Below are 72089 nucleotides of genomic sequence, written 5' to 3' on the forward strand. Positions count from 1 at the left end.
TAGGATTTCCTTGAACTTTTGTAACATTTAGTACATAGAGCATTGGAAGAAATGGACCAATAGGAAGAGAAAGTTGTGCAATGTCACTATCTCGGGGGACACTGAGGAGAAGCATCCCCTTAACCAAACCTCCCTCCCCAAAACTCATTGTGCCTAGGGGAATCTATGACAACCCAGATTCAAGTAGCTTAACATGTTTCCTGATTTGGAGAAGTTATAATAATATTCATCAGCAAACTCTCTGGTTTATTTTGAGCACCACATGAGGAAACCCCATCAATTTGCAAAGATTTCTTCTTTTTCTCTGTGTTTCTGCCCATAATTTCTCCCTCAATTGCCCTTGAGCAAATGCACTAGAGAGACCTATAATGAAATTTGGGGATTGCAGTTTTATCTTAGAAAACCAGGTGATCAATACTGTAAAATATAAATTTTAAAAGAAGCAGAAATAAATTTGGGTATAGAAACATACTCTTCCCTGAGGGAAGAGGGAAGAGAGTTTTACCAACTGTAACTTCTAGCAAAGGAGGAAAGGGATAGTTTGGTTTGGTTTTTATTTTCTGCAATAACTCCTGGTAACCATCCATCCAGTCCCAATCATGGTAGGAGCAATATCAATGGTGGTCATCAGCCCAAAGAATTCTTCCTGACCCACTTTTGTCTATGCCTTGGAGAAGATGATGAGTACTCAGGCTCCAATTGCCCCCATAGTTGAAGTTACTTGATCATGGAAGCAGGTATAAAGCATCTCTTGTACTCCTACCAGTGCTACCTCAGTCTCATGCATGATGGTGCCAGAACTTTCTGTGGTCTTCATCTACATGCACTTTATGCCTTTTGTGAAATTTCAATTATCTCTTCCCTCTAGGATTGAGAAAGAGAATATTGTTTCATCATTTGTTTCTAAACATCCCCATGTTTTCTAGGGGCTCCTACAGTCATTGAGACTTTATATATATATACATATATATATTCTTTAGCAGACAGTGATCTCCAATATTCCACTACACCTGTACTGTACTAATTTGTGTATATGCTGTAACCACTAACTCCCAAGTAAAACAAAAGCTCATTGAAGGCAAGGACTGTTTTGCTTGTCTTTATGCATTTGAGCACAGTCCCTTGAACATAATAAAATCTTAATGTCAAATTGCATGGGATATCCACCCAAGCATGGCAACTAAAAAAAAAACTAAGAAGTTATTAGTGGAGGAAGTATCTCCACCAACAAAATTACAAAGCTTTGAAGGATTGAAGAAGAAGGTGCTAATTCTTGATCCAAGGACGTCTGATGCTCTTGTTAGAATGAGATCATGCAATTAATAACCATGGAAATGGGTTGGGTCACAGAGCAACATCTCAAAACTATTTTGTACCATGAATTTTGGTAAAATGTGCAAAAGTAAAGGTTTGTCGGAGGAAAAATCTACAAGACCAAGGTCAGTTCATGTGCTCAACAACCAGCTATCCTGATCTAAAAATCTCCTTAGAACTATGTGGATTTGACATGGTACATTAGAAAGAGAGAAAGATTTAGAGTCAGATGGACCTCAGTTCAAATTCTGACTCTCACAACTTTTAGATTTATGTGGGACTCAGTTTCCTCTTTTAAAATGAAAGAATTGGACAAGGACCTTTTAAGATCTTTTCATGCTCTTAATGCATGATCCCATGATCTTGTTACAAGATCTAGGGCAGGGATTTTTAATTTGAGTTATCTACACTTGTTTATATATTTGTTAACAGCATTTTGGGCTGTGAGGTGACACAGTGGATAGAGTGCTTGACCTGGAGTCAGGAAGGTCTGAGTACAAATCTGGCCTCAGACATTCACTAGGTGTGTGACCCTGGGCAAGTCACTTAACCCTGTTTGCTCAACTTCCTCACTTGTAAAATGAGCTGGAGAAGGAAATGGCCACTTCCAGTATCTTTGCTAAGAAAACCCCCAATGGAGTCATGAAGAGTCGGACACAATTGAACCACAACAAAATAGCAGCATTTCAAAATGTTTAATTTTCTTTGTTATTCTATATATTTTACTTTAATGTTTAAAAACATTCTGATCAGGGGTCCATAGACTTCTCCAGTCTGTGAAAGGTATATGTGAATAAAAAAAAGGATTGAGAATCACTCATCAATAGTATAGAGAATGATTTCAACAGACAGAGATGTTGAGAATATGCATTTCTGACATGATGATGTTGTCCTGTGCAAATCCATAGAGGGCGGAGACAGCAAGGTAAGATCAGGGTCCTCTAAGCAGTCCAGTTGAAGAAGACCTCTGATTTGACTTTTGGGTCAGCATTGTAGTCAAGTAATATTGATGAGTGCCAGGATTCATTCAGCAGAAAGTTGCTAACACTGGAAACAAGAGGTAAACTCACTGCAAGGATTTTCTACTAGGTTTTTGAACATACTTCTACCACATTTTATTCTCCAGAACTAGAGATATTAATAGACAATACTTCTAAATGCTAAAAACATCTGCGACTTGCTCATGTATTTTTGCACAGCTGAGCCAACACATTCTTAAGTATGACCTACTTCCTCCAAGTTAAAAAAGGAAAAAAAAATAATAATGGGTGCAGCAAAAAAAAAAAAAGTCCCACATTTGTACGTGCATGTGAAGTTTAAATACCTCCCCACTGATAAACCACCTGCTTGGGCATGCAATGACCTAATTTATGTGATGAGATGTGCAATTACTCTATGCATCAAGGGTTCTGGGATTAATGCCAGTGCGTCTGTTTTGGTGTCAATGATTTTTACATTCATTATGAATTGACATTGCAGAACTAGTGAAGTTCCTGCCCAGGAGACAAGTTTAGTTAGTACAAACAAGAAAATGACAGCAACCAGAGCACAGCAAAAAGAGTTAAACAAAGAACATTATGGGTTGACTTCTAAGATGTGTTGAACTTTCTGTGACGATGTTCAGAAGCAGTCCACTCCTGGTGGAAATTGGGCATCTGCTCAGTGACCTATGGGACAACTTGGAATTTTTAGCACTTTTCTAGTAAAAATAGGAGATAGGAGGCAAAGGAAGAGGAAGGGGAACATGCATTTATTAAGCACCTATGTACTGAGGACTGTGCTAAGAACTTTACAAATATTATCTCATTTGATCCTCCCAACAAACCAGTGGTAAGTGCTATTATGATATCCATTTTGTAGCTAAGGAAACTGAGGCAGACAGAGATTAAGAGACTTGATCAGGGTAACACAACTATTTAATAGTTAAGGCTAGATCTAATCCCAGTTCTTCTTGACCCCAGGTCCAATGCTGTATTCACTGAAACCCCTAACCATTGAACCATCTAACCATCAAACCATACGTAATCCAACTGAACCCTTCCTAAATGGGAAGAAATACCTCTGCCCTGCTCTTTTCCCCTCTCCTCCTTTCCTTCCACTTTAAAAATATCCTAGCACGGTAAGAAGTGTTATCTCTTCTCTCTTTACGGAAAATTATGACCCATCAATGAACTCCCTAAGTCCGTGATGATCTCCTCATCATCTGAGGGGCTCACTTATTGGCCACGTACCTTTGACAAATCCGGCACACACAGGCAGAATGGCTACATGTAGTCAGTCTCTGTTTTCCACTTTCTATCATTTCAATTCAGATCAAATCCATTCATTACACCAATTACTTGAGAAAATATGGTGAATCAAAAAGTTTTGGAGGACAGAAGATCTGAGTTCAGATCTTACCTTAGATACTACCGGTGTGATCCTGGACCTCTCATCTAATTTCTTCACTCCAGTTTCTTTGTAAAATTAGGCAGTTGGACTCCCTTGCAATTAAACTTGCTCCTAGTTCTCTGGACACTCATTTAAATGCCTTCTGGGTACCTGGGATTCACAGATCACCACACCTCAAAATAAAAACATTTCCTGTCTTCAAACCTCCAATCTTACTTATTCTATGTTGAAGATACTTACTGGGGTGAGAAAGTGGGGTGAAAACAGAAACCCTGCTCTCAAACAATTTAAAGCTAGAAGACCACATGTTGACTTCACCAAGGGATAGAGAGGAGAGATACAACCAGAGATAGAGTAAGACAATGACAGGCAGAGAGAGGCAGAGAAAAAAGTGAACCAAGGACCAAGCCTTTGGGGATACCCACACTTAGGGGATGGGAGGATAAAGATTAACCAATGAAAGAGATAAAGACTGATCAGGCATCAGCCTAGGGGCAACTAGGCAACTAGGTGGTCCAGTGGAGAGAGCACTGGGCTTGGAATCAGGAAGATTTATTTTCCTGATTTCAAATTTGAACTCAGACACTAACTGTGTGACCCCAGGCAAGTCACTTAACCCTGTTTGCCTCAGTTTCCTCATCTGTAAAATGAGCTGGAGAAGGAAATGGCAAACCACTCCAGTATCTTTGCCAAGAAAACCCCAAATAGAGTCATGAAAAGCTGGGTACCACTTAAACAACTGCACACAAGGTCAGATAGATAGAAGGAAAAATAGGGGGGAGAATGGTTATAGTCACAGAAGCTAAGCTAAGACCATAGGTTCATCAATCCATAGCTAGAAGGAATCTCAGAAACCATAAAGTCAAAATCATTCTATGGATTGGGAAGCTGAGAATCGAGAAGATTCAGTCATTATCTAAAGTTACACAGCTTGTGAAGATCAAAATTGCTTTTTGACTTGACTCCAGTGTTAAAGCTGATTCTATGATATGAAACAAACATCATTTGGGGATAGGGGAAGATTCCAGGGGAGGGGAAGACATTTCAACAGTGTCAAATGCTACAGACATGTCAAGAAGATTGAGACTAAGAAAAGGGTATGAGATTTAAGAATTAAGTGACTACTGCTAACCATGGAGATAGTTTCATTAGAGTGGTGAGACTGCAAGGAACTAAAAAATGAGTGGGTGGGGAGAAATTAAGGAAGCTAGAATAACCTTTTTTGAATTCTAGTTGTGAAATGAGAGGATTAAATTGTCAGGGACCTGCAAAATCAAAAAAAAAGAGATGTTCTTTTTTTAATTTTTGTTTCATTGTTTGTCTTGTTTTTAGCATGGGGCAATCTAGGAATATTTGTCTGGAAAGGACAAAGATTCAATAAAAGGAGGGAAAGAGAAGATACTGGAGAAAATGAGTCATAAAAAGTATGGTCAAAGGGGAGTCCAGAGAGGAGCAGGAGAAAAGAATAAATAATTAATTAAGCTTTGAGAGAAGATGGGCAGCTCATCCTCCAAAGCTGGAGGAAAAGAGAAAAGCATGAGTGAAGACACAGAGAAATATTGAGATGGAGAAGAGGGGAGCCCAGGGAAGTCACAAGAGATCTCCTCTTTGGTGGTTGAAAGGACACTGGGTTTAGATTCAGAGGCTAACTCTCAAAATTTCATGTCAGTTACATATGACCTTGGGATAAGTGATTTAACCTCCTTTAAGAGTCATTTTCTCCATTTATAAAATAAGAAGGACTGAACAAATCTCTCCTAAAGCACCCCTAGGTCTAAATCTATGACTTTGGTTTAAATTCTGGCTCTACCACTCACTACCTGTAGCAGCAAGTACCCTGACACATCCAGGTTAGCCTGTTGGCACAGATTCTCAGATCTGCTTCTCAAAAAGAAAAGCAACTTTTGAGGAGTCAGCTATCTTTTTTAATTACATTCACCAACAGAGAAAATAGAAGCAGAGAAATAAAGACCAACAGACAGGGATTCTGTCTGACCACAAGCAATACATACATCACAGATCAACAGACAGATCCAATTGTCTGACCATGCTTACATACATAGTTACCAGAGAGAAAAGCACCAGCATCTGGGTTTTCAAAGCAGGGGGGTAGAGGTGGGGGGCTACTAGCTACACAGACTCTCATCTGGCACATGAACCTTCTTCCAAAGAGTAAGCCCCAAAGCAAAACCTCACCTCAGAGTATATATACACTTTTCAGAGCTGGAGGGCATCACAACCCTCATGACCCAGTGCCTCAATATAAATTAACAAAAGATGTGGACCTTCCTACAAAACAAGTCTTCTCTAATCAAGTTTCCTTAATGGGCCCCACTTAAGGCCTATTAATGGATGGGGAAGATCTTTTAACTCCCATTAACATAAATTGCATTAACATTACACTACCTTACCACTTACTTCTCTGAGTCTCAGTTTCCCCATCTGTAAAAAGAAGGGGTTTCATTAAATGGTAGTTAGGGTTGATTCCTGCTCTCAATCTATGATTCTCTGAATTACAGCTAAATGATACAAATTAATACATCATGAAACAGAACAAGGCTGCCAAAATTGTTATGATAAGCTTCTCCATTCTATTTCCCCTCTCCTCTCACAGGACTTCACCATAATCTGAGAGTGACTGAGGTAGCATGTCCAGTGAAAAGACTACTTGCTCTGGGCCTCAGTTTCCTCATCTGTAAAATGAAGAGATTGTGTTATTTGGTCTCTTTTAGATCTGAGTCTATGATCCTAAGATTTTCCAGTTTGTTTTTCCCATTTCCCTCCTGTAATCTGAGGGCCTACATTATCCTATCCTCCAAGAAGAAAAACAGTGGAGTGGGTTCATTGTTTTTAAAGGAACAAGCTGCCTTTCAAGCAATTCATAAATCTTAGATTTTTATCTCTAGACTGGTTTAGAGATCATGAAATTTAACTCCTTTTGTTCATAGAGATTTCCAAGGACATGGTCAAATAGCTCACTTCCCCCTGTTCCAAAGTTCTTTCTACTATACCAGAGGTGGGGAACCTGTGACCTGAAGGTCACATGTGGTCCTCTAGGTCCTCAGGTGCAGCCCTTTGACTGAATACCCTTAATAAAATGATTTATTCTGTAAAACCTGGACTTAGTCAAAGGGCTGCACTTGAGGACCTAGAGGGTCGCACATGGCATCAAGGTTGCCTATACTATACCATGGTTTGCTTGTTAAACAAGAGAGTGTGTTCCAAATTTGAAGTGCTGGGGCTATTAATCTTTTTCTTTCCTGGGTTCAGAACTACAAATCAGACTTCCTGGCCCTGCCAAAGGGTTTGGCTTCTATGCCTCCTGACCTTCAGTAATGGCATGATTCCCTCTTTGGAATGGGAAATTGAAATGGTATTTTTCCATAGCTGATAAAGGAATCCTGGATGCAAACCAATGGAAAATGACCATGTCCTCATCCTCCTCATTGCACATGCTGTCTTTGGAGTCAGAGAACTTGGAATCAAATCCCAGTTCTGCCACTTACTAAGCATGTGACCCTGGGTGAGACACTTCCTTCTCCTGATCTCAATTTCTCCATCTGAAAAGAAGGGTCCCCTTATGAAACTGACCTCCCTCAAACCTTCTTTACACTACACCAGATCCCAAGAGGGTGAGAAAGGACCTAAGAAGCCAATAATTCCAGTCTATGGATAGAAATAGAATCATCTCTACAAGCTAACCAACAAATGCCCATCCAGACTTTGCCAGTAGACCCTAGGAAAAGAGAGCCAATGACCACCTGAGGCAGCCAATTCCACTCTGGGGAGGATCTAACTTTCAGGCAGTGTTCCCTATGTCAAACCAATGTATGCCTCTTCTACATTACCATTAGTTTATTCTAGTTCTGTCCTTTGGGCATAATAATAACATGACTAAAAGTCAACAACAAACCTCTCTTCCTTCTCCTACATGATAGAATTTCAATTATTTGAAAACATACATAAAGCCCTTTCTAAATCTTCTTTCTTTTGGGCAAATATCCCCATTTCTTCAATTCATTTTCACATGTCATGAACTATGTGATGACTGAGAATTATAATTTGCATTGTACTTTATTAAATGTCTCACAGAGAGGTTTGTGAGTAAGCCCTTATTCACTTCCTGGATCTGGAAGAAAGACAGAGAGACACACAGACAGAGACAGAGAGAAATGAAGAGAGAGAGAGACAGGCACAGAGAGAAACAGAGACAAAGAAAGAAACAGGCACACACACACATACACACAGACAGAGACAGAGCGATTCCAACATTGATTGTATTACTCTGTAATGTCTATTTCATTTCTGGCAACACAGAAAGAATGAATAATAAAATATCAAAAATGTTAAACATTTCAAGGATTCCAGTCAATGTTCTGATTAATGAATGACTTGTTCAAAGATAGAAAAGCTATTGCCTAGTGGAATGGTCTAGTCAAAAAAAAAAAATAACAAGAAAAACAGTGGTTATTTGCTGTGATAATGTTTGTTTCTATATGGGTCAATTTGAGTTTTCATATATAATAAATAATAGACATTCACAAGCACATATTCACTCAAGATCAATTTTCATTTTATTTTGTTTCATCATCATTCTTATTTTGTTTTCTCACATTGTGGTTTGATATAGTGTATGGTAGGTCAACATGGAGCCAGGAAAGCTTTGCTTCAAGTCTTCTGACAGATGCTAGCTGTGTGACTCAGGGTCTGTGACAGCTTTCATCATAAAAGATGTTACCAATTGGTAACAAAACAAAACACAACAAAACAAAACAAATAACTGCACTGATGAAGAGAGTTTTCTCTGCTTAAGGAAATCACAGGTTTGGAGACCTTGCAAAGAAGAAGAAGAAAGAAGGAGGGGGAGGAGGAGGAGGAAGAGGAGAAGGAGGAGGAGGAGGAGGAAGAGGAGAAGAAGAAGAAGAAGAAGAAGAAGAAGAAGAAGGAAGAGATGGAGAAGGAGAAGGAGAAAGAAGGAGAAGGAGAGAGGAGAAGGAGAGAGAAGGAGAAAAAAGAAAGAAAGAAGAATTATATTCTTGAATGTGGTCACTTGTTGATGGAAATTAAAGTAAGATGCATGTATCATCCAAAAGTGTCATCTGTGTGCTCCTCTTGTCATCCAGGCCCCTCTTGAAGACAGTCAATGAAAGAAAACCCCAAAGATCTGCCTGGAAACAGTTGGTTCCATCTCACTGAAAGTCTTTAAGTGAAGGTGGAAGACCCCTTACCAGTTATTTTCTGGTATGAATTAACATATAATCTCCATGGTTTCTACAAACTCTAAGACTCTGAGATGATCAGTTGTGGAAGTCATTCTTATCAAAATGTCTGATGACACATCTCTGGTAGAGATGGGTCATGCAATATATGAAATGGAGATTTAAAATAATCTCAATAAGTCATAATGGTTTTGGAGGAACAAATAAGATGAAATTTACAGAAATACACAGTAAGTTCTCCATTTATGTTTTTAAAAATGAACAAAAATAGTATGGTGGTGGAGTGGATTGAGCACCAGACCTGAAGGTAGGAAGATCTGAATTCAAATTCAGTCTCAGACACTTACTAGCTGTGTGACCTTGAGCAAAATTACTTAACACTGTTTGCCTCAGTTTCCTCATCTGTAAAATGAGTTGAGAAGGAAATGGCAAACCACTCCAGTATCTCTACCAAGAAAACCCCAAATGAGACCATGAAGAATAAGACATAAGTGAAATGATTGAACAACAGTATGAAACTAGCTTTAGCAACCACATGTAGTGCAAAGATTTCAGTGACTTTAAGCTCAGAAGAAGATATTGTGGTGTAGTGGATGGAAATCTGGTCTCATAAGTCAGGAAGACCTGGGTTCAAGTCCCATCTCTCACTTATACTTGCTGCTTAACCCCTCTGGCTCCAGGGGTACTCCTCTAGGACTATAAATTGTGGATGCACATCAGTAAAGGGAGTTTCCTTACCGAGAACTCCCTATATGAATAAAATCATAGTTTAGTCTATAAAAAGAATGGATTTGACATGAGGACACAGTGCTATACGACTGCTCAAAAAAAAAATGGGTTCTTAGTTGATATTAATAGAAGTAAGTATATTGTTCAGATCACAGGAAGTCATCCCTCTTCTGTCTCCTGCCCTGGTCAGAGCCCATCTGGAATGCAGTATTGGGTTCAGGGGGCTGCATGTGAAAGAATGATATTGACAATCTGGACCTATTCCAAAAGGTGACCAGGTGGGGAAAAGGCCTGGAAACTAGGTCATAGGAAGAACAATGAAAGGAACTCAGGGTGCTTTGCATGGAGAGGGGAAGACTTTACTCTCAAACAGTTGATTACCTGTCAGGTGGATGCAAGAATTGACTCACTTTGTACTGCTCTGGAAGGTAAGCGGTAGAAGGCACAGTAAGGAAATTATCGGTTCAATTTAATGAGAAACTTTTTTAAAAAAATAATTACAGCTGTGCACAAATGGAATGAGTTATTCCACTGCTACCCAGTGAACTTCCTATTTCACCAAGCAGGGTTCAAAAAAGCAGTGTGATCATCTATGAAGGATGCTACATGTGGAATTCCTGTACTGCAGGGGCTGTGGGAAAGGCAACTACTATCATCTACTCTAAGGTAATATAATTCTAGAAGTATATTAAATTTAGTATTTATGCCAATGGCAGCACTGAGAGCTCAGCTTGGAAAGAGTAAGTTAGATGGGAGGTGGGAGACAGAGACAGAGAGAGAGAGTTGGAGGAAGAGAGGGACAGAAGAAGGGAGTAAAGGAGAGAAAAGTAGCAGAGACAAATGGAGATAGAGGAGAGAGAGAAAGAGGGAGGGAGGAAAAAGGAGAGACAGATACATAGATACATACATATACATGCATAGACAGGTAGATAGATAGTTAAAGATAGATAGATAGATAGAGACAGATCATTTATTTAGCATTTACAATGAAGTTGCCTCTGATATCCTAGCTGTATGACTTTAGGCATCTCAGTACCTAGATAGCTCCAAGAGTCGCAGACCAATTGGCAATATGTATACAGCTACAAATTTTTGAAAAGTATGTTCTATTTAATGTGAATCACCATCATACAGGCTGGGCAGGCAGGAATAAGCTGAGATCTGCATTGTTGGAGTCAATAACTCATGCTGATGGGATCGTAGAACCATCGGAATACGGAACTGTCAACCAAAATGGACAGATTGTTCATTGGGCAATCGATAACCCTTTGTCTTCTGCAAAGACTTAGGATTGGTGCAGCTGCTGTCACTACCAGAAGGAGAGAGGAAGGGACTTTCCCACCCCAACTCCTGCCAGGACAGCAGCAGAGACAATCCAATCCAGTCCCACAGTATTGGCATGTATAAACCTGGAATGCATAAACTTACATGCAGAGATCCACAAACTAAATCGTATAGTGCTTTCCCACAGTTAAAAAAATACTAAAATCCTTACACAGACCCCCAAAACATTTAACCAGGTTTTCTGCCTTGATTAAATTCATGGCCAGCCCCTGGCAAAACTGAGAAGCTGATAGAGTTCATGTGCAGGGCTATCTCTTATTTTTAGCAGTACCAGGATCACCAAACAGGCACCCAGCCAAATGCCCCTTACCCCCATCCAGACCAGCTCTATAGGCTAAAATAGGAACCCTTGCATTTACTATTTAAATTCTTTAACAATCTACCTCCAAATCTACTTTTGTAGCCTGATTCTACATAATTCCCCTTCATACCCTCCACAGCTAAATAAGCATATTGCAGTTGCCCACCCACAACATTCCACCTCTTGTCTTCTTTCATTTGTCACAGGCTGGCTCTCAATTTGGAATTCTCTCCCTTCTTATCTCAGACTCCTGGAACTCCCAGATATCTTCAAAGTCAATATGAATACCACCTACTACTAGAGGCTTTTCATATTGCTCCCTCCCCCTTTACTCATCCAATTAGGGATGGATCTGTGATTTCATAGATATAGAAAATGCCCAAGTGTGGAAACTGAGAAGGTAAATGACTTTCCCAAGATCACACAGTTAATATAACTAAGAAGAGAAATTTGAAACTAGGTCATCTTGACTCCTATGCCAGGTCTCTATCCCCTATCCTCCACCCATTTTGATTCTCAAGTATTTTGGTTTTGTTTGAACTTTATTGTTTTTCTATTAGTAAGAATTCATATTCTCTCTCCTAAAAAAAGAAGAAGAAAAAAAGGAAGGAGAAGGAGGAGGAGGAGAAGGAGGAAGAGGAGGAGAAGGAGAAGAAGAAGAAGAAGAATGAGGAGAAGGAGAATGAGGAGGAAGAAGGAAAGAAGGAAGGAAGGAAGGAAGGAAGGAAGGAAGGAAGGAAGGAAGGAAGGAAGGAAGGAAGGAAGGAAGGAAGGAAGGAAGGAAGGAAGGAAGGGAGGGAGGAAGGGAGGAAGGAAGGAAGGGAGGGAGGAAGGGAGGGAGGAAGGAAGGAAGGAAGAAGAAAACCTTGGTAACAAATAAGGACATTCAAGCAAAACAAATTCCTCCCTGGCCATGTCCAAAACTGCATAATCTATGTCACTCTCCTATAAGGAATAGGATAGCCTGCTTTTTGGTCTCCTTAGGACTGTAGTTGGTCACTGGATCTTACGAAGTCTTACGAAAGTGTTTTCTCAATTACTTTGTATTAATTTTTTATGATGTGGGAGTAGATAGGAGGGTCCCTGTTCAATTACACTTCTAAGCCAACTTCACTAATTACTGAATTAATTGTAAAAAGCCAGAGGATATTAAGGCTTTTCCCTTTTTCACATTTATAGTATTTGAATTTTCATCTTTCTCCAAAAGCCATCATTCTCTCCGTGGTCCATCCTCTTAGTGTCTTGTTCACTCATTAGTTGTTATTGTTTGGTCATTTTCAGTCATGTCTGGCTTTTAGTGACTGAATTTGGGGTTTTCTTGCCAAAGATACTAGAGCGGTTTTGCTATTTCCTTCTCCAGTTCATTTTACAGATAAGAAAACTGAGGCAAAAAGCGTTCAGTGACTTGTCCAGGGTCATACAGTTAGTATGTGTCTGAGGCCAGATTTAAGCTCAGTTCCTCCTGACTCCAAGACCAGCACTCTACTATCCTACCTAGCAGCTCTATTCATCCATTATAATGAGGGCAAAACTGAGAGTGCGACATCAGCACCTTGTAAAAGAAGCTAAAGATAGTACTCACTCTTAGTTGGTCCTGTAGGAGAAATGAAGTTCTGTCATCAACTCAATGGAATTTTAGGGTTGACTATAGGAAATATCAGAAAGATTTTTGGTGTCATTTATAAAGCAAGCCATCCAACTCTGCAGACTAAGTCTTTAAGAAGTCATGTGGCAAGTAAGAATAAAGCCAACTATGAGGGAAAGAACCCAGTTCCTGAGAGGGGAATCATTCTTTTCTTTTTCCTATGGACTTCTTACAGAGTGTGTCAGACAAAGGGGAGGGCATTTACCTCATCAGCAATGACCAATCAGGAGGAAGTATCATGCCCGTTAGAAACTTAATAGACAGTATCATTCTTGTCAGCAGAAAACTGAATTATAGAGAATAATAGGCCAAGGGAATAAAAAAAGATGACCTTCCCAGCAGAGATGTTGTACCCCAAATAACATGGTAGCTCAATATGGGGTGTAGAAAGGGGTAGATCTGAGACCTGTAGTGTTAGAAGTATGGAGGTATGAGTTATTGAATTGTGTTGGCCATGTCTACCTCTCTTATCAGTGTCCCTTATATGTGTGTCCACTCTCCTCACTGACACCGTATGAAGATGTATGTACACCATAGTTATTATATATATATATTATTATGAAATATGTTATGTTATTATATCATACTATTTCATTCTATTAAATATCTTTACTTTGAGCTAATTGTGTCAACTGGCTGACTATTAAAAGTAAATATACTAGTTGGGGCTTATGAGCTATCATTTTAGGCTGCTTCTCAGACATTAGTAATTTTAGGAAGTAGAGGTCAGGTCAGACTGATGAATTTGAGTTTCCCCAAATCATACCAGTTTGACAATTATCTACCTAGTATGACCCTTGTTAAAAAAAAAAAAAAAAGCCTGGATTTGTCTTGCTGTGTACAGTATAGCAGCACCTTAATGAAAATAGGAGATGACACTCATGCGTCAAGACAGGAATGATGCTAGAGAGTCTTTGCAAAGTATATAATGGATGCTCAAAGTACAGGCCCTAAATTGGTAGATCTGGGTCTGGTCTGGTCTGTTACACAGACCTGAACTTGAAGAATACTTTGGAGACCATGTGAGTCTTCTATTAGGTCACATTGGCTTTAAATACACTGGCTTTCCTTTTCCTTGGTGGCTATTGAATGACACAGTGGATAGATCCCTGGACCTGGAGTCAGAAAGTCCCAAGTTCACATTCTCCATCAGACACTAGCAGTATGACCCTGGACAAGTCACTTGATGTCTGTCTGTGTCAGTTTCCACAACTATAAAATGGGGATAATGATACTAACCACCTCCCAGAGTTGTTGCGAGGATCAGATATTTGTAAAGTGCTTAGCATAGTCCCTGGTATTTACTAAATGTTTGTTCCTTCACTCCTTCAGTTGTTTTTCTTACATTTGCACACTCTGATGTACAGGGGGAAATTAGGGGGAAAAATCCTCACTTCAAACATGTCTGTCTTGATGAAATTTCCTTCTGTAAAGTCAATTACCTTTCTGTTCATTTCTTCTCCTCCTGAAGTTTTTTTTTTAAATAATAAATGTTAAATAGGGTCAAAAGTATTTCAGATATTTACCAGACTCCTATTTCATATCAGACCTGTTTTCATTAATTGAGCCTCAAATAGGATGTTAAATAGACCATGCCTTTAAAAAAAATTTATAGCTGCATAGTTTTAAAATAACCAACTTCTTTTTCTAGCAACATTAATTAATAAAACCTGGGAAGGTTGGCAAATTTCTAGTAGGTGATATTTCAGCTTTGATGTCTTTTTTAATAGTTGAAAAATCAGTTAAGGGTGGATGTGCAAAGTACACCAACTTTGAGACTATGTAGGTTAGCCAGGAACCACTGGCTCGGAAAAGAGAATGAAATGTAGGAAGCAGAGCTTAGGACAGTGTAATCTGCCTACATTTCTGGTTAGTGAAGGGTGAGTTTGTGAAATAATTATTGCTCAGAAAACAGAAATCAGACCAAGGTCATGTCTGTGAAGAGGCAAATGAACTTAATGAGAGTGAAAGGGACAATGGGTCCAGTTTCCTATAGCCCACATGTGGGGAAGAGGTGAATACCAGTCTGTTCTCTCTTTTAGCATCTTAATTAATAGCTTGTCTCATGTTGAACAAGGAGAGAGTATAAATAACACACTGCCATTTTCTGGGAAGAGGGAAATCATCACTGGAGAGACATTTTCAACAGCACGCCTCATGATCTGGCCTTGGTCCTTTGCTGTTCGGAAATTTTTTATCGTTATTTCATCATTGACTTGGATTAGAGTGCAGTCGGCATGCTTATTGAGGTTATAGCTACCATGAAGCTAAGAGTGTTCGCTAACCTACGGAATGAGGGGGACATATTAGAACAATGAGCCAAATCTAATTAGATGAAATTAATAGAGATAAGTGTAAAGGTCAACCCTCTGGCTCAAAGATTCAGCAGCAGAAGGATAGATATGGCAGCCAAAGAGGCTAAGATGATCAGAGGCTACAGGAAGAAGACAGCATCCAGACCAAGGGGGTAAGATACTGCTGTCCTCTCTCCTGGTCTGACTGTGCAGGAAGTTCAGTCCCACAAACCATATTTTAAGAAAGACACTGATAAGTTTGGGAACATTAAGAGAAGGGTGATTAGTCTGAAATCATGATATTATATAAGTATCAGCTTAGTCAATCAGTAAATCAATAAACATTAATTAAAAATGGACTGGATCATAGGTATTATTTTACATCTCCACATCTCAAGTCCTTCATCTATAAATGAGGGGTTGGAGCAGATGACTCGAGGTCTTTTCTTATAATGGGCCTACCATTTTATGTTCTTATCCTGTGAAATAAAATGTTTATCCTAGAGAAGAAAAAATATTCAAAGGACATGAGCTCTGGCTTCAAGGATTTCAAAATTCAGAAAATGTTAAGACCCATAGAATTTTGAGGCTGGAAGGCATCTAAGAGGCCATCTAGTCCAAACCATAACTGAAAAAGAATTCTCTATAATACATGGAGCAATTGTTCATCTGACTTTCTTTTTCTTAAATACCTCTAGTAAGAAGGAACAATCTACTTGGTGAGTCAATCCATTCCCCTTTAAGGTACTTTTAACTTTATAAGTTTTTAATTTTTCTTCTATTTTGTCTTGAAGGGTTGTCATGTAGAAAAGGTGTTAATTAGGCTTATTTTACTGGGCTCTCCAGATCAGAACTAAGAGGAGCAGACAAAAGCTGGAGAGAGAGAGACAGAGACAGAGAGAGAGAGACACAGAGAGACAGAGAGAGAGACAGACAGAGAGAGGGAGACAGACAGAGAGACAGAGAGAGGGAGCCAGAGAGAGAGAAAGAGAGAGAGAAAGGGACAGAGAGACAGAGAAAGAGAAAGTGACAGAGAGAGACAGACAGAGACACAGAGAGAGACAGACAGAGGGACAGAGACAGAGAGACAAAGACATAGACAGAGAGACAGAAGGACAGACAGAGAGACAGAAAGAGAGACAGAGAGGGAGAGACAGAGAGTGAGAGACACAGAAAGACAGAGACAGAGAGAGAGAGAGATTTAGATTCAACGTATAGAAAAACTTCCTAAAAATTGAACTATCCAAAAGGAAAATAAACTTCTGTGAAAGTAGGTCTTTCTTAACTCTGCAGGTCTATAGGGTCATAGATCAAGTGCTGAAAGGAATTACAGAATCATCTACTTGAGTCCTCCATCTGCAAAACGAGGGAAATTAGAGTTCAGGTGATTTATTTGTTGGAAGTCACACTGATATTAAACATCAGATGGTCAAATTAGAACCCACATCTTCTGACTACAGTGTCCACGTGCTTTCCACTTGCTGACCTCAAGAAAGAACTGAGCAACCACTTGCTAGGATATTATAAAAGGTATTTCCATTCAGATATGGGTATTCAGGCATTAGCTAGCTGCCGAGATACCTTCCAACTCTTACATTCTGTATCTATATATCTATCTATCTCTCTATCCATCCATCTATTTATTTATCTATCTATTTACCTTACGATTTTTAGTGGTAGAGGGGGAGTGAGTGAATAGATCTTTGATTATATTGCCTAAAGAATCTCATCCTTCTACTGAGAAGATCAGTGACTAGGCTCCAGGGTATAATCTTAAAGAGTTGCCCAAGATCCTAAGCAGTCTAATGACTCTGCATTAGTAATAGGGCCAGGATTAGAACCAAGTAGTCCCAATTGTAAGAGTAGACCTTTATCCCTTGTGTCAATACTGTTGCTGTTGCTGTCACTTTCATCTCTTCTCAAGGCTAGGGCTCAACAAAATTCCATCTCTCAGTTCTGGACACTTTCTTTGGCTGTCTTCTATGTCTGGAATGCTCTGTCTCCCCCACTCTGACTACTGACCTCTATGGTTTCCTTTAAAGCCCAACTAAGACCCCAACTTCTATAGGCAACCTTCCCCAACCCCTCTTAATTCAAGTGCCTTCTCTCTTTTAATTATTTTCCATTTATTCTGATAGCTTGCTTTGTACGTATTTGTTTCCATGTTATCTTCCCCATTAGATTGTAAGGTCCTTGAAGGCAGAGACTGTCTTTTGCCTGTTTTTGTATCCCCAGCACTTAACAGAGTGCCTAGCACAAAGTAGGAATTTAAAACATTTATTGATTGATTGACTGATTGATGTTGATTAGCCTCATGTCTTAATTAGGGAGCTGGTAACACAACGGGTACAAGGTTGGACTTGGGAGTCAGGATAATCTGAGGTCAAATCTTGCCTAAGATACTTGCTAGCTATGTAATTCCAGGAAGGTCATTTAACTTCTTTATACTTCAGTTTCCTTATCTGTAAAATGAGAATGCCATAGTATCTATCTCTTAAGGCAACTGTGACTATAAAAATGAGATAATATACATAAGGTGTTTTGCAAATATTAAAATGCTATACAAATGTTAGTTATAATAACTGGCTGTGTGACCTTGGATAAGTAACCTAATCTCTCTCAATTTTCTCATCTCTAAAATGGGCATAATATATCAATTAACCTCATAAAGGTGGTGATAAGGATTACATGAGATAACATATTTAAAGTGTTTTTTGAACCATAGCATACTATACAAATATTTGCTATCATATCTCCTTCCTCATTCTCTCCCCTTCTCCCAACGGAAATAATTTCCAGAGAATTACCTTTCCTTAATTCAAACTTACCTGTCCTGAATTCCATACCTGAGGTTAGAAAACATTTTGATTAATTAATTCAACCTAAGGCATGAATGACTGATAAGGGTTTCTTTTAGATTCCCTTCAGGGTTCCTTACATATAAATAAGGGACTTTTGGAGACAATGCCTTAACCCAAAGTGATGTATCTAATAACGGAATGACAAGAATTTGCCATTCTGATCAAGCCATTTTTTGTTGGGAAGAAAAAGAATGAAGATTCAGGGGGATTTTTCAGAACTCTTCATATCACACATCACAGGCTACTTGGGTAGGGAATTATAGGTCAATGGCTTAACACCTTAGGCCTTAGCCTGAAAGAGCCAGGGTCTCCCATTGCATCCTGGGCCATCTCCAGTCATTCTGATGAATATCTGGCCACTGGCTCCAGATAATTCTGGAGGAGAAAGTGAGACTGGTGAACTTACACAGCCCTCCCTCACTCAAATCAAAGTCAACTGCAAGGCATGTCATCATTTTCCTGATGTCATGATCCTCTTCAAAAATGAAGGATGAACACAATCTTAGAGCTGTCTGAGTTGCCTGAATGATGACCTGGCCAATTGAGTAACTCAGCTCAAACTCTCCTTCCTCTTCTCCTCTCCAAAGGGATGTAAATTTTGAAGGCTGGCAGCTCCCAGTTAACTTGGGGTTTATTGGCTAGATTTTTAACTTGGAGTTTATTGGCTAGATTTTTTTCCTTCCTTCCTTCCTTCTTTCCTTCCTTCGTTCCTTCCTTCCTTCCTTCCTTTCTTCCTTCCTTTCTTCTTTCTCTCTCCTTCCCTCTCCCCTCTCTTTCTTTCTTTTATATTTACACACATGCACAAGCTTATATGTACATACACGTATATACATATATTTGTGTATATATACACACATTTTGTGTGTAGGTATATACATAGATATTGTGTATATGTCTATGTATACAAGATGAATATACTTACATACATATATATGTACATATATACACATGTGTGGAAGTCACATGTGTATATATATGAAAACTGTGCATGTACACACATGCACAGGCTTATATATATACACGTGTATATATGTTTGTGTATATATACACACGTTTCATAGAGAGAGAGATTGTGTATGTCTATATACATACAAAAGATATGTGTGTGTACATACACACACACACACACACACACCCCTTATTTCTCTTCCGAGTATGTAAGACAAAGGAGGGCAAGGATTATTTCACTCCTTTTTCTGATGCAATATTTCGTCCATAGTAGATACTTAATAAATACCTATTGAATGATTTATGTACACATAAAAGTTTTTTTTAAATCTATAAAAAGTGAGTACAGAACAATTTTTGTAAGGAGGGAAGACAAGGAAGTAATCAAGAGAGGCTTCCTATAAGAGATGACAGTCTAGCTAAACTTTGAAAGAAGCTAGTCATTCCATGCACCAAAAATGAGGAAAGACTGAATTCCAGGCAGGAGGCACAGCCTGTAGAAAAGTATGGAGACAGGAAATATAGTGTTGTTGTTTGTTATGGAAAGGATACAGAGTAAGTCCAGTTTGCATAGATCATAGAGTATAAGTGGAAGAATAAAGTGGAATTAGTCTGGAGAGAAAGACCATGTTTTTACTGTGAATGTCTTTAAATGCCAAACAAAGGACTTCATAATTTATCCCTGAGGAAACAGGAGTCATCGATGTCCATTGAGGAGGAGAGTGACATCAGTTTGGCAGCTGAGTAGAGGATGTCCTGGAAAGGAAAGAGCCAGAACCAGGCTGCATTGACCTCATCTACTTAGAACAGAGTCTTTCAATTCTGAGCAGGCTCCCCTCCAGTCATTTAATGGAGTCCCATATCCCTCTGGCTCATACCCTTTTAGCATCCCTTATTTCAGAAAGAAATACCAACAAGAGCATCATTCTCCAAGTATGAAAATAAGCAAAAAGCTTCCACAGTCAGTAAGAAGGTTGATCTATTTCCTTTCATCATTTGGTTAATTGCGGATCATTTACTTACGGGAAAAGCAACAATGCAGCAGAAATAGGGTACTAGATTTGATGCAGAATATCTCGCTTCAAAGCCTAGACCTGAGTGACCTTGGGCAAGTCACCAAACTTTTCTGTGACTCAATTTCCACACTTGTAAAAATTAGAGGATTCATTTAATAGCTTTAAAAGGAAGCTTCCTGTTTCAAATCAACAGGTCTGTGATTTTTTTGTCTTCTTCATTTTCTTCTTTCCTCAAAGAGAAGGTAAAGGGGGAAAGGTTTCAGTGTTGTTTGGTAGTTTTTTCCTACTAATCTGCTTGTGAATTCCAAGCAGTTCAAAGGAGCTCTCTGAATCATCATCCAATGACACCCAGTTAATAAGCATTCAGGTATCCTGGATTTCTCAAACACAAAAATGGGTAAATATTTTTTTCCTGTTTCAAATTGTAGGTAAAATATTTGCATTCTTATATTAATATTTATTGATTTTTGAATTTGGATTGAATTTAGATGAATAAGCTCTCATGATAACTCCCAAATCTGGAGAGAAAGTCTGGATTCCTAAATAATAAATTGTGCTATTATCCACATCTGTTCCCATTTTCTATAGGTTTAAAAATTCTGTGATGACCATGGGAGCCAAAGAGAAATGCTGATCCATCATTATCTCGCCCACATTCTGGCCCAGCTTCTGACTTTCGTCTAGATTTCAAAATGAAAAAGCTTATCCTGAGTAAAGAAGGATTCCACTAAATTGAAGTGATTAAAATGAAATGTAAGTCACAGATTCCATTTGCCTGTGGAAATAAAGCAAAACTTAATCTTTGAAAGGCTGCTCTCAAGTCAGTTTTTGGACTACACTATTGTAAGTATGGGAGTCACTACTTTCAAACTCACATTGCTCTATATTAACTTGAGTCATTCACTAGTAGGAAGAAAATTATTGATTTTCCTGGTAGTTTTCCTTTTCTCTTTATAAAAGTTTTAATAAAAACTTTTTTTTATAAAAGTTTTTATAAAGTTTTCTCTTTATAAGACACTGAATGTTTTTTTTTAATTTTTCTTTCTTTGTTTCTTGTTTCTCCCTCCTTTCCTCCCTTCCTCCTTCCTTCCTTTTTTCCTTCCCTACTTTCTGCCCTCCTCCCCTCCTTTCTCTTTATTTTTCTTCCTTCTTTTCTTTCTTCTTCCTTCCTTCCCCTTCCTTCCTTTCTTTCTCCTTCCCTTCTTTCTTCCTTCCTCTTCTCTTTCTTCCTCCTTTTCTTCCTTATTTCCTTCCTTACTTCTTTCTTTCTTTCTTTTGTCCTTCTTTCTTTTTTAGTTCTTTCTTTCCTATTTGCTTCCAGTGTGTTTCTATATTTGGGGTTGAGGGGAGGTAGGGTGTACTATTCCAAATCAGCCACATGCCTTGTCAAAGTGTTTATTTTTTTAATGGGTTAGCACAAAAACATGGATAGAATGAAGTCTAAAGTATTTTGAATGTGAAAATCAGCTGTAAAGTTGGGGAGATAGCCAGAGTCTTAGAAAGCACAGATTTTGAGTCAAAAGGGACCTTACAAGTATTGGAATATAGAACATAGATTTAAACCCTAAAAGGAACGTTAGAAGAAATCTGGTCCATTTATTATGTAGGGGCCTTACAGAAGAATGGCTAAAAGACTAGACTTAGTGTCAGGAAGACTTGAGCTTAAATCCCACCTCCAGCATTTAGCAGTTTGGTCATCTTTGGCAAATCATGAACCCCTTCTGAACTTCTCTATAAAATGGGGAAGGGGAGGAGGGGATTTGAGGATGTCTAAGGTTTTCTCTGGCTCCAGGTATAATCCTAAACTCATGGAGAAGGAGGTTGACATAGTCACTAGAGTGGTGGATCTGCAATCTGTAAGGCAAGGGTTTCAAATAATGCCCCTGGTACATAATAATAGCTGCATGACCTTGGGACACTTCCTTAACATCTGAGACCCTCAGAGACCATGGTGGCAATGGAGATGCAATTACTATCTCATGTAGTTGTAGTGATGTTTCAATGAACTGATATCCATAGATTCTCCTATGGTGAATTCATGTGAGAACACAGGCAAGGACTGTATAATACTGGCAGATGTGGATGAGTTATGTTGACATTATTAAGCGATCAGAGCTTTGAGATCATAGAGTATCAGAGTAATGTATGTAAAGTACTAGACTTAACTTTAAGTCTAATATAAATGTCAATGACGATTAATCACAGATTTAGAGCCAGAAGAGACCCTAGAGACTACCTAGTCTAACTTCCTCATTTATCAGATGAGGAAACTGAGATCCGGAGAGTAAAGTGATTTGTCAAAGGTCAGGCAGGTAGTAAACTCCTTCAACTCTCATTGCCTCAGTTTCCACATCTATAAAACAAAGAGAATTGGTTTCAATTATCTCTAAGTTAAAGTGATTTGTCTAATGCCAGGCAGGTAGTTAATCCCTTAAACTCTCATTGCCTCAGTTTCCTCATCTGTAAAATGAAGAGAAGTTGGTTTTAATTACTTTTAATTATTTTCTAACTCTAATCTTCTGATCCCAACTTTTAGGGCCAGAATTTGAACCCAGGTCTTAAAAAACTAAAGCCCATGTTCTTTTCATTGTCAACACAGTCACTGTGATGTGCTTCTCAGCTTAAATCTTTCTTAATCTGTGATTGATAAATAATTGTGTGTATGTGTATATGTAGAGAGATATAGACATAGACATAAAGATATATAATTTGCTTTTATTGCTACTTATTTAGATGGGGTTGGTATTAATTCAGTTAAGGTGTTAAGCTTATTATCAAAGTATTACAAGTGTGCTGACACAGTAATCTTCCTTGGTGCTGATGATTATAGTTTTTCAGCACCCAAAGAGTTGGAGATCAGGAAACCTAAGTCTGAATCCTGGCTCTGCTCCTAACTACCTGGACAACCTCGGACAAGTTACTTCATTCAGCTTTTGGGCCTCAATTCTCTCATCTGTGAAAGAAGCTGTTGGGCTAGGTGATTTCAAGCTTCCCTATAGCTCTACCTATGATTCTTTGGCCCTTCGCACTCTTACAGAAGGAGGAAAGAAAGGAGAAACTGAACAAAAGAAGACAAAAATGAAGTATGAGGGAGGGTAGTGAGGATCAGTGGGAGAGACTTCACATCCACTTTCCATGCTAGAAGGGTGAATTGCAGAAACATGTTCAAATGAAGTCAACCTGCCCTGCCACTCACCATGGAAGCTCATGACTCCAGAAGTCTCTGCTGTCAGTCCAGTCAACATCCCAAAATGACCTCCCTCTCCTCTACTTCCCCCAGGGTCTTAGAGGTTTTGCACCTAGGACACACTATCCAGACTTCCCAGGTACTCCTGAAGTTGAACTTGACAACAGTGGAAACAGGGCATTTAAGGTGACATAGGGGCTTGATTATCTAGCAAAATGGATAGCACAAAGAACAGCTATTACTATACAATTGTGGTGAAGCCCAGTTTTTGTTATAGTATCTGACACTTTAATGTCAGAAATGCAGTCTCTGTCCTCAAGGAGCTTACATGAATTGCTAGATCTAATTCATCTCCCTATTCAATTGTAAAGGATTGGAGGATGAGACATGCTAGTCATCTGTCTGTCCCCTTTATTGTCCAACCACAATCCCTGTGACTTTCTAGATCAAAATATTCTTTCTTCTCCTCTCCCCAAGATGTGTTATCACCCACTATTAAAAGTCAGTTTCTTTGAAGTCAAGGACTGTTTCTGTTTTGTATTTTTATTTTCATTGTTTGGCCTGGTGCCAGTCACATGCTTTTTTCCTGAATTTATTCTATAACAGGGGTCAGATATATGTGCAAACATCAGTAATTTGTTAAGATTATGTCACCTACAAGAAAGATCCAAGAAGTCTGCTTCCAGGAGTCAGCCATGTTGCAAACTCCTTTATTTATTTATTTACATTGCTAAACTTCATTGTAGTAGTAGCAGCTGTTGTTTGTCTATCATTCAAGGAGGACCTTGAGATCAGGGAGGTGATGCCATGACTTGTAAGTGAATTGGATTGAAGTGAGGGAGGATTATGCAAAGTCACCTTGCTCTCTCCTCCAGAGTCATCTGGATCTAGCCAGATAGAGATTAGGACAACTGGAGATGACCCCAGAAGCAGTGGGAGACCTAGGCCTGGAGACCTGGCAAACTTCATAAATCTTTGTGGAATATTACAAAAGGTGCAGTTGCTGTGGAGTCATTTTCCGGTCATGTCTCACTTTCCATGAACCCATGTGGGATTTTCTTGGCAAAGACACTGAATTGGTTTGCCATTTCTTTCTCTAGGTCATTTGGCAGATGAAGGAACTGAGGCAAACAAGGTTAAGTGACTTACTCAGGGTCACACAGCTGCTAAGTGTCTGAGGCTGGATTTGAAGATGGAGATGAGTCTTTCTGTTTCTAAAGCTGGCACTCTATCCACTGAGCTGAAGCAGGGTAGAGTGAAATGCAAAGGGTTTACCTTTGATCCTCAAGACAATCCTGTGAGCTCTATGCTGAAATGACTTTATCTGCAGGAGGAAACTGAGGAGGGGAGAAATGGAGTGATTTACCAGTCATATAACTCTGAAAGGGAAATACTCTGGGACAAAGCCAGGAAAGAGAAACTTAGAAGAATTCCCACAATGACCTACAGTAACCTTTTTCAAAAGAAAAATCCTTTAGCTTTTGAGGGTCCAGTGATTTTTGCAAAAGACTATCTTTGCTCTAGGTATGTCCCCTCCTTCTTTTGTTTCTCTGAGTACCCCATATCTTGAATCTCTTACATGTATGTCTTAAACTTTCAAGCTAAAATCTTCTAGTTTCCCAGTTAATTGGCATCTGCCTGCCCTTGATAAAAGAGGTAGGGAACTAGTTCCTTAAGTGTCTCCTTTTCCATTTCCCTTTGGGTGTCTGAAGGAGAAACACTTTTCCTTGTCTGAAAGAAGGAGCTCTCCTGGTTTGTTGCTGTAATTATTATTGTTGTGGTGATGGCGGTTGAAACCTAATCCCTTCATTGGCATCATTGGCATATTCCTTCTTCCATGGAAATCTATCAAATCCGTTGCTATTGACCAGGACACCTACACTTAAGGAAAGACTATTTTACCAATCACTATACTCACCATGAAGTGGATATAAAAATCCTTCCTCTGTCTCACAGAACGGCAGAATCAAGAGTTGGAAGGGACCTCAGTGACCATTATAGAATCCATACATGAAAGGAATCACCACCATAACACCACCAGACAAGCATATTTTATTAATTAATCAATAAGTGCTTATTTAGTGCTTACTAGATGCTCGGCATTGTGCTAGGCACGACAGATACAAAACCAAAAGGGAAACAGACGTTGCTTACCCTCAAAAAACTTACACTCTAGCTGCAATTGACAACATGTATACATAAAGGAAGAAACAGAACAGATACATAGTTATTGGCAGGGTCAGGGGAAAGGTTTCATGCTCAAAGTAGTTCTTGAGCTGACTGTGGAAAGAAATTCTAAGAAGTAGAACTGAAAAGGGGTTGCATTTCAGATAATGATGTACAAAAGAATAGGAAAAATAAATGGGAAGGTGCAGGAAATAGGGGAAATACTATCTCTTTACCATATTCAAAGATGCCTTGTTAGGATTTTTCTAGAAATGAAGGAGTGAATTATATCTTACTATACCTCATCTTTATTTAATCAATCAAAAAACATTTATTCAATGCCTACTACGTGCCAGGCACTATGCTAAGCACTGGGGATGCAAAAAGAAGCAAAAGATAGTCCCTGACCTCAAGGAGTTTACAAACTAATGGGGGGATACAACATGCAAACAAATATATATGAAGTTCAGTTGTTTCCAACTCTTTATGACTCCTTTTCGGGTTTTCTTGGCTTTTGCTATTTCCTTTTCCAGCTCATTTTACAGATGAGGAAACTGAGGCAAAGAGGGTTAAGTGACTTGCCCAGAGTCTCAGAGCTGATACATGTCTGAGGCCATATTTGAACTCAGAAAAGGAACCTTCCTGACTTCAGGCATCACGCTTTATCTACTGTGGCACCTTGCTGCCCCAAAGCAAGCTATATATAAGATAAATAGGGAAAGCACTGGAATTAAGAGGGGTTAGGGAAGGTTTTCTGTGGAAGGTGAGATTTTTTTCAATAGGACTTAAATGAAGCCAGAGAAATCCTTAGAAAATGTTCTAGACATGGTGGACAGTCAGAAAAAAATGCCCCAAGTTGAGAGATGGAGTGTCTTATTGGTGAAACATCTAGGAGGCCAATGCCATTGAATTGAAAAGTACATAACACATTAGTCTGATGAGGGGAATGTCTTTTTTTTTCTTTAATTAGATTCAACTAGCAAGTGTGTGACTGCCTGTATAGCTAAGTATATTCTTTGAATAATTGTATATGTTCAGCATAATCACTATTCACTTTTCCAAGACTTGTCTCTTCCACAGCAGATGCTTTTAATCAATTAATTAAATATTTACTGAACACATACAACGTGTAAGGCATTACACTTAGCAGTGTAGAGGGTATAGAGAATTCTTAAAGGTTTGGGAAAACTGAGGGGAGAAGGGAAGGAGTTCTGAGCAGAGGAAATGACATAGAATAAAGAGTGTGTATCTTAAAAATGCAAGACATATTTAAGGAAAATAAAGTAAGAAATTTTACCAGGAACAGACAGTTTCAAAAGTCTTTGAGATGAATCTAGAAAAGATGGCTCATAGATCTAGAACAGATGTAGAAGAACCCTTAGAGGCTGTCAAATCTAACCCCTTCATTTCAGAGGTAAAAGGTCCAAGTACTCTTGGTATGATCTACCCAAGGTGCAAGGGAAAGAACACTCATTCTGAAGTCATGGTGAGGGTTCAAATCCTGATCCCTGATACTTTCTATCTGTGTGACCTTGGGAAAGTCATTTCCCCTCCCTAGACCAGTGGAGTCAAACTCAAATAGAAATAGGGGCCACCAAACTGTACAGAAAGATCCCTGTGGGTCACATTTGACTTAGAAAACCATGTATTGATTATATTTATGTTCTATTGTATCTATATTTATTTTGTTACACATATCCTAATTGCATTTGAATCTGGCTCAGGCCACTCTCAGAATTGTCATGGACTACACGAAGCCCATGGGTCACCTCTGCCCTAGATCTCATTGGTAAATAGAGAAAGGTGAACTAGGCCTCTAAAATCCCTTTCATCTCTAGACTTCTCAATTCTACAATCATTTTAATCAAAGTGTCAGAGGTAGAATTTGAATTCAGGATCTTCGAGTCAGAAGACTCATGTTCCTGAGTTCAAATCCAGACTAAGATACTTACTCTGTACATGACTCCAGGAAAGTCACTATACCTTGTTTGCCTCAGTTTCCTCATCTGTAAAATGAGCTGGAGAAGAAAATGCAAACTGCTCCAGCATCTTTACCAAGAAAACCCCAGATGGGGTCATGAAGTCAGACACAACTGAAAAAAACTGAACAATACATTTAAATCCTGTTTTCCTCATCTGTAAAATGAACTGGAGAGGGAAATGGCAAACTACTCCAGCATCTCTGCCAAGAGAACCCCAAATGGAGTCTGGAAGAGTTAGACTCCACTAAAAGCAACTGAACAACAACCTTAGACTCCATAACCAGTAAGTACTCTTTCTACTGCCCCACATGGTGGGACATTTATGCAGATTCATGAATACAAGACTAAGAAATTTGGGCAGTGGGGACTCATTGAAGATTTTTGAGCAGGCATATAGCCAGCCATATTGTTCTTATGCGAATATTAGTCTGGGGGAAGGAGAAGAGACTTGAGATCAATAATCCAGTTAGAATTATTATTAGGATCCAATTAAGAGATTAGGAGTGAAGAGATTAATTCTTATGATTATAGTGAACCAGAAGAGGGGAAAATGGATATGACTCATTAGGAAATAACAATTGGCGGGGTTTTTGTCACTGATAGGATATAGGGAGGGGGAATGAGAAGGAGAGACAAAAATCAAAGATGCAAGATTTCAGGCTGTGATAATAGTGGTATAATTATCCCCTTTTTCTCCTGCACTTTCAGTCTCTCTCTCTCTCTCTCTCTCTCTCTCTCTCTCTCTCTCTCTCTCTCTCTCTCTCTCTCTCTCTCTCTCTCTCTCTCCCCCAACTGATCCTTTCCTCTCTGCTTTCAAATGTGTTCAGGCTTGAATTCATCCAAATGTTTGGAAAAGGTGAAAAAACAAGTATATATCCTCAAAATGTTTTGAGGTAAACCATAGCTGAAAAAAGAGCCTGTTCTCCAGCCAAAACTCCATTTGTATTCACACTGTGGTTTCAGTATTCGGTCCAAACATAACAGATGTTGGGATAAATTGGTCTGCTGCTCTGTCTTTTCTTTCTTTTGTATATTTTTTTTTTTTGCTTAGTTTTACTAAAACAGAATCCCCTTCAATTATCCTTTATCTGAAGTATTTAATAAACACCTGCATAGACGATATACCATAGGTAGGGTTTGTTGAAGTTAATTCCAAAAGATAGAAGCCCAGTCTTTAAAGACTTATGGGAAAAAGCAGCATGGACAGAGTCGTGTAAATTACAGGGCTTAGTCAAATGAATAACAAGCTCTGATATGAATGCCAGAGCAGGAGCCAGAATCTGCTTAGCATCAAGTCTTCCAGAATTCATACCAAACAGTGCCATCTTGGAGAAATGACCGATTTAACAAAAAAAGTTACTTTTACCTTTGCCCAGGACATAATCACAAGATTTTTACTAAAAGTAAACAAGGTGAATGAACCTAAAATATTTCTACATGACATTAGACTATAGCAGCAGAGTCATACAGTGGTTGGAGAGCCAGAGCTTGGAGTCAATACATGACCTGGGTTCAAATTCTAGCTCATACACTTAATTATTACTTGTGTGACCTTGGGTGAATAACTTGATCTCTCTGAAGGTGAAGCTTATCTCCTGTAAAATGGGGATGGTGATATTCACAAGGCCCAACTCCCAGAATTATTCTGGTAAGAGCACTTTGTGAAACCCAAATTAAATAGGAAATATTATTTGATAGCAGGAGAAGTTAAACTCCCAGAGGGTAAGGACTATTATTTCTTTGGTCTGTGTATCCCTAGCATTTAACACATTGCTCCATATATATGTGAATAGAAGAAAGACCTGTGGTTTCATCAGTATGGAGAATTACCTTTGGGAAAACTCTTCCCATTCATCTCTGCCTCCTGGCTGCCCTAGTTTCCTTTAAGACATCTAAAATCTCACTTTCTACAGGAAGATTTTGTCTGGCCACTTTAATGAAGCAACTTTACTCAATTAGAATGCATTAATTATCTCCAAATTATCAAGTAAGATATGTATACAGAGAGAGGAAGATCCTGCTCTCAAGGAACTCACAGTTTAATGGAGACAATATGCAAATAACTATGTGCAAGTAATTTCTCTCTCTCTCTCTCTCTCTCTCTCTCTCTCTCTCTCTCTCTCTCTCTCTCTCTCTCTCTCTCTGTACATGTGTGTTTCCTTTCTTTGTGTAGTACTTTGCATATCATAGGTGCTCAATAAATGATTGTTGATTTGATTTGAGAGATACCAGGGAAAGCTTCATGGAAGAAAACAGACATGAGGCAGGGCTTGAAGGATGAGAAGAATTTTAACAAACTGAAGGCTCTTCTTATGACTTAAATAATTCTCAAGGAATTGCTTGAGGAACAGAAAGGACAAGTGATGGGTCATGGAGAGAGAGACATGATTGAAAGGACTGAGGAGGAGGAGGAAGAGGATGATGCTGAGTATAATTCCCTAATTTAGGGAAAGGGAAGAGAGGCAAAAGGGAAATCATTCCAATCTAAATTTGGGATGACAGTTATACTTAAGTTTTTAAAAAATGATGTATGTGCGCGCACACACACACACGAAGTGTCCAGAGGAATCAGACAAAAAAAAATAAGACTTCTTATGAACCAAGTCTTTGAAATCCTGATTTCTTCCTTCCTTATGAAGCACTATTAAATATGCCAAATGCATGGGTGAAGACCAATGACCTAATTATCTAATATCTTCTAAATCCTGGGCAGCAAGAAAGGAAGGATCTTGCAGAAGGTACAGATATGTAAGACACAACCCAACTCCAAACAAGCGTTTGAAGAGACAGCTCATTGCAGAGCACCAGAGGCAGTCACCAATACGGGTTTAATGCCTACTTTTGCTACTTAGCAGTCGCACGGCACTGTGGGGGTCACTAATTGTCTCTTAGTTGCCTCTTCTATATAATGAGATGATAATGATGCCTTTGGTGTTTACCTTAGAGGGTTGTTGTATAGTATAAATAAGATAATGTTTTGCCAACAAAAGGACAGTATTTTGCAAACTTTTAAGTACCGTATAAATGTCTTTAATATTACTCCCTTGGCTGTGGTTTTCTCACCTGTAAAATGAGGGTGATAATACCTATAACACTCACTCTTTCATTTATTCATTCAATAAATATTTTTGCCCTGAAGTATTATTGTGAGTCTTTATTGAGATAATGTATGAATATTGAGAGTCACCCTGTAGAATGGGGCAGCTAGGTGGCACAATGCATGGCCCTGAAGTCAGAAGGACCTGAGTTCAAATCCAGTCTCAGATACTTTTTAGCTATGTGACCCTGGGCAAGCCACTTACCCCTGTTGTGTTAGTTTCCTCTTCTATAAAATGAGTTGGAGAAGGAAATGGCAAAGCACTCAAGTACCTCTGTCAACAAAACCCCAAACGGGATCATGGAGAGTCACACATGATTGAAAGGACTGAACAACAACAAAAACTGTACAGAACTTGTTCAGAGTTGGCATCTTGTTTCCAAGTGATCACATGGGATCTTTAAGAGTCCTGTTTCCCTTCATCCCTGAAGACAAAGGTTTTGAGATATCAAGTCTTCTGGTCAAGATAGTTACCTGAACCAGAGATAGGCTGCTGAACTCCCACATACCTACTTTAGTAAAAGATCAAAATTCACATCAGACTCAGTAATGATCAAGAAATCCAGAGAAGGGAGTACCCAGGTGGCGCAGTGGATAGAGCATTGCCCCTGGAGTCAGGAGGACCTGAGTTCAAATCCAGCTTCACATGCTTATTGCCTGTGAGTGGGCTGGGCAAGCCACTTAATCCTCTTTGCCTCAATTTCTTCATCTCTGTAAAACTAATTGGAGAAAGAAATGGCAAAACATTATATAAATATAAATATGTAAATATATAATATTATATATATAAGGTATTTTTATATATTTATAATACAAATATATGACTATAAAGGTGATTTTATTATAAATATCATACTTTATTATATAACATACAAATACATTATTGTAATATTAAATTATATAATATATTATGTATTATACAATATTATAGCATTATATAATAATAGAATAGCTATAATAGTAAAAATATGTCATTATAAATATAATATATAATTCTCATATTTATTTATGTTGTATATTATATTTTTATTTATATGTGTTTATATATGTAAATATTATAAACAATGATTAGCACTATAAAGTGGATAGTTAGGGGTCAGCTAGGTAGTTCAGTGGATAGAACATGGGACCTGGAGTCAGGAAGTCCTGAGTTCAAATCCAGCCTCATATACTTACTAGCTGTGTGGCTTTGGGCAAATCATTTAATCCTTATTTGTCTCAGTTTCCCTGCCTGTAAAATGGGGGAAATGATGGCAACTACCAGGGTTGTTGTGAGGATCAAAGGACATAATACACTATTTGCTACAGTACCTGGTAGGTCGCACTATCTAAAAATTAGCTATTATTGTTAATTAATTATTTAGTTCCAGTTTCTCATTGCTCTAAACAACTCTCAAAGATTATAAATTGGGGAGAAGGAGCTGGTTGGCATTGGTGAGAGGGAGTTTCCTCTTAAGACATTCTCTCAACTACTGAAATCACTAGTCTAATTCCATCTCATTCCATTATAAGTAATATAAATGCCAAAACCATTTAACATATGAATCACATTACCAGGTGATGAATGAGATTAATACAATACTGATACTAGCCTCCTAAGACTATGCTGAGAAATAATTGCATAGGAAACTTTCAGGAAAATTCACACAATTCTTTACTAATCTAAATGAAAATATATGTCTGGGTCCTGCGCTTAGTAAGGAGTGATGACTGTTATGGGAAAGAATAAGGAAATCTAAGCTATTTCCCTAATTCTACAATGAGCTAACTTGGTGGTTTTGCTTTCTGTGATAAGGGGAGTGTGAATTGTTCACTGCGTAATTGACAGCACCCTATTTGAGGTATTTAAATGGTGGGGCTCCTGAGCCCAGTGTGATCAGTTTCAGAAATGATGTGATTTTGTTTAAGCAATTTGTCATTTTTCTTACCTGCATTCATTGGCACTGTTCGCAAAACATCCTTCCCATGTTTGCAAAAGCCCAGTGAATCTGACATAAATAAGGCATTCTGAAATCTGTCTCCTCTACTTTGCCTTGCCTCCATTTTAGTGAGGGAATAAGTTCCAGGGAAGAACTTTAAATACCAAGAAGAAAAAACCTTTCATTTTAAAGATGAGGAAACTGAGACCTGCACATAATTACTAAGTAATAGAACTTAGATCTGACCCCCAAGATGTCTGACTCCAAATCCACTACTGGGCTGCCTCTATATTAGATTATTGATAGAGTGATGGGATCCTAGGTTTAGAGGTAGAAGCATCTCATGGACCAAGTCTTTGAAATTCTGATTTCTCACCTACGTATAAAACATTACTAAATATGCCAAATAAGGGTCATTTAACCCAAGACCTTCATTATACAGATGAGGAAGCATAAGTGATTTTTTCTCAATGTTACAGAGATACAATTGGCAAAAGAGGATTTGAATTAAGGTTCCTTAGGTCCCAATCCAGCATTCTTTCCATTATATGATGGGTAACTAGGACAATGAGTTAGAAAGAAAATGTTGTGAGCATAATATGACTAGATATCAACTAAAAATATGATAAAAAAAATCTTACTCCACCCTGGTGGAAAAGATAAATAGATGATAACTATATAACTCAATTTAATTTTACAAGAATTTATTAAGGGTATACTATAGCTAGTGCAGTGGATAGAGTGCCAGCCTGGAGTTAGGAAGACATCTTCCTGAGTTTAAATTTGGCCTCAGACACTTTCTAGTTGTGTGACCCTGGGCAAGTCACTTAACTCTGTTTGCTTCAGTTCCTCATCTGTAAATTGAACTGTAGAAATGGAATATAAGTCTAGTATCTTTGTCAAGGAAACTGCAATGGAGTCCTGAAGAGTGAGAGATGACTAACATTACTGAACAACTATGTGCAAGGCATCCAGGGATACAAAAACAAAAGGAAAAGAATATCTCTGCTTTCAAAGAGATATTTACCTTGTACAATACCACAGTTGTATAGACTCAGAACTCATTGAATGACTTAGATGTAAAGAATAATCATTAATTTTTCAATGTCAACTGAAAGGGATTTCTTTGGTGGAGTGTTCCAAAGATCTTTTTGGGTAAAGGCAGAGATGGAAAGCTTAACCAATATGTAGACAGCATGATTCTGGAAGGGTCAGCTAACACCTTGGATGACAGAATCTATCTAGACAACTTAAAATAAAAGGTCAGATGTAATATGGTGAGACATAATAGGAATAAATATAAATCCTACACATGGTTTTAAATGATCAACTTCTTAGGAACAGATTTGAGGGGGAGCGGACTGGGAAGAGATAAGGCTAGACAGTAGTTCACTCCAAAATAGTGTTTTACATTACTGTAAATTCGTTTGCCACGTCTCAAACTCACCCATCAGGGATTACCATGGGATAATAAGGGCAGAGCCTACTGGGCTGGTCCAACACCCCACCAGCCTCTACCCACCCATCCAGATCCCACCAAGATATTCCTTACTTATCCTAAGGATTCCTTGGCCTTCCTTTCTATTGGCTCTGTAGCTGAACTCCAAACACTACCAAGCCTTTCCCATCTACCCTGAGTTTGAATTCTCCTATAAAAGTGATTTCTCTATTTAGAGGTTGATCTGTTTGAGAATGGGGGCTGCTCTCTCATTTTTCAGTTTGTATTCCTAGTATTTAACACAGCACTTGATACATTACAAGTGTTTAATAAATTTATTTTTTCCCATTCCATTCCATTCAGTATGAGTCAATAGGGTCAATATATTGTTGCAAATAAATAAATAAATAAACAAATAAAGAGATGAATGAAAAGAAATGAATGAAGGAATAAGTAAGTAAATAAACAAACTAGTGGGATCCTAGACTAAATTAAGAGAAGTACAGAATCCAAATAGAGAGCAGTGACATTGAGTCCCAAAGTACCATACCCATGCCGCACATGGAATATTACCATCAATCCTAAGTGCCACAGAGAAATGATCATCTCAGGGCGCAGGAGAAATATTTTCTGGACACTACCAGTGGAGGAATTTTTTTTCTTGACTATGTATATTTATTACAATGCTCTCCATCTCTCTCCTTAAGGTAAGGGGATTGGTTTGGTTTTGTTTCAATGTGGATAGGATATAAAAGAGAAAAATAGATATTGTTCATTGAAAAAAATACAATTATTTTTGTATGAAGAGATTGGGCTAGATAGCTACACACACACACAACACATATGCTCACACACACACACACACACACACACATACACATACATATCCCTTCTGACTCTAAATCTATGCTCCCATGAGCTCGTGACCATTTCTCATCCATCTTGTTAGTTGCCCTTGCTTAGCTGCTGGTTAAATTATGTGGTATCAGTGGTCTTCTCAATTTCAACATGGAGTTAAGCAGAAGAAAAAGTTAGACTGCATTCTACATACCAGTCCTTCAAATAATTCCACCCTAAACATCTTACCATCTGTGACTCAAAGGTCCTGTGATTCAGTAAGAGAAATCAGGAGATACCTGGAAGCAAAGGAGAATTGTCAGTGTATAAGGGGTGACTTTGGGGGATCAGGGGTGGGTAGAACATCCTAGGAATTGTAGGTGATGTAAAAATAAAAGATAGCAGTAAGAACATATCTTTTTAAAAGAATTGTCAAAGATATCTGTTCCTGAATAATGGTGTGTCACGCTTCAACTACTGTGTAGACTAGATAATCACACATGTTCCTTTTTATACAAATATTCTGCACCTACAGAGACAGGCAAATGTCTCAGTAATCAAGAAGGGGAAGCAAGGGACTTCTGCATGCGAAGGACTAGTGTGTTTGACGTCAGTCCTTGGCAAAATTATAAGCCGGATTATTGAACAGATGGTATGTAAACCCTGAGAAAGGGAAGTGGGGCTTTTTAGAAACCAGAATGCTTTCACTAAGAGCAGATCATATCAGACCAGTGCAATTTCCCTTTTTAACAAGGTTGACCAGCTGATGAATCAAGGAAACACTAAGAATTTATTTATAGGATTTTAGGAAGGCATTTTACAAAGTGTTTCATGATATCTCTGTGAAAAAGATGGAGAGATGTGAACTGGAAGTTAATTTCAAAGAGTGACTTTGTAGCAGCTGGCGGAAAGACCATGATCTGTACCCCATTTCTTTTTTTTTTTTTTTTGCTTTTAGCAGGTATACACCAGTACACACACCAGCAACCAGGTGATGCATAACACCAAGCTTCTTAAAACTTATACATCTCCTGGTACATTTATTTACTAAAATAAAGCAGCAAGTGAGAAGCAATGTGTAGTTTAGCAACTGGAGTTATATGTATTCAGTCTTTTGACTTTGTTACAAAATCTCTCTCTCTCTCTCTCTCTCTCTCTCTCTCTCTCTCTCTCTCTCTCTCTCTCTCTCTCTCCTTCCTCCCCTCCCTTTTCTTTCTCTCTTTCTCTCTCTCCTCCTCCCTCCCTCTCTACCTCTTTTCCATCCTTCCTCTCTTCTGTCTTCTTTCTCTCTTTTCTTCCCCCTCTCTCATCTCTCACTCTCTCCCTTCCTCCCTCCCTCTCTTTTTCTTTCTTTTCTTTCTCTCTTCTTCTGTTTCTCTCTCCCTCGATTTCTCTGTCTGTTTCTGTCTCTCCCTCCCCGCATTAGTCTCTGTTCACCCTCAACAATCCCATTCTACAGCAAATCTACACAAATCCAAATTCAGTTGGTATTCAGTGATCTGGGCTTGGCATTGTATCTTTGAATTGTTTAACTTCATGTTTTAGTCAATATTACACCATCATTCATTGTCAGCTTTAAAATGTTTTTCTCAGTTCCTAAGCTTATGTTTACTGAATTAATTCATTTTACGTGTATTTATAATTTGTTCCTTCCACTACTGTCCATTAAAAAACAAAAATAAAAATTCCTTTTCACGTATTGTCTAGCAAAACACATTCCTACGTTAGTTATCTCCCAAAATGTATGTCCCTCTTTGCATTTCTAGTTGATCACATCTAGCAAGCCATGAACAGGGTCTCATCTTCATTTTTCCGAATTTATGGGTTCATTGCATGGACTTCATTGTCATTGCATCAATCAAAGTTATAAAGTCTTTCAAAGTTTTTATTTTTCCTATAATATTGTTGTCATTGTATAAATTGTTCTCCAACTTCTGCTCTGCATCATTCTTGGGTCGTCCTACTTTCCTCTGAAACTGTAGATCTCATCCATCATTTCTTATGCTATAATAATATTCTCTAACATCGATATGTGATAATTTGTTCAGTAATTCCCCAAATAGAGGGCAGACCTTTAGTTCTTTGGCTTCTTTGAAAAGAGCTGCTATCAGTATTTTTGTATATATTGGTCCTTTTCTTTTTTCTTTGATTTCTTTAGACTATAGACCGAGTAATGGCAGGGTCAAAGGAGATACACAGTTTTGTAGCTTTGTAAGTATAGTTCAAATCGCTCTCCATGATGGCTAGACCAATTCAGCGATTTCCCTAAAGTTCAGGTTTAATCATGTCACTCCACCCTACTCAATAAACTCCAGGGGCTTCCTATCACCTTTAAGATCAAATATAAAATGTCCTCTTTGGCAGTCGTAATCTAAGATAATTCATAATATAATGATAATTATTATAATATAATACAATTCATAACAATAAACCTTCATAACCTGGCCCCCTCCTCCCATCCCAATCTTCTTAAACCTTAGTCCCTACCACATCATCTTTGATCCAGTGATGCTGGCCTCCTGATTTCCTTCAATAACATACTCCATCTCTTGGTTCCAGGTATTTTCTTTGCTGTCCCTTATACCTGGAACAACCTCCCTCTTCATGTCTATTTATTGACCTCCCTGATTTCCTTTAAATCCCAGCTAAAATCGTACCTTCTGCCAAAAGCTTTCCCCAGTCCCTTATAATTCCTCTATTCCTTATTTCCTATTTATCCTGTACTAAGCTTATTTGTAAATTTGTTTACTTATTATCTCCTTCATTAGATTGGGAACTTCTTGAAGGCAGGGACTGTCTTTTGTCTCTTTTTGTATCCCCTATACTTAGCACAGTGCCTGGAGTATGGGTCATTAATAGTAAATATTGACAAATGTTTCCTGACTGACAATTCACATCTCCACCAACAAATTACTAATATATCTGTTTTCTCACAGCTTCTCCAACATATGTCATTCTCCCGTTTTGTCATATTTGCCAATCTGATGGCTATAAGGAGAATTTCAAAGTTGTTTAGATAATTTAATTTTTAAAAATTCAAAAAGTTAAAACTAGCTGCTAATTTTAATTGTGTTTTCATTAGAGTTATAGGAAATGTGTTTTGAGAATAAAAATGCTGATCCTATCCAAAAAATCTTCCTTTCCCTTTTTTGAATTTATCTTATTTGTTTTTGTGTGATTTTCATTTCTACATATCTTCTTCCCTTTTCTCTTGCCTTTCTCCTCCCTAGAGTCATGCTTTGTAACAAAGATTTGAAAAGAAGTGGGGGGAAAAGTAGTTCAAAAAGAAAAAACAACACATCAGTCATGCCAGATGTATAGTAGGGTTTGGGAACCTGCAGTCTTGAACATGTAGCCTTCTAGGTCCTTGGGTGTGGTCTTTTGACTGAGTCCAAGTTTTACAGAATAAATTCTTTTATTAATGGAATTTGTTCTGTGAAGTTTGGATCCAGTCAAAGGGCTCCACCCATAATCTCCTGTCTTTGCAAAGAAGGAAAGAAAGTACACTTTCTCAACCCTTTTCTGGAGCCAAGATCCAGAATCATTATGCACACCGCAGTATCTTATTTTGGTTTCGTTTGCTTACATTTTTGCAGTCATTTGTAGCATAAATTGTCTTCCTGATCCTCTTTGTTTCACTCTAAGTTTATCATGTACGTTTTCCCATGGTAAACAGTAAAAAGAATGTTTTAGATTCAGAGGTCTTGAGTTTGAATCTTATTCCTGTTATTAACTACAAGGTGACCTTGGATAAGTCATTGAGTATTTCTAAAACTTTATCAGTAAAATGAAGGTTTGGATTAGATGATCCATAAGGTCCCTTCCAACTTGATCTGTCATCTCATGCTTCTCTGAATCCTTCCTATTCATCATTTCTTATGGCACAATAATTATCCATTACATGAATGTACCATAATTTGTTTAACCAAATGGGACCTCGAAGATTACCTAGTCTCTCATTTTATAGAGATGTAATCAAATCTTTGCAATTTGTAATTGTTTGGGCATTTGGTAAGAATCTTCTCTAGGCTTTCTTCTAAGTCATCGAATTAGTGGAGAGATGTAACACCAATGTGATTATCCACAGTAGCTGCCCTGAATATACATTCCCAGGGTTTGTTCACAAAATATAATAAAGTCTCCTCCTCCAATAAAAAATCAAAATATTTATTTGTAACATTGCTATTAGGATACCAGAAGCCAAGATTTGGTAAGGTACTCATCACTAATCCTGGGAGTATCAACATCTTGAGCATTCTTTCCATCATGCCTCCCCTGCAAGCAAGTTCCCCTAGGCAAGTTTCTCCCTCTGCCAGCCTCTCCCTCTGCCTGCTTCTCCCTCTCCCTGCCTTTCTCTCTGCCTGCCTCTCTCTCCACCCACACCTTTCCCTCCAAGCCACACAATATATGCTGTTTCCAACCAAAGATTCTTCATTGGATCCAATCAAAACACTTGATTGGCTTAGAGAAGCTTGGAAATCAGTACTTAATCGAAAAGATATAGGAATCCCTGTGGCTCAGAGCCTAATTGGTTCTGCCCCAGAGCTTCATGTGAGCCTATTAATGGGCTGGGGAAGATCTTATATCCCATTAACCTTACTGGAGGAAAGCAAAGGGCATAGTTGAGGAAGTGTTCAAACTTGTGATCACATTCTACCCATTCTGAAGACATCTATAGTCTATAGTTCTCCTTTCCATCAATTTCATATGGATAGAATAAAATTCTGCCAATACTTTGTTAAAATATGGGCAAACTATATCTCTTCTGATTTTGCAGCTTAATAACCCTGCAAAAAAAAAAAAAGGGAAAAGCTTTCCTAGCCACAGGAGTCTCTATTGTTATGTTTATTTTTATTAGCTAACTAAAAGAAGCATTATTTCACAACAAAAGACATTTAATTAGACATCATAGAACAGAAAGTGACACTGAAAGATCAGTGTCTATACCCATAAGGTGAAAGGTATGTTCTCTCCTACAGATTATCACAACACCAGTAGGAACAGATGCATATCCAAAGAACATGCCTGTGAATACACGTAGATAGTACATAGGGAAATTATTGCCAGAGTACCTCACAGATTGTACCAAAAGACCTAGTGCAGTGTTAGGCTTTTGTAGCTATTAAAAAGCTATTTTTTAGTGTCTATTAATATAAGGCTGCACATAGCCTCTGGTGATGTCATCACACTGTTCTCTACTAGCTGTTTCCTTCCTACTAAGCATCACTGACCTTTCTACTACTAGTTCCTGGGTTTTAGCTCTTAAAGTCATCTCATGAGCTCTTGCCTTCTGTCTGCTAAGGTACAGTGACTTGAAAGCCTCTCCCTCACAAGTGCAGGATGACATATTACCCAGAGCCATTATCCTTCATCAAACATAGCCAACAAAGGCCAGTCAGTGCCCCAAAAAATCTATTCTTTTGACTCTAGTAATCACTAAAAGCCTATAATTCAAAATACTTATTTTATTTAGGGATTGAAAATTCCCTGTGATTCCCAATTATTCTTGGATGGTAAATTCATGCCCCCCTAAAGTCCATTTTGGCAATCATACTCATCAAAACAAAATAAAATACAGAACCTATACAGAGGGCTACAAAATACTTCTCACTCCTAAAAGTCTTCCCTTATTGGCAAGCGCATCCAGTAAGACAAAACAAAAACTAGAGGAAAATGGCAAAGGCATTACCCTTTATCCTCCTGGTTTGCATTTCTATCTTCATTATATTTGTCAGCAGTAGCAGCAACATCCTCGATTTTATGCTTCACTCTGACCAGCACAAAATTTTGCTCTCTCCTTAAATGTCTTCAGAATTTTAATCTTGGGAGTTTACTATCATTTCTGAGTCTATTTCTTCCATATAATTTTAGTCCATTGTTTCCTATCTACTCTTCTCTGAATCTTTTGAAGTGTAGTGCTCCAAGATAAAGGATGTATGTCAGATTATATTCAGCTTTAGTCTCTTTCTGTTTCACAAATTCTAAGAGGTAGTGTTTAATCCTTTTCCCAAGATTCCCATCATTTCCATTCCAAAAATGAGTTCTTCCTTTTTCAGTAAAAAACAAATCTGGAATAAAATTCTCCTTTGGTTCCTCCAGCTTTCTGAAAGATACAGTTATCATTTAGGCAAGTCAACAAATCATTCACTATTCTACTATTTGGACAGAAAGAGAATTTACTGATATCTACATAATTTAAATTCCCTATCACTACTATGTCATGCCTCTCCTCCACACTTGGGATCTTTTCCCAAACTTCTTATGTGTTTAGTCTTTTTTTCTGCCTACCTAGGTGGTATGTAGTCTAAAGACTGAGTCTACGATTTTACTGGAATGGAGAACTCCTGGATGACAAAATTTCCTCTACCAATGAAGTCTGGCACCTTCTTTGCAATTTATTTTCTTATACCATAATGTTATTCATTTCCATCCCTGTTTCTTTGGAATAACTTAGTTACATCTTTTGAAATCTATATTCTAAAAGTAGATTTCATCGTGCCACGTTCCAGTGATACCTATGGGGTCAAATTTCCCGTTGTGTTGGAGTCCCTAGTTCAACTCTTTTGGTTGTTATTGCTGTAGAATGGAGGCAAGGAGTTATCTCAGACCACAGCACAAAGAACCCATTATTGTTTAGTTGTTTTAAGTCCTGTCCAACTCTTTATGACCCCGTTTGGGGTTTTCTTGACAAAAATACTGGAAGGGTTTGCCATTTCCTTGTCCTGCTCATTTTACAGATAAGGAAACTGAGGCAAACAGGGTTAAGTGACTTACCAAGGGTCACATAGTTAGTAAGTGTCTGCCTCTGGATTTGAACTCAGATCTTCCTGACTCTGTCTAGTGCTCTATCCACTGTACCACCTAAATATCCCTAGGCCAAGTTCCATTTTTATAGTCTTTTAAGGTTCCCAAAGCACTTTCTTCACAATAACCCTATGAAATTGGGAAAGTGTCATTATTATCCCAGTGACAAGGAAAATGAGGATCCAAGAGATTTAAGTGACTTGTCTTTGGTCACATAGTGAGTGTCATAGCTAGAATCTGAACTCAGATCTCTAGTGGTGCAGCAAATAGAGAACAAGGCCCGGAGTCAGGAAGACATAGGTTTTCTCCTCTGTAAAATGAGCTGGAGAAGGAAATGGCAAACCACTCCAGTACCTTTTCCAAGAAAACCCCAGATAGGGTCACAAAGAGTCAAACATGTCTGAACAACAACAACTGTTGTGTCCAAATGCAAGGCTCTTTCCACTGCATAACATTGTCTCTCAGTTTTCCAAAAGGGTGGCAGCTGAGAACACGTCCCAGCTATATTATCTTTGCTTCTGCTCCTCTTCAGTGTCTTGGCTGTGCTTCTGCACATTCCTAGCCTTTGCCTAGCTAACAGCTGGCACTGCCAATTATCCATCTCTTCTTGGCATGGCTTCTTCCAAGAACACGCAAACTTGTTTACTTTCCATCGAACAGCTCTGTAACAGGGAAGCGTTCCCTTACTGTCAGCCCTGACAGGTGGATATCACTGACCGTAAAGGAAGAAAAAATAATGTAACATGAGAAACTGTTGAAGGAACTGGGGAGGTTTAACTTAATGGGCTTGAGACATCAAGGGAATATGATCACTGGCTTCAAACTTTTAAAGATGTCTCATATGAAAAGGAAATTAGAGTTCTTCTGTTTGGTTCAACAAGGTGGGACTAGATTCAATGGATAAAAGTTCTAGGGAGGCACAATTTGACTCATATACTCATTTGATATTATAGTTATTTTAGCTTAACTGTTTTTTTCTTTCTTTTTCATTCTTTTTTTCAGAGAATGAAAGGTAGGGTAGGGTAAAGGGAAGGAATGTACTCATAAATGAAGGAGATAGGTGTCAATGAAATTGGTCTCATCAAACACACATTAAAGATAATAATAATAGATGATAAACATGATAAAAAGTAACTACCTGAAACTCCAAGCTGGTGTGATATACAGTGGAGACATATCAAAACAGTGGAAATGGATAGACCCCACTGCAATGGAATCAGTGTTAGAGAGGCTGGTAATTGCAGTAAATGAGAAAAAGAAATAAGGGATATCAATGTCAGAAATGAATAGTTGAATTATTATTGTTTTCAGATGGCATGATTTTATTTATCGAAAATCCTAGGAATGCAATGCAAATTACCTGAACCAATGAAGGACGACAGCAAGATAAGGTAAACATAATCTGCATTTTTATATTCTTTTTAAAATTTTTATTTATTTATTTTTAGTTTTCAACATTCACTTCCAGAAGATTTTGAGTTGTAATTTTTTTTCCCATTTCTCTTCTTCCCCCACCCCAAGATGGTGTGCAATTTGATGTAGGCTCTACATATACAGTCATATTGACCTTATTTTCACATTAGTCATGTTGTAAAGAGGAATTTGAATCAATGAGAGAAACAAGAAGAAATAAACAAGAGAGAGAGAGACAGAGAGCAAATAATATGCTTCAATCTGCATTCAGAATTCATAGTTCTTTTATGTGAATGTAGACAGAATTTTCCATCATGAGTCCTTTGGAGTTGTCTTGGATCCTTACATTGCTAAGAAAAGCTAAGTCTACCAAAGTTAATCATCATAGATTGTAGTTGTTACTGTGTACAATGGTCTCCTGGCTCTGCTCACCTCACTCAGCATTAATTCATTCAAGTCTTTCCAGGTTTCTCTGAAGTCAGCCTGATCATCATTTCTTATAGCACAATAGTAATTACACTCACATACCACAACTTGTTCAGCCATTCCCCAACTAATGGGCATTTCCTCAATTTTCAATTCTCTGCCACCACAAAAAGAGCTGCTGTAAACATTTTTGTACATGTGGATCCTTTTACTACTTGCATGATTTCTTAGGAATACAAAACTAGAATGGTATTACTGAGTCAAAAGGAATGTGTATTTTTACAGCCCTTTGGACATAGTTCCAAATTGCTTGCCCGAATGGTTGGATCAGTTCACAATTCCACCAACAATGCATTAGCATTTCAATTTTCTCACATCTCCTCCAGCATTTATCATTTTCCTGTTTTGTCATGTTATACAATCTGATAGGTGTTTTATTTCTATATTCTTTTAAAAGAACAAGAAAAATGTATTATAACATCCCACTTACCACAACAAAGAGCACTAGACCTTTATGTTTGAAAATTAAACAATCTAGGGCGGAGCCAAGATGGCGTAGTAGAAAGACGCACATACACATACCTCCGAACCCACAACCCATAGAACAACTACAAAGAAGTAACTCACGGCGAATTCTGCACCCAGAGGCCACAGAACATTGGAGCAAGGGAGATATCTGTTCCGGAGAGACCTGCAAACCTCTCGCAAAAGGTCCTTCGTGCTGCGGACTGGGCGCCGGGACTGGGAGCTGAGTACAGCCCTGCCGTGGCCGCGGCACCAAGAGGAACAGATCCAAGCGGGCTTCAGGGACGGGATCTCCAGCAGCCGCACAAGTACCTCCACCCACAGGTGACGGGGGTCGGTGAGAGAGTCCCTTTGGCAGGTCGAGGAGGGAGTGGGGTGCCCCCATGGCTCGGGCCCCCTCGGGAGACAGAAGCTGAGGGGCAGCGGCAGACCAGGGCTCCCCAAGCAGGCAGGAGCCTGGATCCATTGTTGAAGGTCTGTGCATAAACTCCCTGAGGGAACTGAGCCTGAGAGGCAGCCCTGCCCTCACCTGAGCATCTGAATTAATCTCACACTGAATAGCAGCCCTGCCCCCGCCCAAAGCCCTGAGGCTGGAAGCAGCATTTGAATCTCAGACCCCAAACGCTGGCTGGGAGGATCAGGAGGTGAGGTGGGTGTGAGGAAAATATTCAGAGGTCAAGTCACTGGCTGGGAAAATGCCCAGAAAAGGGAAAAGAAATAAGACTATAGAAGGTTACTTTCTTGGTGAACAGGCATTTCCTCCCTTTCTTTCTGATGAGGAAGAACAATGCTTACCATCAGGCAAAGACACAGAAATCAAGGCTTCTGTGTCTCAGCCCACTCAATGGGCTCAGGCCATGGAAGAGCTCAAAAAGAATTTTGAAAATCAAGTTAGAGAGGTGGAGGAAAAGCTGAGAAGAGAAATGAGAGACATGAAGTCAAAGCATGAACAGCAAATCAGCTCCCTGCTAAAGGAGACCCAAAAAAATGTTGAAGAAAATAACACCTTGAAAACTAGCCTAACTCAATTGGCAAAAGAGGTTCAAAAAGCCAATGAGGAGAAGAATGCTTTCAAAAGCAGAATTAGCCAAATGGAAAAGGAGATTCAAAAGCTCACTGAAGAAAATAGTTCTTTCAAAATTAGAATGGCACAGCTGGAGGCTAATGACTTTATGAGAAGCCAAGAAATCACAGAACAAAGAGAGAAGAATAGAAAAATGGAAGATAATGTGAAATATCTCATTGGAAAAACAACTGACCTGGAAAATAGATCCAGGAGAGACAATTTAAAAATTATGGGACTACCTGAAAGCCATGATCAAAAGAAGAGCCTAGACATCATCTTTCATGAAATTATCAATGAAAACTGCCCTGAGATTCTAGAACCAGAGGGCAAAATAAATATTCAAGGAATCCACAGAACACCGCATGAAAGAGATCCAAAAAGAGAAACTCCTAGGAACATTGTGGCCAAATTCCAGAACTCCCAGGTGAAAGAGAAAATATTGCAAGCAGCTAGAAAGAAACAATTCAAGTATTGTGGAAATACAATCAGGATAACACAAGATCTAGCAGCTTCTACATTAAGGGATCGAAGGGCATGGAATAGGATATTCCAGAAGTCAAAGGAACTAGGACTAAAACCAAGAATCACCTACCCAGCAAAACTGAGTATAATACTTCAGGGGAAAAATTGGTCTTTCAATGAAATAGAGGATTTTCAAGCATTCTTGATGAAAAGACCAGAGCTGAAAAGAAAATTTGACTTCCAAACACAAGAATGAAGAGAACCATGAAAAGGTGAACAGCAAAGAGAAGTCATAAGGGACTTACTAAAGTTGAACTGTTTACATTCCTACATGGAAAGACAATATTTGTAACTCTTGAAACATTTCAGTATCTGGGTACTGGGTGGGATTACACACACACACATGCACACACGCACACACACATAGAGACAGAGTGCACAGAGTGAATTGAAGAGGATGGGATCATATCTTAAAAAAATGAAATCAAGCAGTGAGAGAGAAAGATATTGGGAGGAGAAAGGGAGAATTGAATGGGGCAAATTATCTCTCATAAAAGAGGCAAGCAAAAGATTCATTAGTGGAGGGATAAAGAGGGGAGGTGAGAGAAAAACATGAAGTCTACTCTCATCACATTCCACTAAAGGAAAGAATAAAATGCCTACTCATTTTGGTATGAAAACCTATCTTACAATACAGGAAAGTGGAGGATAAGGGGATAAGCAGAGTGGGGGGGGATGATAGAAGCGAGGGCATGGGGAGGAGAGTGCAATTTGAGGTCAACACTCATGGGGAGGGATAGGATCAAAAGAGAATAGAAGTAATGGGGGACAGGATAGGATGGAGGGAAATATAGTTAGTCCTATACAACACAACTATTATGGAAGTCATTTGCAAAACTACACAGATTTGGCCTATATTGAATTGCTTGCCTTCCAAAGGGAAGGGGTGGAGAGGGAGGGAGCTAAAGAAGTTGGAACTCAAAGTGTTAGGATCAACTGTAATGTTCTTACCACTAGGAAATAAGAAATACAGGTAAAGGGGTATAGAAAGCTATCTGGCCCTACAGGACAAAAGAGAAGACAGAGACAAGGGCAGAGAGGGATGATAGAAGAGAGAGCAGATTGGTCAGAGGGGCAATTAGAATGCTTGGCATTTGGGGGGGGAGGGGAGAAAAGGGGAGAAAATTTGTAACCCAAAATTTTGTGAAAATGAATGTTAAAAGCTAAATAAAAAAAAATAAATAAAAAAAAAAAAGAAAATTAAACAATCTAGATATACATACATGTCCATTATGAAGTAAAAGTGTGTTAGGCAGAACCTCTGGAAAAAAAATAATATTTTGCATGGATAAAGACAAGAATCTCATGGTATGAAGAGTTGTGAAAATGTTGTGATGGACAACACTGGAAGGAATATACACACATCCATGAAATCTTTGAACTATTTACATAAAACTGTGCTGAGAAAAAAGAAGAAATATTTGGAGAATATTGGAAGTTCATTGAGGAATCAGGTAAACAGTAAAGTACTTTGTAAATTCATTTGCAGATTTGAGGTCCTGTCAATCAAATTACCAGCAAGTTATTTTTTGTTTTTGTTTTGTTTTTTACAAAACAAGACAAAATTGAAACCATATATAGATGGGAAGATGTGTAAAGGGAACAAAGATATAAAATAATATTTGGGGCAAAAAATGAAGACGGGCATCTTCTCTGAAATATTAAAACATTTTATAAGTGGTTGTCATCAAACCTCTATTGTACTACTACTACTACTAGTATTAGTAACAATAATAATTAGTATTTATATAATACCTGCTATTTGTCAGACACTGTGGTAAGTGCATTACCACTGCCATTTCGTTTGAGCCTGACACAGCCCTGCCACACTTATATCCAATTCACTTGTAAGTCATGACATCACCTTCCCAATATCATGGTCCTCTTTGAGACAAAGGACAAACAAGAAGAATAGTAGGAGGAGGAGGAGTAGCAGCAGCAGTAGCTGCAGTGATGGTCGGTTCTCGAAGAGGACCAAAATGACATCACCACGATAAAGTGAAATTCAGTGTGCCCAACTGTGGCTGCTCAGAATGAGCTCAGAATGCTCTACCACAGGTTGGGCACAGATAGTCCACGTGAATATTTGGGGTGGATATCCCAAATTTACACATCCTACATTTACTTTGTGCTGTCTCAATTCTGCTTTGCTCATAGAGCACAGCACCTTTTCTTATGTGGGCATGCCATGCTAAACAGTGTCTCCCATGTTGCACAGTCAAATCCAAAGTTCTTGAGAGAGACCTTGAGAGTGTCCTTGTATTATTTCTTCTGGCCACCATGTGATCACCTGCCCCATGTAAACTCTCCATAAAATAGTCTTTTGGGCAAGCATACCTTTTGCATTTGAACAACATGGCCAGCTCACCAGAGTTGCACTCTCTGAAGCATAGTTTGCAGTGATGGTAGTAGCAGCAACAGTAGCAGTAGTAAGTAGTAGTAGTAGTAGTAGCAGTAGTAGTAGTAGTAGTAGTAGTAGCAGTATTTATATAGCACTTTGATGTTTGTAAAACATTATACATGTATTATCTTATTTACTTCTCACAAGACTAGAAGGTAGGTGGTATTATTATCCTGAAACAGAAATTACAGTACTTTCCCCAAGTCACAAAAATAAAAATTATAAATAACCACAATAATAAAGCACTTTCGTGTTTATAAAGCATTTGCTATATATTATCCCACTGATGCTCCCAACAACTTTGTGAGGTAGGCATTACAATGATTCTGGTTTTAAAGATGAGAAAAATAAGACTAGAAGTGATTTTCCCAGGGTCACACAGCTAATAAGTGTCTGAGGCAATAGTTAAACCCAGATTCTCCTGATTTCCAGAGAGCTCTCAATATACTATGTAAGAAGTTTTAACTTTGCTCTAGGCTAGAGTTTTCCATCCCTCTAAGTGGTGATGCTGTCCGTTCCCAGCTTGAACAGAAGTGCATCTAGCATTGTGTCTGGTATGTAGGAGGTGATTAAAACATAATTTGAATTGGGGTAAATTAAGTTGAATAGAGAAGAAAAGGAAATTGTTCTACTTTCCAGTCTCTCATGAATCTAATCATTTCAATGTAGCTTCATTACATATTATTGGCCTATATTATTATATTAATTATGTTATATTATTTTTATTATATTACATTATTGATATATTGTATCATCTTATATTATACATCATATCATTATACTATATGTATAATACTATTATATAGTACAGTATTATAGTATAGTATAGTATTATAGTATTATACTATATGTATTATACTATACACTAATATTGTTAGAAATTATTAGAATTTATGAAATTATTTCAATTATTAGAATTTTAGAATTCTTAGAAGTATTACAGATCATAGTATAAATTCTCAGAAAATTATACATACCCATATTCCAATGTAACCACAAAAACATACTCTGAAATAATGTAATTCATCTCTGATAGGACTAATATTTACCGGCATTTTCCCACAACACAGGCTAGGTCCCAGCCTCTTCCTTCCAGTCACAGAATTACAGTTTCTTTCTTCCAACCCCCAACATAGAGGAGCCCAGTCCTCTCCTCTTTCCCTCCTGTGATAAGGGCTCTCCTTTCCCTAAAAGGAGACAAGGCTTTCCCCAGGATCTGATTGGCCCTAGTTCATTGACACAGCTTCCTAGTCATCTAACGGCATAAAAAGGTTCAGCCATGTATATCCCAGGCCTCTCAGGCACTATCTCTCATTCTAGGTGAGTACCAGTGATCTGATGCTTGCCATAACTCTGCTTTGATGATGTACTGATCAGTCCATAAGGAGTCAGGGGAGGATATATTCACCAAAACTGAAGTTAAAGGATACTCTATCTTTGTTGAATCCCTTTTCTGTATTATGGCAAAGTCAACCTCCTTTTTCTTTAAGCTGTTTAATCACATAAAAGTGCCTTATTTTGTTCCAAAATCAAACCTAAACTAAGAGAGTGCTGGCCTTATTCTTTCTTCTAAACTCATCCTTCCAACAGTGCCCAGTGTTCTCTCTTTTTTTTATCATAGACAAGGGAGAGTTGTTCATGTTAGGAAAAGCTAAGATTTAGGAGGGCAGAAAAGATGAATTACCAGATTAGTCTGTAATAAGAAAACAAGTAAACAGTCATGTGTTCAGTCCACTAACTAAGACTTAACACCGAGCAAGCTAACTTTAGCTTGCTGGGCCATTGTCAAAGCTCCATACTACAAGTTCAGAGCCATATTTAATGCTAAGGGGGCATAAACACAGCTTTGTTTACTTTCCCCAAGATCTTAGAATGTCTCCTGCATGCCTCACTCATGCTCTAATGTTTAGTGACCACCTCATACCTGTTGGGCTCCAATAGCAAAATAAACTTTGGTTAAATGGTGGTTACGTTGAGTTGACTATCTTTGTGGCTGGACCTGTACTAACTTGAATGAACATTCTTTTGAAATCAGAAAATGCCAAAGAAATGAAAAGTGGAAATATTTCAAAGCATACTGCCCATGGCCAAGGAGTTTACCAAATGTATGTGGCATGAGGTAAAAAAGTGGAAAAGGGATGGCAACCTCCTTATAAAGCAGCAGAATCTGAAAAGGGGTTACAGAAGCTGGGGAGAGAAGGAACTCTAGCTCTTCCGACCCTCAACATTAGACTCCAGATCTGTTAGTGAGTCACTCACAAAGCATGTAGGGTCAATCCACTGGGTCCCATACACCTAGGTTGATGTCCCTTTTTTCATTCTTTCATTTCTGCGACTCCTCACTCAAGAAGGCATAAGCCTATTTATCAAAGATCTTTTTATTTATTTTTAACTTTTTGTAATCTGAATTTGACCAGTAAAAATATTAATATTTCCCTATACAAAGAAAATAATATAAAGAAAATTTTAAATGCAACTTTGAAACCTTATCACATGCAGCTTGTATCTTAAAGTATGTAATGAATTCAGGAGAGTAGTTCCAAAATTATCCCAATTGCTCATTTTCCTCTGACTCCCTTATGTTCTCATCTGCACATTTTTTAGGCTTCATTAATGCTCTTTTCTGTCCTTTTTGTTTGCTTTTTCCTTTTTGTCTAGGCTCTCTCACCCATGTAAAGTTCCTCTCACTTTCTGCACAATCTGAACATGTACGTCTCATTCTGTATCTCTATCCCTTCACCTCTCTGCCAAGAAGGAGAAAGCATATTTCGTCATCTGGAGTTGTGGCTGGTCATTACTTTGACTGGAGTTTTTAAACCTTTTAAAGATTTTTTTACAATAAAAGTAATATCATTATTGTATAGATTTTTCCCCTGGTTCCGTTCATTTCACTCTGCATCATTTCATATAATTCTTCCCAAGCTTCTCTGAATTCAGTTCCTTTCGTAATTTCTTATGATACAATAATATTACATATGCATATAAATGTATATGCTTGCATATGTATAGATGTATAAATACACTTATATAAATGTATATGTCTATATGTATGTGTATGAATATATGTATAATATTATTATGTCATAAATGATGAAAAGGACTCTAGCAAAATATTACACTGCAATGACTAAACAAATTATGTTATTTGAACATTTTTATACATATTTTTAATATTGTATATATATATGCATGTATATGATACATGTACATGTGGGTATATTATATGTGTATATACATTTGTAAACACATATTGTGCATATCATAGATACATATGCATGTGCATACACACAATAACATTAAAATATATGCCTATATACACAATACTATTCAAATAACATAATTTGTGTAGATATTACAAAGTAGTATTTTGAAAGTGTTTCTCCATGTGGGGGCTTGGAGCTGAAAACAAGAAAATTATTGATATAATTTTATAACTGATATAATCTCCCAATGTAGTAGAATACATGCTGACAAATCTCTCTTTAGACAGTGAATCAGTCATAGATTGGAAGCAGAGGCTATACCTATCTTAATTGAACAAGTAGGCATGCCTTTTCTCTTTCTCCTTACCTTGCCCCTCTTCCCCCCCAGGGTATTTAGAGAAGAAATAACACTTCTAAGAGGAAGACCCAAGGGGGTGGCTGGAAAAGAGTAACCCAATCCACACAATGGTGTGGGAAGGAGGAAGTGGGAATAACTGAGTAACAGTGATTGAGTAACCCTGATCACCTACACAACATAGCAATACACCATCCGTACCCAATGCTCAACATTTATTTTGGATTGTTCTACAGTAGAATGGGAGCTAGTAGAAGGCAGAGATGGAGTTGGGGTTTTTTTTGGTCCTTTGTTTTGTTGCATTGTTTATTTTGTTTTGTTTTGTTTTAGCTGGTGCAGTCAGGAACACTCAATTTCCTGAGTTCAAATCTTTACTAGTTGTGTGATGCTAGGCAAGTCACTCAACATTGTTTGCCTCAGTTTCCTCATCTGTAAAATGAACTGGATAAGGAAATGGCAAACCACTCCAGTATCTTTGCCAGGAAAATCCCCAAACAGGATCACAAAGAGTCAGACACAACGGGGGGAAAAAAGACTGAACAACTATCATTTTATCCCTACATTGTCTTGAATGTGGTCCCCCTAAGGTTCCCATCACCTCCACCCCCAACAACTATCCTTATTGTTGAAAATTGGATCCATAAGAAATTTTACCTCTTTGGTTATTCCCTATTTCAAACAATAAATACCACCCAGGCAAGTTAAGAAATTATTAACTGCTTTGTTTTGACAAAGAGAGAGCTCCAACAGATGTGTAGACCGTTAAAATTTCCCATGATTCTATAGTGAAACTCCATGACAAGTTTCATTTCTCCAAACTCTCTTCTATTGCTTCTTTATAACCAAGTGGTCTGTACTATAACGAAAATTTCACTTACATATGAATATGAGAAAGTACGTAGTACAATGGAAAAGAGTTACAGGCTCTGGAGTCTGGTGGACCTTGGTTTCAATCTTAGGCTTACTACCTGAGTGATCTTAGTCAAGTATCTTAACTTCCTTGGGTTTCTGTTTCCTTATTTTTTAAATGAGGGAGTTAGATCAGATTGTCTATAAGGACCCTTTCAACTCTAAATCTGTGATCTAAATCCTAACCTTGCTAACTATCTATGTGACCTTCAGTGAGCCCCTTAATCCTTCTTGTGCCTTAGTAAACGACCTCTGATGTTCCTCCCACTTTAAATCCAATGAAATGAGTAAATGTGGTCATCCTTTCACTACTTCGGGTCCTATCTGAGTGATCAGGTATTTTTTGTCATGCAGCAAGACCCACAGCCTCCATGATACTGATGGGCTGGGGCTAGATGCAAAGGAAGGGGGGAATAAATATTTGACCTCTCTTCAGTTTCAGTTACCAAGAAAACACCAGAGCACCTGGTTTCCTCTTGCATGGCATTCAGAAATAAGTCAAATTCTTTTCTGGAGTTTGTTTTATGTGGTAAAACCATCCAGCTGTACATGGATTAAGTCTCTGATGCAAAACCTTGACAAGTTATAAAGAAGAGATTCAGAACTTATTTCTCCTTTGATCTTCTAGAGTTTCAAGATCTTTGGGGTAGTGGAGGTAGTTATAAGAATATTTAGTAGACCAAGACAGTGATTTTTTGATTTGTAAAGTTCCTGGAGTAGAGGAGGGTGTGCAAAGAAAGATCCTCTTCCGTGGATTGGAATATATTTACCGATAAAAATGTAAAACAGGGAGGGGGGAAGAAATACAGAGAGAAGTTATTGAACTAAGAAGCTATTGAGCCTTGGCATTCAGAAAGTTAAGGAGGGATTTCCTCATTCCAGTTTCTATCAGTTAAAATCCCTGGGAAGATACCCTTGACTGATCACTTGTGGAGTCAGATCTAACTTTTTATCCAGTTGTTTACAGCTTTCAAGACCATTTTCACGAAAAGCTTCCAAGGACTGTATCTTAATTATAACAGCACTGGAGATTTTTCTAGCATTTTTCTTCCACCAAGGTCAAAATTCAAATACTATTTCATTTATCTCTGACAGCATTCTTGAGAGATAAGTGAAGGTCCAGGATATTTGCCTGTTACAATGTAATAGGTGCCTCTGTGAGGTCATTCTCCAATGCACCTTTGTAGTACAGAGATGACTCTATGCTCTTGTACACTATACCAGACAAGTACAAGCTGAGGTAAAGTCAACCAATCTGGAAAGGCTTCAAGTGTGGCTCTCAGGGCTAAACGATACATCTGTTGTTATCCTAAGACCCAGCCTAGCAAATTTTAGAGAGGTTCATTACTAAAGAGTTGAATACTATAGAAATGATTTTTTCATCAATCAATCAATATTTTAGCCTGTACATGCTATGTGCCAGGTATTGTACTAAGCACTGGCAATATAAAAAGCACCATTTCTTATGAAATGATCTACTAAGTCATGGAAAGATTACAATCTATATTGGTTGAGATCTACACATACAAAACTTTAGATAAGGGGAATATTTAATAGATGGGAAGGCTGCTATATAATCATTCCTTTTTATAATATCAATTCTGCTTCTAAAGCACAAAGAATGCAAAGTTCTTGAGAAGAACTCTTTCCTATATTTTTTCTCTCCCCTTATATCCATTGTGCCTAACATATAGTAGAAGCTTAATAAACACACTTTAATTAAGTATATGTAATTGAAAGCCAAAACTGAAAGCCAAATGCAAAGCATTGTCTAGTACGTTCACATGCCCATTGGGTGCCAAATGGCTTCATAGGGGGCATTTGTTAAAAATCAGAGATGGTTTTAAAGAAGTTTATGATCTTGTATGAGTCAAACAAAACTAACAAACAGGTCATCGAGAGAGTAATGTAATTATAGATCTAGGGAGGCAGTGAGGTTAGAAGATATAACACTCAGAAGCTTGTAAATGGATATACTATTCCACTGGTCTTGAGGTCTCTGTCGGATAATGCTCCTTGCTACAAGTTTCCGGGTTTCATCTCTTCAGAATAACATAATAATCTTCTCAATTCTAGTCTGCTAGAATATGAGAAACAAAAGATTTTCCCTGATATGACAGGCCAATAGTTCTTTAGTCCTATTCAGACCAAATCTAACTACCAGAAGCCTAGTAGAATACATCCAAGTTAAGATTAAGTCTTTTGTTCTTAACCCTTACCTTTGTTCCAGACAACTGACTTAGAGTTAGAAATTCCCTAAATATTTTCTGGAAAAGAATTTGAATCAGAACAAAAGAAAAAAATAGATGAAGGCATTGTTCTCCACTCACCTAGTTTGGATTTCTGTTTTGTTGATGATGCTAACTATCCCTCAAATTAGCCCATTCCTTTGCTGAACAATTGATCCTTATATTTAGTTAAAGTCTACTTTGTATTTTCCACTTATTCTGTCCTCTGGAATACCAGAATACATATATACCTACATACATACACACACACACACACGCATACATACACACACACGCACACACACACACACACAGATATTTTTCTTTGACTCATTAAAGGGGCCATCCCCTGATTACTTCTTAAACAGGTCTATTCATTGAATAGGCGTTACCTCACCCTAATTGACTACCAAATAGGCTTTGGCCTAAAGGGACCAACATCTCCCATTGCAAACTGGATCATCTCCATTCATCCTGATGAGTACCTGGTCACTGAATCCAGAAGGCTCTAAAGGAGAAGTTTGGCTGGAGACCTGCACAGCCCTCCCTGACTCAAAACAAAGTCAAGTGCAAGTCATGTCATCATTTCTCTGATGGCATGGTCTTCTTAGTCACTGAAGGACTAATACGACAATGACATATATGTGTATATACGTGTGTGTGCGTGTGTATGTACACATATACATATACACATTCACATACATATATATAAATTACTATTTATTCCAGACCTTAAACTATTGGAAAACAACTGCTCACATGCCATCTAAATCTTTCCTTCCTTTTACATTCCCATTTCTCTCACATCATAATAGCTTATAGTGCTGTAATTTTCTGAAGCTGACAAAATACTTTCTTTCCAATAAAGCTGTAACACAGGTAATGCAAGTACTTTTATTCCCAATTTTATAGATGAGAAAAATAAAATGTAAAGAGTTAACCATGGTCTACTACCAGAGGAGAAATCTGAAATCTAATCTCCTAACTCCTAACGTTCTTTACCCTTTCCAGCCTTCTCATCATCTTGGCTGTCCCCATCTCTATATTAACAGAGCTAGACTCTAGAAGCAAGATCAGATAGGGTCAGATAGACTTGGGCTCAAGTTCTAACTCGAATCCTTACTGGCCATGTGATCAAGTCAAACAATTTTATCATCTCTCTAAGACTCCATTTCTTCATCTATAACAGGGGTCCAAGAACTGATAGTGATATTTGTATACAAATATCACATGCTGAGATGTATATATATGTATATATATATATATATGTATATATATATATATATATATATATATATACAGATAAAACAAGTGTATGTAGATATATATGTATAAAGAGAGAGAAGTGAGAGACAGGAAGAGAGGAGGAGAAAGGGAGAGAGAGAGAAACAGAGAGAGAGAGAGAAAAGGAAAGAGGGAGCAGAGAGGAGAAAGAATCTATTGTAGGATTTTGAGGTTCAAGTGACAGGACCTTGCAAACTTGAAGGTGCTCCCTCAATATCACTTATCCTCATAAATATTCCAGCTGTGTTCTAAGTAGTTCAGAGAAATACTAAGAAACTCTTACTACCCTAGATCTATTCATTATCCTTCCATTAATATGGTCTTCATCTGCATTGCCTTTCTTAGTCATCTTGCCAGACTATTGGCTCATATCCAGAAATGGATTCATTCCGCAGAGAGGTCAAGGTACATGAAACCCTTGTAACTTTAATGGAAGGTAAGGTCGCTGTATGCCTAAATGACCTCATTGCCTAAGGAAAAGACAGTCACACATGGTTTAGGCTGATGTCACCAGACAAGTGGCTGAGTATGATTTAAATGAAAGATCATCCTCCTGGGTCATTAGAGTTACTCATTTAAACTAAAGTATGATTTTCAAAAGGCCACAGATAAAATGCATGTCAATTATTTGGGAGGACAATATTTAGAATCCATTAATACATTTGTATCCATTAAGTTATCTGCTAAGCTGACTCTTGATATATAAAGCAAAGAGCTAAGACTCTAAGAAAATAGGACTGGATATGCAAAGATGATGTGGCATAACGAAAAGAATCCTGAATTATAGACTGAGGAGTTGGATTCAAATTCTGACTACTCCTTATATCCTTTGTGACTCTGGGAAAGTCAAATGATAAAAATAATTATAATAACTAGCATTTACATAGAACCTACTATGTTCTATGCACTGTGCTAAGCATCTTACATATATTTCATTTGATCCTCAAAATAACCCTGTGAGAGGAAGGTGCTATGATTATCCCACTTTTATAGTTGAAGAAGCTAAGGCAAACAGAGATTGAGTGACTTGTCCAGAATTACACAGTTAATGAGACTGAATTTGAACACAGGTCTTCTTGACTCCAGAACCAGCACTCTATGCACTATGGCACCCCTTCTCCTCTTTGCTTCAATGGTTCTTAATTTTCTTACCATGAAAGGAGATTTGTTTATATGATCCTGGATACTTTTCTAGCTCTAAATACAAGGATAATCCTAGGATTCAGAACAGTTTAGTGGCTAGACTAAAGAGTTAATAACTCCGAGTCTATATAACCAGAGTTCTCCAATGGAATAGCCTGGGGATTTACATTGTTCTGTCATTTCAGTCATGTCTGATTCTTTACGACCCCATATGGGGTTTTCTTGGTAAAGATACTGGAGTCATTTGCTGTTTCCTTCTCCAGTTCATTTTACAAATGAGGAAACTAAGGCAAACAGGTTTAAGTGACTTTTTTAAGGTGACAAAGCTAGTAAATGTCCAAGGCTAGATTTGAGCTTATGAAGATGAGTCTCCCCAACTCTAGGCTTATCATTCTATCTATTGCACCACCTAACTGTCAAGGATTTATAAATTTATAAATATATAATGTATACTTGGACCTATACTATTTAATATTTTTAATCAATGATTAGGTAAAAGCATATTCAACATACCCATTAAATTTTCAAATGGCTCCATATGGAGATAATGAACACAATGTAAAATTGAGTGAAAATCCAAAATTAAAATTTGACAGGCTCAAATATTGGGCTAAATTAAATAAGATGAAAATCAACAGGAGAAATGTAAAGTCTTATATTTTAGCACAAAAATTCAAATCCCCAAATATAAGATGGGGGTCATATGGAGTGGCCATAGTTGCTTTGGAAACAATTTGAGGAATTTAATGGATTATGATCCAATGGTGCTGGCCTTCTTGCTGCTCCCCAAACGAGATCTCCATTTCCTTTCTGAGCTGGCCTAAGTGTCTGGAATGCTCCTCCTCTTCATCTCCATCTACTTCCTTCCTGAGCTTCCTTCAAGTGCCAGCCAAAGTCCTACCTTCTACAGGAAGCCTTCCATAATCCCTTTTAATTCTGCTGCCTTCTATCTCTTATTTATTTCCTATTTATTCTATAGATAGCTTATTTGTACGTATTTTCTTGTTGCCTTTCCCATTAGATTGTAAGTTTCTTGAGGGCAATACCTGCCTTTTTTTGCTTTGCACCTTGACTAACACAACATAGGCACTTAGTAAATGCTTATTGATTGACTGAAAGTTCAACATTTGTCAAAACGAAAAAGCATCAGTCATTCTTGGACTGCATTAGAAAGCTATAGCTTCCAGAAATAGCAAAGTGACATTCCCAATGTACTATGCCCTTGTCAGACTTTGCCTAGAGTATTGCATTAAGTTCTGGGCAATATGGTTAAAGGTAGGCATTGATATGCTAGACTGTGTGTAGAAGAGGGCATTGAGGATAGGAAAGGCCTTTGTGTTCAGGGCATACGAGGAAGGTACTGGTCAAGGTCAGCCTAGAGAAAAGAAGATGGTGGCAGGGAATAAAAGCTGTGTTCAAATATTTGAAGGCTGTCTGTGGAAGAAGAATTCAATGTCTTTTCTTTAGTCTCAGAAAGCAGAACTAGGAAGCATGCATGGAAGTAGCAAAGAAGGCAGTTTAGGCTTAGTGTCAAGAAAAAACTTCTTAATAATTTTTTCTGTCTAATGGTAGCCACTTCTAGGGCAGGGGAGGGGAGAAGGGAAGAAAAAAAGAAATTTACATGATAATTTTACTATGTATTTAAAAAGAATAACAAGTTGTGCATAATAGATTTTCAGTTTCATGTGCAACCTTTTTTTTGTTATGGAAATGTTAGGGAAATGCTTGTTTCATTCCATAAATTGAAATAAAATAAATGAAAATTTTAAAAATTATAGTAATAATTAGAGCTGTCACAAATTGGAAAGAGTTTCTCAAGTGGTAATGGGATTCCCCCTTCCTAGAAGTCTTCAATCAGGGACTGGACAACTACTTATCAGTTATGTTATACAGGGGACTTTTTTTTGCAGGTGGTTGGTGTGATGTGATGGTGGTTAAGCCCCCTTCTGTCTCTAAAATTCTGTGATTGTGTGAGATAACATGATATAATGGGAGAAACCCTGGACTAGAGGATAAGGACATTTGACTTCTCTTCCTAATTCTACTTGAACAGGTCCAGGACAAACCCCTGGGGAACATTTCGAAAATCCTTCCTCTAACTTGATCTAAGTTAATCGTGACTATTGTCTGAGTCAGTCAACTAGTTCCAAAGTACAGCTAACTGTACCATTGACTAACTGGGGGTGGGAAACATGCAGCCTCCAGGCCACAGGTAGCCTTCTAGGTCCTTGGGTATGGCCTTTAGACTGAGTCCAACTTCTACAAAACAAATAATTTTATTAAAGGGATTTGTTCTGTGAACTTTGGATTCAATCAAAGGGGTGTACTTGAGGACTTAGAGGGCCACATGTGGCCTTGAGGCTACAGGTTCCCCACCCCTGTTAGCTCACAGCTCCTCACCTTTTCCATAATATTATCAAGGGAGATTGTCCTATATTTTGTTAAAAACTAGATGACTTGTATCTAAAGCTAGATACTCAGCCTTTATGAGTGTCCTGTATATCTTGGACTAAAAACTTATGGACTTCTCAGAATCGTGAATTTAAATGAATAAAATTAACTACAAAGATTGCAAAGGAAACCAGTTATATTGAAATATTTATCAAGTTTTTTTTTTCTTTTTTGTGTATTCTAAATTAAGAACTTATCTCAAGCATTCCCCTGATCTAGCAGTTTAATAAGTCTGTCAATTAAGAGAAAAAAATTAAGAAGACTCTGTTATGATCAACCTTTGATGGAGACTCTTTATGATCAAGCCTCTTTCTCTAGATGTTAATAAACCATTTTTTTTAATAATGACATCCATCCTGCCATACCTCTCTCATTCTCCATAGTTTTTGAAAGATCAGTGACACACTGATATCTACTAGTTTGTTTTTTTTTTCTAGTCCCCTGGGATATCATTTACCCAATCCTGGTGGCTCAAATAAAATAAAGATAGATAGGTAGATGTGTGTTCATCCTTCATTGCCAAAGTAGACCAGGCCATCAGAGAACTAATGACATGAGTTGACTTTGTTCTGAGTGAGGGAGGGCTGTGCAGGTCACCAACCTCACTTCTCCTCCAGAGCCATCTGAATCCAGTGACCAGATATTCATCAGGATGACTGGAGATGACCCAGGATGAGGCAATTGGGATTAAGTGACTTACCCAAAGTCACACAGCTAGTGAGTGTCAAGTGTCTGAGGTGAGATTTGAACTCAGGTCCTCCTGACTCCTGCACTGGTGCTCTATCTGCTGCACCACCTACTTGCCTAGATAGATAGACAGACAGATAGATGTGATAGATAAAATGAAAATATAAACAAAAATAAATAGAATAAATCAAGCTAGGTGCTCTATGACTATCACTGATTAATTAGTTTTGTTCTCTCCTTTCTAGTCAAAAGATCATTCTCTTGGGCAGGGGAGGGGGAAGGCAAAAGGAGAGCTGAGCAGTTCTGCCTTCATTCTGTCAGTTGTTGTCATTGTCCCTAGGGAAAAAGAGTGAGAAAATTGGCACCTGAATCAGAAGGGCCTGCCTCTGAAACACACTGGTCCCAGGACTTGAGGTTGTCACTTAATCTCCCAGTGCCCTGGGTAACTCTTTGAGACCAGGAGTTGCAGGAAGGCCCTGACTTGTGTTAGTAGAGGGTTTTTCCTCACCTTGTAGTTCCATAGAACCATTAAATCACAGGTTCAGTTCTTATATGTAGTTATAATTGCTTTTTTTTTTCTTTTTTGATGGGTGGGAGGAGGGAACAGAAACAGAGAGAGGGGAGGGAGGGGTAGGCAGAGAGAGGAGAAGAGGAGAAACTTAGAGGAGAAGGGAAAGAAATTCTCCCAATTGGTAGTGAGAATATGCATACGATACTTCACGATTGCATGACTGGTGGAGTTCTCATAAAAACTTGGAGGTAATAATGTGTCCAAAAGAACGAACACTATTTCCATTCCCAACTTGAAAAAGGGATATAAGATTCCACACTCTCTTTGGGATCAACTCAAGGAAGATATATTCTCTTGAATACATGTGGAGAAAGCCATGTCCTCAAAACACTTCTGATTTCCACCTTACTTCCACTGAGACCAGGGAATTTCTTTTTGGGTGACATCAGCCTTACTCTCTTGGCTGAGCTCTTCCAGAAGGAAAATGTATTTATTCTATATTTTTTTTCTGGTATAGTCTAACACAGATAACTTTTCCAATTTCTGTTTGTTCTTTGTTTGGATAAAGGATATTTTACTTGCTACTCATTTTGTGGATTTTGTATAACTAGAATTTTGGATAAGAAAAATTTAAACTCCACAAACAAAGTCAATGCAACCAAGATTAGGAGGGAAGCAGAAAATAGGGAAAGAATGTTTACAATTAGTGTTTCTGATAAAGGTCTCATTTCTAAAATATGTACAGCACTGAGTCAAATTTACAAAAATACAAGTCATTTCTCAATTAAAAAATGGTCAAAGAATATGAACAGGCAGCTTTCAGAGGAAAAAATTATTCATATGAAAAAATGCTCTAAATCACTATTGATTAGAGAAATTTCCTTAGGATCACACAGCTAGTAAGAGTTTGAGACAAGAATTGAACTTAAGACTTCCTTGCTCCAAGCCCAATGCTGTATCCACTGTGCCACCTAACTACAGGGGTGTAGGGTGTGTTCAGGGAGAACCAGTACCTTTGATATGATGACTGCTGAGCCCTTTTTGGGACTCTTTCCACCTTTGGTGTCCACCTGTTCCATGTAACTCTCACCTGGGACTCCAAAAAGCTGCAGCATGCACAGTGGTTACACCTCGGTAAACTGTTTTGGCAGACGGGTCAAACCAGGTTGAGGGTAACCAAGAGTTCTCAAACCCATTGGTGAGTTAAGGGGGTGTCTACCCCAAGCATGTGAAGACTTTGTCTGGTGGAATGGGTGGATGAGAACAATTTGTTCCAACAGCCATGGAGGAAGATGAAGCAGGAGACATGGAACACTTAGAGCTTGGTTAGACACTCAAGACACCAAGGTCATCCACTGCATCCTTAGCTATCACCAGCCATCTTAACTCTGTTGTGCCACTGAACTGTGATGACTCTGGAGGAGAGTGAGGCTAATGACTTCCTGCAACTCTGCCTCATTTAAATCCAATTTACACAAGAATCAAAAGATTAGAGAGATGCAAATCAAAACAACTCTGAGGTACCACTTCACACATATTAGATTGGCTAAACATGACAAAATAGGAAAATGATAAATGTTGGAGAAGATGTGGGAAAGTTGGAACACTAATTCATTGTTGGTAGAGCTGTGAGCTGATCCAACCATTCTGGACAGCAATTTGGAACTATGCCCAAAGGGCTATAAAAATATGCAAACCTTTTGATTCAGCAATACCACTTCTAGGGCTGTATCCCAAAGAGATTGTAAAAGTGGGAAAAGGACCCATGATTACAAAAATATCTATAGCAACTCTTTTTATGGTGGCCAAGAACTGGAAATTGAGGGAATGCCCATCAAGTGAGGTATAACTGAATAAGTTGTGGTATATGAATGTAATGGAATATTATTGTGCTATAAGAAATGATGAACAGGCAGACTTCAGAAAATCCTGGAAAGACTTATATTATCTGATGCTCAGTGAAGTGAGTAGAACCAGGAGAACATTGTTCACAGAAACAGCCACAATGTGCAATGGCTGATTTTGATAGATTTAGCCCTTCACAGCAATGCAAGGACCTAAAACAAGTCCAAAGGACTCATGATGGAAAATGCCATTCACATTCAGAGAAAGGACTATGGTGTTGGAATTCAGAGCAAAGCAGACTTTTTTTTATTTTTTGTTTTATTTTGTTTTGTTTTGTTTTTTATTTCTCATAGTTTCTCCACTTTGTTACAATTCTTCTATGCAACATGACTAATGTGAAAATGTGTTTGGTAGGAATGTGTGTGTAGGGCCTATATCAGATTGCATGCCATCTTGGGGAGGGAGGAGGAGAAAATTTAAAACTTATGGGAGTAAATGTAGAAAACTGAAAATAAATAAATCAGGAAAAAAATTTAAAAAGAAAAAAAAAGAACCATAAAATAAAAAGAATTTAAACTGGCAAGCTAAGAACTACCCTTTCTCAACCATGAAAATTAATGACTTTTTGTTCTCAACCAGTCATGAACCTCTAGACCTGCAGTATTTATGGAGGCACATAGATGTAATTCTATTCTAGTGCCCTTCTCAGACTGACAAATGGAGAAGTCTCATGGCCCTATATCCTGTTTCCTTCAAAGCAGGAATGCCCCTGACTCATCTCCTTTCAGATTCCAGAGATACCTATCAATGCCTCTCCTCAAACTGCCTGCATTTAGATAACCCATCTGGAAATGTATAACTTATATGGGCACATAGACCTTAGAGTCCCTTTCTTAAGTTCTGTCTCTTGTGAATTACTTGGTGTTTCTGGTGCCATTTTTCTTACAATATTGCTTCTCTCTATAGTGTCCAACATGGTATCTAGTTCTACATAAGCACTGTTCTCCTTCCCCCTCTCTCTTCCAAGCCCTTGTGATCAGACTTACATAAGTCCATGCAAAATAATCTTTGCCAACAAGAGAGACTGCACCAACTCTTCTGTAAGGTAAAGAAGATTTTGCTTCAAAGGATTCACATTACAGACTTTCAGAGCTGGATACTGGTACAGGCATGGGAAGGAACTTTAAAGACATCATGTAACAATCCCTTTATTTCATACATAATGATTATAAATAAGGTCATTGATTTAGAGCTGGAAGGAACTTCAAAGATCATCAAGGTCAACCCTCTCACTTTACTGAGGAAACTGAGGGTTGTGTTGTTGTGTTTGTCCTTCATTCTCAAAGATGACCATGATATCAAGATGATGACATGACTTGCAGCTGACTTTTATTTGAGCGAGGGAGGGCTGTGCGAGGTCACCAGCCTCACTTTCTTCTCCTGAGCCATCTGGGTCTCCAAGAAGCAAAAACTTCTTTGAGAAGGTCAAAAGGCCAAGAATTACTAGAGCGATATGGTTTATATCCACCTTACAGAAGAGTTGGTGTGGTCTTTCTTGTTGGCAAAGATTATTTTGCATGGACTTATGTAAATCTGATCACAAGGGCTTGGAAAAGAGAGAGGGAAGGAGAAGAGTGCTTATGTAGAACTAGATATCATGTTGGACACCATAGAGAGAAGCAATATTGTAAGAAATTCATCAGGACAACTGGAAATGTCCCAGAATGCAATGTGAGACCAAGGAAACTGAGGGTCAGAGAAGTTAAATGACTAGCTTAAAAATGAAAAAGTCAAGATTTGAACCAAATCTTCCGACTCCAAATTCATTGCTCTTTCCATTGGACACAAATTAAGAAATTAAGGTTCAAAAGAGGCTAGGTGATTTGATAAGAGTTGCACAGTTAATTCCAGAACTGAGACTTTTAAACCAAGGTTTCCCAACTGATAGTTCACTGTCCTCTCCATAATACCCCTTAATAAAATATGTGCTCATGGAAGGTCTAGAGTAAATGAGCAGAGTCAGTTCCAGTGGTAAGAGGGAGGAAAGGGGAAAAAATAGGATCCTTAATCTATGTTCCCCCATTCCCCTTATTTCTAGAGTCTTCTCAGTCCCTTCCTTTTGCTGCCGATTTTCAACTGCCCTGTTCTTTTCTGTTCCTCATACCCCTTCTTCTTTAAATAAGACTAGAGGCATGGACTCATTTCTGAAGTCATTATCTACAAAGAACTGAGTTAACCATTGAAAGCTTGGAAAGTTTCATGATAAAAAGCCAAAATGAATTGTCAAAAACATTTTATTCACATCTGAGAGCTTTGTCCTATAATCTGACGTCTTTTTTCTGAGAACTCCATAATCGGAATGAACCCCCTCTTCTCCCCTTTAAGGTCTTCCCTCCTCTAATTATCTCCAGGATATACTGTATACATCTCGGTTGCACATAGTTCTTTTCACAGTGTCTTCCCCTACAATGAACTCCCTGAGAACATGGACTGTCTGTTGCCTCTACCTGTTGACCTCAATGCTTAACACAGTGTCTGGCACCTAATAGTCATCCGTGAGCTGACTGTTTTTCAGAAAAGGTGATTAAAATTCTACAATGAATTATGAGCCTGCATTAATATAGCTTTGATGGTTCCTGTAATTGTGAGAAATAGAATTGGATCCTTTGGGGAGGGAAAGTTCTACAAGTTTGGGGAGCAAAGAATTAATTTTCTCAAATATTTAGAAGACAAATCTACAATGGCATATTCATTTATGCAGAGAAGGAAAGAATATAAGCTCATTGGGGACAAGAATTGTCTCTTTACTGACTGATTGATTGATTGATTGATTGGGTTTTTCATCACCAGTGACAAGCATCAAGCTTTGCTCATAATAGCTTCCACATGATAAATCCTTGTTAAATGGAATGGAATGGGAATATTTAAAAAGTAAGGAGACAAGAGATATGAGAAGACACCTTCCCCCTCTACTTTGCGGAGGCAGGAGGTACAGAGATGTGGAACATTGCATTTATTTTTAGATTTTTTTTCAATGTATTGATCTGTTTTGCTGATTTCCCTCCTCTTCTTCCTCTTTCCCTTTTTTATTTAATTTTTTTTCTACATGTGGGCTGGCTCTTTGAAAGGGGGAGGGTTTCAGAGGGAAAGGTAGGTGATATAAAAACAAAAGATATTAATTTTTTAAATGGGCAGTCATAGGGTGAAATGAACACTGACATGTCCTATATTACCTTGAGAAAGTAATTTAATTTCCTTGGCCTCAGCTACTTCATCTGGAAAATGAAAGGGATGGACTAGATGACCTTTAAGATGCCTTTCAACTAAAGATCTATGTCCTAATACCATTGATTTTAATTTTCTGGGCCTTAATTTCCTCATCTGTAAAATGCAGTGTTTGGACTAACTGGTCCCTTCAAATCTATGATCCCATTATCACCTCGGTGGGATAACTACATATCATATTAATTATATTTCATTAATTATATTACATTACATTATGTTATATTATAATTGCTATTTTATACTATGTTATATTATACTGTTATGTCACATTGTTATATCATGTCTTATGTTATGATATACTATATTGCCTTTTATTGTATTTAAATATATTTATTAAATATATCATATATCATTTTGCTTTTATATTCATAGTAATATATTTGCTAGCTATATTAATATATTTAAATATAGTTATTTTAATTCAAGGCCTTTTCTGGGATAGATCTCATCATTGAAAAAATAGTAGCCAAAGAACTGGCCTGTCTCGTAATGTATGAAGCAGTTTCCTCAAATAAAGCTGGCAGATTGGAGAGGTTGCTCATCCTTCCCACAATCTCAGATTCCCTGCACTCCCAGAATTGTCCTTGTGTCTTAACTGGCAGAACTTGAGAGCACCCCATCTGATTATGCTTTGCCCCACCCTCAAATTCCTGAAAAGCTCCGGACTCCCCTCACTCCAATGTTCTTTTTCTTTTCTCTCCTCCTCCCAGGACAGTCTAAGAAGATGCTACTTTTTGAAATCAATGCCACTCCAATGGAGTAATGAAATTTCAGTCCTTCACACAATGACAAATACATCTTTCATTTTTTTCCCCCGGTCTGTACTGTTAGAATGAGAAGAATCATAACTGCCCGGTGTGAACAATAGCTTGACTTTTCAGTTCTGAATCATTGGCAGCTGCTGAAAGGTCTTGCATAAAAATAATCCCCTGTCCTCCTGTGGATGACATTCCTCATTTCTTATCATCCACGCCTCACACAGCCAGAACTTGATAAGACATCCAGAAAGATGATAATGGCTGCTATCAAGCTGTCTAGGTAGAAATAATAATAATCTGTTTATGGAAAAATCAGCTGTCAGTCTGCTTTAAATTTCATGAAATCCCAGAAAGAAATCCATCCTTCCAACACCCACCCCAGGCTTATTCTTTTCCATTTTAACAGTAAGCACCCTACTTTGCTTGCCCTTACATCCACTTTTAGGATTTACTGATAGAATTCTTTTTGGTTTTTTTTTTTTTTTATGTTTTGATGCAATATACATAAGTGGCCATGAAAATATTGGGAGGTATCATGATCCAGTAGAATTTTCGAGCACTGGATTTAGAGAAAGAGAACCTCGGTTCAAATCCCAGCTTTGCTGCTTAGTGATCAGGGATGGCATCCAGCTTATCTCATGAGATAAGTTGTCTGACATAGCAAGTCACTGGATCTTTCAGAGCCTCAGTTTCCTCATCTATAAAATGAGCTACATGCTATCTTTTATCTTAAGTTTAAAATCCTACAATAATAACTCTAATCAATCACAAAACAGACTTGAAAAAAATAAAGACTTCCAGCATCATCTCTGAATCAAATAGAGACTTGTGGGCTGGGTTTTATGGAAAGATCTGGGGAATTTTCAGACTTAAAAGAAAAAAAAAAACAGATGTTCCTGGAAGGCTTGAAGGGAAAAAAAAATGAATCTAATCTAACTTCATTACAAAGGAACAGTTCAAAGTTCCTTCTAGTCTGTTTTTCCATTAGATTTTGTGCCCAAAGGAAGTTACCAATTTTGTGCAGGGTACAGGGAGATCACTCTTAATGCTTCAGTTTGGTATCTTTATTCAACATGTTTTCTCATGAGATAAGCTGGGTGCCATGCCTGATCACTGTTTATTCCAAATAGGTCATCCAGAGACCATGAAAGGGCTAAAATTTCAGGCCATCTTTCTTCTGAACTTTGAGTCCAGTCTGACCCCCCCTCCCCCCCATTCCTCAATCCCCATAAAGACTTTCAGGAAGAAACCTGATAGACACAATGAGGTGCCCTCTTGACAGGAGTCCTGGTCATTTTCATCACCCAAGAGTTGCCATCTTGCCTGAGTCCCTAGACAATGCTGTTTTCTGTTCTTTATCTGCCAAACCATCTCTCATCCATGTATCTGACCATGGTGCAGGAAAGACAACATTGTTTAGTTCTGGTTTTCCTCTATAGAAATTCTGGAGCAGGGTATATCCCTCTGTATTCACCTTTGGTTCCCATGGAGGGAACCATGACCCAGCCAGGGAGAAAGGCCTCTCACCTTTACTCCCATTCTAATTAGCCTGGGGCCCAAGGCTTCTTCAGGCATTTAGTGAGATCCCCCAGCTCCCACCTTAACAGGGCATTACTGTAGTTGGGAGACAATAAGTAATACTTAGCTTGCTGTTCTTATATCAACATGGAACACAGTAGATGGGGAAGTCACATAGCACTCACCACTGAGTAGGCCCTAGTCTTTTCATGGTGGGTTCATTGGGTAAGTTTTCTGCTTATTGTACTTCCTTACTGCTAGATTTTCCCTATGGTCTGTAAGGAACAATGTAGTGGACTTGGAGTCGGAAAGACCCAAGTTCAAATCCAACCTCCAACACTTGCTAGCTGTGTGAGGCAGCATGGCATATAATAGACAGAATCTTGGACTTCGAATATGGAGGATCTGGGTTCCTATGTTTCCTCAGACACTTTCTAGCTGTGTATTATTTGCACAAATCAATTTAATACCTAAAATCAGCAAAGGTTAGCTTCAAATATCGCCTCTGACGCCTAACCAACTGTGAGGCAGGACAGCATGTAGTAGACAGTGTTGGACATGTAGTCTTTCCTATGTGGTGTTAGCCAAGTCAGTTATCCTCCCTGGGCCTCAGTTTCCTTTTTGTGTAAAATAAAAGGGTTAAACAAGATGAGCTATAAGGTCACTCTCAGCCTAAAACTGTATCAGAATACTGTGTTGTAATGAACTCGTCTTATTGCTTTCAAAGCACTCCGGTGAAGGTGTCCCTCCTCCTGACTACTCCTCCCCATTCACATATACACACACACAAACACACATATACACTGATTCACGATGGATTGGCCCTTTCATAGAATCGGTACATGTGGCTATCAAGGCATGAGATTAAAGATTCTCTAGGGTGCAACAGAGAGGACCTGATGGCATCTTAGGGACCCCAGTTCCTGGAATGCTTTCTCTCTTTATTTATGCTCATCTCTTGAAATCCTTAGAGATCAAGACAGTTCAAATTTAACTTCTTACAAAAGGCTTTCTATGATTTACCCAGCTGGTAGCACTCTTCTTCACTCCCCCAAATTACTTTGTAATTAAATTTTATATTTTTTTGTATTTCTGTCTCTGTGAATGTGTTGTGTTTTCCTAGGGGAAAACAAGTTCCATGAGGACCATTGTTTTTTTATCTCTGTATCCACAAGGCACAGTGACTGGTACACAGCAGGCACTTTCTTGTGTTTTTTGCTTAAATTTCTAAAGTCAGAAGGATCCTATGGCCCCATTTTTGCCATGTTTTCATACTCAAAATCAAGATAAAGTTTCCGTTAATTAGTGCTTACTGGTTGACTGAACTGAATTGAAGTGGATTGCATTGAATGGTGATTCTGGGGCCTGTTAATTTCACATCAGATGGTTCTTCTGAGATGGTGCCTTTGAGGTTTCCCAAAGATGGTCTGTGCAAATGCAAATCCATGGTTTTACCAGGTACTTACCCTTTCTAATATCAAGGATATCAATATCTAACATCAATATCAATATCTTCCCTTCCTAGATGATGGAAAGAATGGTCATTGGAGTCTATGAAATATCAGTTTCATAGAATTTTTAGCTGGAAGGGGCCTTAGAAGTCATCTAATTCAACCTTCCCCTTTCCCCATTCTACAGATGAGAAAATCATAGTTTCCCACACTGGCCCTTTCTTACATTCCCAGTCTCCTTACACTTCTCTCCCTTTCAAGTACACTATAACTCATTGAGACTGGCCTTCTTGCTATCCCTCAAACCCAGCTCATGGGTCCATGCCTTTTCATTGGTTGCTTCCCATACCTAGAATGTTCTGCCTCATTACCTTCTGCCTCCTGGCTTCCTTGGCTTCCTTCAAGACAGCTCACATTCCACCTGGCTTTTCCCAGTCTCTTCCACTGTAAGTGTCTGACCTCTGAGATTACCTCTCATATACACAGTCATTTGACATTGTTTCTCCCATTCGATTATGAGGTCCTTGAGGGCAAGACCATGTTTTTCCCTTTCTTCTTATTTCTAGAACTGAGGAAAGTATCTGTCCTATAGCAAGTGCATAAATGACTTTTGACTGAATGAGGGCCAGGGAAGCTATGTTTGGCCCAAGGCCACAGAGGAAACAAGTGGAGGAAAGTAACACAAAACCAGAACTCTAACCTAGATAGATGCTCTGACGCAATACCCAGCATTCTTTTCCCCCAGTCCCATCAGCTGGACTCTTTAGTCTCATGAGTGTCCATGAAGAGAAAATGATAGGGAATGAGATTACAAGCTGATCAACCAGAACTTTTCACTTTAAGATCTGGAAAAGAGAAAGATGTAACTTTTGACACAGACACCCCTCTCAAAATCACTTCTCTTCCATATCTCTCTCAACTCACTATATATCAGTTAGAGTCCCACAATTGGAATCACAAGATCCTGCAACCTTGTGGCTTCAGACTCAAGCATTTCCCTCCAGGAGGACGGACATCCAAAGGGTTAACATCTGGTCAGTAATCAAACGCTATCAGCCCTCAGCCAGAGCACAATGGACATTGTTGTCCCTGAGACTTGTCTGTTTTTTCTGGCAGGCATTACTGTTTTGGAACCAAATTTAAAATAGAAAAGGGCTGGGAGGTAAGGGGGGGCATCTGTCTGAATTTAAACATACACACACACTCACACACACACACACACACACACACACACACACAGAGCAGAAACATGAGGCTGACAAGAGAATTGTTCAGCTGAATTTCCAGGAGAAGCTATTGGTCCATTGTTCAGAAAAGATGACACAATTAGTTCAGAGAGAAGCTCATGTGTGTGTGTGTGAGACATCTCTAAGGCCATTTCTATCTCAAATATGAAGTAGCAGCATATTATAAATGTATTAACTGATAAGTGAACTGTGAATATTCCATCTCTCGGCATAGAAAATCCATTTGCATGGCATTACTGATGGAAGAGCTCATTAGGCTGCGTGCTCCACTTACAATCTCAACACTTGCTCCTTATTCCCTCTCCAACAGCTCCCAGCTGTTCATGTCTGAACCCATTGGGGTCTCCAAATCCTCAGTTCTGAATAGAGCAGAAACCCTTTGGAAAGTATATCACTACCATATGCACATTTAAAAAAAAAATGGTGCTGGTCAAATTGCATCCCTCGTGATACCTATTTATACACATGTCATCTTGCCCATTAGTGCAGGCTCGTTGTTTCTTGTATTCCCAGTGCCCAGCACAGTGCCTGGCACATGGTAAATCATTAGTAAATACATGTTGATTGAGTGATTAATGAGGCAATATTACTTGGTGAAAAGAGGGGGAACCTGAAATGACGGGTTCAAAGGCTGCTTCTGACACTTAGCAGCTGTGTGACCATGAACAAGTTGAATAACCTCTGAATCTGTAAAATGGGAATGCTAGGACCTGCCTGAAAGAGATATGGTGAGGATCAAATGAGATATCATTGAACATAGTGTGCTTTGCAAAGGTTAAAGCATCTAATTAATTTTTATGTATAGTATGATTATAAATTCAGAGTTAGAAAGGACTTTAGCAGTTATGTGGTTAGATCCATGTGTTTTACAGCTAAGAAACAGAAGCCCATACTTCTATGTAAGCCATGACTTATTCATGGCCCCATGTAATAAATAGGAGAGGCAGAAGTTAAACTCAGGTCCTTGGACTCTAGAGCCAGCTCCCTTTCCACTATACCTCAATGCTCTAGTATATACCTTTTGCTTAAAATCAGACTCTCTCTCTTTCTCTCTCTCTCTCTCTCCCATATATATGATTGATAGATATAGATATATAGATATTACCTTTAATAGAGAAAAATAAGATAAAATTAGTCTCAAAAGATAAAATAAATATAGATATTACTTTTCCTAGCCAATAGATCAATCAAGATCTATTAAGTATCTATATGCCAGGCACTGTGCTAAAGGCAGAGTTCTCTCTGGCCATGCTACACAATTCAACTAAATTCAACAAGCATTAATTAAACTCCTACTATGTGAAAGGTGGGCAGTTGGGTGTCACAATGGATAGTGCATCAGTCTTGGAATGAGGAAGACCTGAGACAT

At 38.3% G+C, this 72089-nt stretch overlaps 1 long non-coding RNA gene across 2 annotated transcripts; it reads right to left on the reverse strand.

Annotated features, from left to right (window-relative positions):
• Nucleotides 1–22757: 22757 nt before the first annotated feature.
• On the reverse strand, nucleotides 22758–49015 carry LOC140534481 (uncharacterized). 2 transcript variants are annotated; one of them, XR_011977331.1, is made up of 4 exons: nucleotides 48895–49015; nucleotides 34938–34987; nucleotides 32423–32567; nucleotides 22758–31213 (listed from the first exon to the last, which is right to left on the reverse strand). It is a non-coding gene; the product is annotated as an uncharacterized lncRNA (long non-coding RNA). The 2 variants fall into 2 exon arrangements; XR_011977332.1 differs by having other exon boundaries at nucleotides 48823–49015.
• Between the last annotated feature and the right edge of the window lie 23074 nt (nucleotides 49016–72089).

This window comes from Notamacropus eugenii, chromosome 3, assembly GCF_028372415.1.
Source record: "Notamacropus eugenii isolate mMacEug1 chromosome 3, mMacEug1.pri_v2, whole genome shotgun sequence".
Taxonomy (NCBI): Eukaryota; Metazoa; Chordata; class Mammalia; order Diprotodontia; family Macropodidae; genus Notamacropus; species Notamacropus eugenii.